This window comes from Erinaceus europaeus, chromosome 20, assembly GCF_950295315.1.
Source record: "Erinaceus europaeus chromosome 20, mEriEur2.1, whole genome shotgun sequence".
Lineage (NCBI taxonomy): Eukaryota > Metazoa > Chordata > Mammalia > Eulipotyphla > Erinaceidae > Erinaceus > Erinaceus europaeus.
Genome location: NC_080181.1, coordinates 22,235,636 through 22,307,724, shown reverse-complemented (window position 1 = coordinate 22,307,724; position 72,089 = coordinate 22,235,636).

Sequence of the window (72,089 nt, the reverse complement as noted above, 5' to 3'; positions counted from 1 at the left end):
TCCTCTCTCCTCTATTTCTATTTCTATAAGAAAAATGCAAAAAGAAGAAAAAATGCCAAAGGGAGTGGTGGAGTTAGGCAGGCATGAAGTTTCAGCAATAAGCCTAGTGGTAAACAACAAAACAAACAAAACAAAACAAAACATACACATGCCTAGAAACAAAAACCAATTTTCTAATACATTAATGGTAATTAATTCTGAGACTGTTTTATTTACATTTTTATTCCATATTAATTTTTTTTCTAGAATGTAAAAAATCTAAAAACTTATTTGATAAAACAAACCTCACACATAATCACATAACTTAGGTCCCTCTTTTCAGAGTGAAGATACATGTTGTCTTAAATTCATAACTTTTTTTATAGGACAGAGAGAAATGGAGAGAGGAGGGGAAGACAGAGAGGGGGAGAGAAAGACAGACACCTGCAGACCTGCTTCACCGCCTGTGAAGCGACTCCCCTGCAGGTGGGGAGCCGAGGCCTCGAACCGAGATCCTTACCCCAGTCCTTGCGCTTTGCACCACGTGCGCTTAACCTGCTGCACTACTGTCCGACTCCCAATTCATAATTTTTTAATAAACACTTTAAAATATTTCTTATCTTTATTTACTTATTGGGTTGAAACAGCCAGAAATTGAGAGAGGAAGGGGAGATAGATAGGAAAGAGAGAGACAGAGAGACACCTGCAGCATAACTTCGCCATTTGTGAAGTATTCCCCATGCAAGTGGAGACCAGGGGCTTGAACCCCGGTCTTTGTACTCTATAATGTGTGTGCTTAACCAGGTGTGCCATCACCCAGCCCCCCTTTTTTGAATATGTAACTTATATTTTATTTAAGAACCATGCTGTTTTACTACTCCACAGGCATAAGGCAGGGATCCTTCCTAACTTTTTATAGGGGTGACTTTGACAAAAGTCATTAGAATATTTAATACTAATAGCTGCAAGAAGGAAAGTCATCTTAGGGATGTGAGTGAAAGGGAAATGCAGAAGGAATGTTTTATGACACCTAAGTCCTTTTTCTCATTCAGTTTCATAATAAATACAAGAGGGAACATTATTAATATTCCTGCTTTTAGAGATAAAAAGTTAATGGTCCACGTTGAGGGCAAGGTCCTATGGGGGCCCACAAAGGGGTCTATTGTGTTATAAGAGATGACTTGTCCTCAACATGGACCAACAACGGTAGAGAATGTTCCATCCTCTGAAAGGAGGCTGAACAACATACTCCATGCTATACCTAAGGAAGCTGGGTCCTGATATTGGGGTAGCCTGGAACGTTCCTACTCATGACCACAGAATGTGAGCTCAGATCTACAGGGATGCAGAGGTCACACAGGCTCCTAAGCTGAATATAAGCCCCAGATCACATCAAATCAGTGGGGTTTACAGTCAATAATATTTATATACCTTTCCCATATTTGGGAGCTACTCTCTTCCCTGATCCAGCTTTCTGGTCCTTTTTCCAGCCATGACATCATCTCCCCAGACAATAACTTGGATCCACCTGCATATCAGAGGTCAGGCTCAGGGAAAAAAAAAAAAAAAAGTCTAGCCACAGGCCCTTTGGAATATAACTAAAATATGCCTACTAGCTATCTACAAAACTGAGACCCCCCCCAACTCTTTATCTACTCTACTCCAGCCTTTAGGTTCATGATTAGTCAACAGTTTGTTTGACTTTATATGTTAACTCTCTTTTCAGCCACCAGGTTCCAGATGCTAGCATGATGCCAACCAGACTTCCCTGGACAGACAACACCACCAATGGGTCCTGGAGCCCCGCTTCCTCAGAATCCCACCCCACTAGAGAAAGAGAGAGACAGGCTGGGAGTATGGATTGACCTGTCAACACCCATGTTCAGCAGGGAAGCAATTACAGAAGCCAGACCTTCCACCTTCTGCATCCACAATGACCTTGGGTCCATACTCCCAGAGGGATAAAGAATAGGAAAGCTATCAGGGGAGGGGATGGGATACTGAGTTCTGGTGGTGGGAACTGTGTGGAGTTGTACCCCTCTTATCCTACGGTTTTGTCAGTGTTTCCTTTTTAAAAAAATTTTTAAAAATTTATTCCCTTCTGTTGCCCTTGTTGTTTTATTGTAGTTATGAGACTGATGTGCTACCTACTGCACTAACGAGGCACCTTGATGTCATCATTGTTGGATAGGACAGAGAGAAATGGAGAGAGGAGGGGAAGACAGAGAGGGGGAGAGAAAGATAGACACCTGCAGACCTGCTTCACTGCCTGTGAAGCGACTCCCCTGCAGGTGGGGAGCCGGGGGCTCGAACCAGGATCCTTACGTCCTTGCGTTTTGTGCCACCTGTGCTTAATCCGCTGCACTACCGCCCGACTCCACAGTGTTTCTTTTTAAATTTTATTTATTTATTTTCCCTTTTGTTGCCCTTGTTGTTTTTCTTTAATTGTTGTTGTAGTTACTGTTGTTGTTATTGATGTTGTCATCGTTAGCTAGGACAGACAGAAATGGAGAGAGGAAGGGAAGACAGAGAAGGGGAGAGAAAGACAGACACCTGCAGACCTGCTTCACCGCTTGTGAAGTGACTCCCCTGCAGGTGGGGAGCCGGGGGCTCGAATTGGGATGCTTACGCTGGTCTTTGTGCTTTGCGCCACGTGCGCTTAACCTGCTGCGCTACCACCCGACTCCCCCACAGTGTTTCCTTTTTATAAATAAAAAAAAAGTTAATGGTCCTGCAATGTTAAATTAATTAACAGTTAAGTCACTTTCTAGGACTGTGTGAACATAACCCAGATTGTATGACTTCAAAGCTCTTTATGTTCTCCCCCTCCCCTTTACCCACCAGTATTATTGCTGGGGCTCAGAACCTGCCTTTCTAAAAATTAATTAGTTAACTAATTAATGTTTTTTTTTTTTTTTTTTTTTTTTTTTTTACCAGAGCACTGCTCAGCTCTGGCTTATGGTGGTGTGGGCGATTGAACCCAGGACCTTGGAAACTCATGCATGAGAATCTTTTTGTATAATCATTATGCTATCTACCCTGCCCTCTCTCTTCCTTTTTGCTAGAGGGAGAGGAGAAGAAGAGAGATATTTGCTGCAGTCCTCACCACTTGTCAAGCTTCCCCCTTCAGGAGGGGGCTGGGGACTTGAACCCAAGTCCTTGTGCATGGCAGCACGTGTGCTCTGTCGGGTAAGCCGTTACCTGGGCCCCTCACTGTCTCATTTAATTCTCATCATAATTGTGTGGATGCTTTCTTTTCCCTCAGATAAGAAAACCGAAGTTTTAAAAGGTGAAATGACTTTCCCAAGTCACATGACAGGTTAGGAGTCATCCAGACCTACATGATTCAACATTCATGGACTTTCTAGTGTGCCCATCTTTAAAATTGCTTTTGGAATCACCAAAATAGCTCCTCGGGATAGTGCACTTTTTCTGCTATGAGCCTGACCCACAATGCACTGGAGGAAGCTCTGATGCTGTGGTCTTGGTGTCTTTCCCTCTCTTGCTCCCCCATCTGAAAAAGTTGGCCTAGAGCAGTGAGGCCCTGGCAAATGGGGAACAAAGTGTGTATGCAGATCTAGTAATCTGAAGTGACATTTACCCATTTTTTTTTTGGAAAAATATACTACACAGAGAAAATCATAACTTCTAACGCTCTCAGGTAACAGTTTTATGAGTTAATAAACATACTCTAGGCAATTTTCATTCAAGATCAGAACTGATCTTCCTAATTACAGAGCTTATGGTTCAGACGTGCTTCAGAAACTAAAGAAATTGGAGAGTCTCCAATAGCAGTGAGGTTCTCAACAGTCTATAAAACACCTCTTTGCTTAATTCCTTAGCCTAGAAAGAATTTTTGCTTTAAAGAAAACAAAAACCTAATAAATTATGTTTTTTTCCGGGGGGGGTCCATTTAGATATTTCTTTATTTTTAATTTTCTTTATTGTTATCTTTATTTTAATATATATATATATTTGTTTGTTTGTTTGTTTGTTTTTCCTCCTCCAGGGTTATTGCTGGGCTTGGTGCCTGCACCATGAATCCACCGTTCCTGGAGGCCATTTTTTCCCCCTTTTGTTGCCCTTGTTGTAGTTATTATTATTGCCCTTGTTGACGCAATTCATTGTTGGATAGGACAGAGAGAAATGGAGAGAGGAGGGGAAGACAGAGAGGGGGAGAGAAAGATAGACACCTGCAGACCTGCTTCACCGCCTGTGAAGCGACTCCCCTGCAGGTGGGGTGCCGGGGGCTCGAACCGGGATCCTTACGCCAGTCCCTGCGCTTTGCGCCACATGCGCTTAACCCACTGCGCCACCGCCCGACCCCCTATTTTAATATTTTAATGGGAGAGATATAGAGAGAAGAGATGGAGAGGGAGAGAGAGGGAGAGGGAGAGAGAGGGAGAGAAAGGGGGAGAGAGAGCGACAGAGGGAGAGAGAGCGCGAGAGAGAACGAGAGAGAGAGAGAGAGAGAGAGAGAGAGAGAGAGAGAGAGACTGACTCCAGAGCACTGTTCAACTCTAGCTTATGGTGTTGCTGGAGACTGATCCTGGTACCTTAGAGCCTCCAGCATGAAAGTCTTTTTTTTTTTTTTTTTGAATAATCATTATGCTGTATCCCCAGTTCCTTTACTTTTCTTTTTAGATCTATTCCTCATTAAACTTTAGAATGATCTGGAGATGTTTTGTATTGTTTTAATGGAGCAATAGCCAAGTTCTTGTGAATTAGAAAATAGAAAGTAACCTTGAGGTGGGGGGCGGGCGGTAGCACACCAGGTTAAGCTTAAGCACACATCATACAAAGTAAAGTGCAAGGACCGGCTCTGGGATCCTGGTTCGAGGTCCCGGCTCCCCACCTTCGGGGGGGGGGGGGGGGGAGTCGCTTCGCAAGCAGTCAAGCAGGTTTTGAGGTGTCTACCTTTCTCTCTCCCTCTGTCTTCCCCTCCTCTCTCAATTTCTCTCTGTCCTATCCAACAACAACAGCAACCCTGTCTACCACCACCCATCCACCACCACCCCCACCCGATGCCCCTCTGGTAACAGCCACTTTTTGTCATAATAGCAACTTTTTTTTTTGCCTCCAGGGTTATTGCTGGGGCTCCAGTGCCTGCACCATGAATCCACCGCTCCTGGAGGCCATTTCTTCTTCCCCCTTTTGTTGCCCTTGTCGTTGTAGCCTTGTTGTGGCTATTATTAGTATTTTACATGAGAATATCAGTATTTTACATGAGAATGCCAGTTACTACAAAAAATAATGTGAGTATTGATTAAAGTGGTGCCTGTTGGGGGCTGGGCAGTAGCACAGTGGGTTAAGTGCACTTGGCATGGAGTGCAAGGACCAGCATTAAGGATCCCAGTTCGAGCCCCCAGCTCCCCACCTGAAGAGGGGATACTTCATGAGTGGTGAAGCAGGTCTGCAGGGGTCTATCTTTCTCTTCCCCTCCTCTCTGTCTTCCCCTCCTCTCTCCATTTCTCTCTGTCCTATCCAACAACAGTGGCAGCAACAACGATAAACAACAAGGTCAACAAAAGGGAAAAAAGGCCTCCAGGAGCAGTGGATTCATAGTGCAGGCACCAAGCCCCACCAATAACCCTGGAGGCAAAAAAGAAAAAGAAATGGTGCCTGTATGGCATAAAGATTCTACCTCCCAGACTGTAAAATAAAACCCACATTTCACAAGAGAAGTATTACAAGTACACTTGTGGAGATGACAGAATATGTTTATGAGGAATTGCTGCTTCTTCCCTGGTATAAGCTTCCCATTATTGCAGGTCTGCCTGATTCTCGTGAAATAAATCAGCCGTTAGGATTCACATTTTGAATCAATTACAAAGTCTCTCTTCAGATGACCATTTCATAAAATGGCTTTCTTAGCCTAACCAAGGTACGAAAGGGATGAAGTGAACAGAGTCAAGGTTAATTGCTGTTCAAGTGTTCCTTACACGGAGACAGATCTGTTTGCAGAGCTATAGCCCTAGACCAGCTGCCTCCCTGAGTCAGCCAGTCAACATCTGCTATTCCAGGAAATCAAATCAATTTCAGCATCAACCTATGCTTGGTACACCTAGCAAAAGAAATACAAGTTTTGCTAAATAAAATTATTAACATGCTTAGCCCAGTTTTGTGATTTGGGATTATCTACATTCTGGATCCCCCACTGGATAATCCAAAGTTAATATTTTGCTTGAGGAACTTAAAATATAAGCCTTGTATTTTTAAATTTTCAAAGATGTGTCTGATTTTTTCATCTATGATTTTTACAGGATGTGTCCTTCCCTCCAAGAATCTAAAGGCGCAATTGAGAGCATGATGGTGGCTTCCTTCCATGGTTCATTACCTCAGAATATAGCTCATAACACAGAGGAGTGAAATCAAAGTATGTATCGCTAGCTGATGTATTGTTCTCTTACACAAAAGTAAAACCTATTTTCATTCAAGCAATTTGACTGCCTTCTATATTTCTGTGAACTTACCGAATAGTCTTATTTTCACATAATTCATTTTAAAGCACGTACACACACTTACTGAGGTGTGAAACAACTCCTGAAATTAGCAGAATTTAACCAACACCACTTCAATAAAAAATGAAAATAAAGAAGATTCCTGCCCCCACACCTGTGGACATCTAATCTTTGACAAAGGGGCCCAGACTATTACATGGGGAAAGCAGAGTCTCTTCAACCAATGGTGTTGGAAACAATGGGTTGAAACATGCAGAAGAAGGAAACTGAACCACTGTATTTCACCAAATACAAAAGTAAATTCCAAGTGGATCAAGGACTTGGATGTTAGACCACAAACTATCAGATACTTAGAGGAAAATATTGGCAGAACTCTCTTCCGCATCAATTTTAAAGACATCTTCAATGAAACGAATCCAATTACAAAGAAGACTTAGGCAAGTATAAACCTATGGGACTACATCAAATTAAAAAGCTTCTGCACAGCAAAAGAAACCGCTACCCAAACCAAGAGACCCCTCACAGAATGGGAGAAGATCTTTACATGCCATACATCAGATAAGAGTTTAATAACCAACATATCTAAAGAGCTTGCCAAACTCAACAACAAGACAACAAATAACCCCACCCAAAAATGGAGGGAGGACATGGACAGAATATTCACCACAGAAGATATCTAAAAGGCTAGAAACACATGAAAAAATGCTCCAAGTCTCTGATTGTCAAAGAAATGCAAATCAAGACAACAATGAGATACCACTTCACACCTGTGAGAATGTCATACATCAGAAAAGGTAACAGCAGCAAATGCTGGAGAGGGTGTGGGGTCAAAGGAACCCTCCTGCTCTGCTGGTGGGAATGTCAATTGGCCCAACCTCTGTGGAGAACAGTCTGGAGAACTCTCAGAAGGCTAAAAATGAACCTACCCTATGACCCTGCAATTCCTCTCCTGGGGATATATCCTAAGGAACTCAACACATCCATCCAAAAAGATCTGTGTACACATATGTTCTTGGCAGCACAATTTGTAATAGGCAAAACCTGGAAGCAACCCAGGTGTCCAACAACAGATGAGTGGCTGAGCAAGTTGTGGTATATATACACAATGGAGTACTACTCAGCTATAAAAAATGGTGACTTCACCATCTTCAGCCGATCTTGGATGGACCTTGAAAAACTCATGTTAAGTGAAATAAATCAGTAACAGAAGGATGAATATGGGATGATCTCACTCTCAGGCAGAAGTTGAAAAACAAGATCAGAAAAAAAAAAAAAAAAACACAAGTAGAACCTGAAATGGAATTGGCATATCACACCAAAGTAAAAGACTCTGGGTGGGTGGGTGGGGAGAATACAGGTCCAAGAAGGATGACAGAGGACCTAGTGGGGGTTGTATTGTTATATGGGAAACTGGGGAATGCTATGCATGTATAAAGTATTGTATTTACTGTTGAATGTGAAACATTAATTCCCCAATAAAGAAATTTAAAAAAAAAATAAAAAAATAAAATAAAGAAAATTCCTAACAGTTACATTAAAATAATTCCTTTGAATAATTTCTTTTTAAAATATTTATTTCTTTGATAGAGACAGACAAAAATTGAGAGGGCAGGGGAAGGGAGATAGGGAAGGGGGGGGCATGATGGCAGAGGAGGGCCTAGTGGGGTTGTATTGTTATATGGAAATGTTACACATGTACAAACTATTAGATTTCACTGTTGACTGTAACCTATTAATCCCCCATTAAAGGAATTTTTTTAAAATCTTTAATTTTTAAATTTTTTGGCTTACAATTTTTTTTACTGTTATCTTTATTTATTAGAGACAGAAATAGAGAGGGAAGGGGGAAGCAGAGGGGAAGAGAGACAGAGAGACGACACCTGCTGCACTGCCACACCACCTACGTAGCTTTCTCCCTGCAGGTGGGGACTGGGGGCTCCAACCTGGGACCTGGGTCCTGGGTCCTTGTGCATCGCCACATGTGTGCTCACTCAGGTGCGCCACCACCCAGCCCCTGTTTGTTTTATTTTAATGACAGAGCTAGAGGGAGAACGATGGAGTGAGGAGAGACAAACAGAGATGCCACAGCACTGCTCAGTTCTGGTTTATCCTGGTGCATGAGGCTTAACCTGGGACTTTGGAGCTTCAGACCTAACCACTAAGCAATCCGCTCATTCCTGAACAATTTCTGAACTAATGCTGTACCTACTTTAAAAAAATTATTTATTTATTTAATCCCCTTTTGTTGCCCTTGTTGTTTTATTGTTGTAGTTGTTATTGATGTCGCCGTTGTTGGATAGGACAGAGAGAAATGGAGAGAGGAGGGGAAGACAGAGAGGGGGAGAGAAAGATAGACACCTGCAGACCTGCTTCACTGCTTGTGAAGCGACTCCCCTGTAGGTGGGGAGCCAGGGCTCGAACCGGGATCCTTACTCCAGTCTTTGTGCTTTGCGCCACGTGCGCTTAACCTGCTGTGCTACCGCCCAACTCCTGCTGTACCTACTTTGTAGCATGAAAGGAGATCCTACTATAGTGGAATATATCCATTCTAATGTGCAGTTTCTGAAAACAACAAAAACATGTAAGTAAAGTTGTGACAAAAGTAGAAGTTAAAAATTCTTGTCATAAAAAAAAACAATGCTTTAGCATGTGTGATGATGAATGTTACTGGCATTCAGTGATGGGTTTGCAAAAAAAAGCACTTATGAAATCATCATTTTGTATACCTTAGATTAGTATAACATTGTATGCTAATTCTATTTCAAATTAAAAAGAAAAACAACTCCCCAGTCTATGAACTGATGTTTCTTCTGAGAACCATTGGCACAAAGCAAATAATTAAGCAGATACTCTATTTCAAGTCAAAGATCTAAATTTGCTTCCTGGTTCCACATTCCAATTCACACTAGTGAATTACACAAGGATTCTGAACGTCAATTCGGATATACTCAACACAAGGGATTGCAGGCTTGACGTACAGAAGATCTAGGTGAGAGCGTGTCTGGTGACGTGAAGCACCACGCAAAGCAGTGCTGATCTTCATTTTAATATAAACACTAATGTCCCTGAAACCTTAGCTTTAGGGTGGAAGCTTAAGTGAATTATGGAGTGTCTTGACTCTCTACACTTTGTTCTGGGTACTGGAGATGTCCTGAGAGGAGAGAGGAGAGAGGAGAGGAGGCAAAAGGGCCCAACAAAGGCAGGTGGTGTGTGAGTGAGAGTGAAACAATTGCAATTCACTCCCCTGTTAAGTTTAACCAAAGAGGACATTTTCTTTCCTCCATGAACTAATCATTACAGTCCTGAAGGCTGTCTCCAAGTTCCAGTGATAAAATACTGCGATGTTAAATTGCTGAATGACACTATAACTCAAAGAACAGCGCAGGATGGAGAGGGTGGTGAGAGCAGAAATGCTTATGTTGACACACAGAAATGTTTTAGTAATGGGCAGGGAATGGAAGGAGACAGATTAGACATGAATGTTTAAGGGGTCTTTAGCAAATTAAATTTTGCAGAAATGTGCTTAAGCATGTGGCATTGCTTAAGAGCCAGCCCCACTAGGTCCTATGATCAGTATCTTTTGTTTGTGCGCTGTGGTGGCAGGGAAGGGAGAGAAACACACATTCGTTTTCCCAAAAACATATGATGACTGCCTTAAAGCAATTATACATTTCTGCTTAGGCCTTTTGGATAGGAAGAAAGGTCAGGCATTCTTAGTATTGGGCGCCAGGACAAGATGAAAAAAACGATGTTTTCTGGAAGGAAAACAACAAATGAAGGTATATCCGCTGTATCTCAGATTGTGTTGTTATAGGCAGACTGTGCTCCATGAGGGGATATTAAGAAGGGACAAGATAAAATTACAGCTGATACTGCATTTCTATGTTATCTTGACAAGAGCAGCAGCAGGGTTCAGCTTAACCAAATATTAACACCCTAATGCTAATGAAATATAAGACTGTGAATTGAAGTGTTCCATTAGTAGATGCTTTACACATATGCTGTCTCTTGTTTACACAAATGAAAAATTGGAGACAAGTGTCCCCCAATTCATACAATCACATTCTATAAACTGTCATAGCTAATTCACTGGCCATCCAGTATATTCTTCGTGTTTGGGGTGGAGGAGAAGTGAGAAAAGGTGAAATGAATGGAGGAGGAGGGAGAGGAGGAGGAGGAGCAGGAAGAGGTAGAGGAGGGAAAGAGGGAGAAGGAAGAGGAGGGGGAGAGGAAAGGAAGGAGAGCATAGCACATCCCCTTCTGATTTTTTTTTTTTAAGATTTTATTTACTGATTCATGAGAAAGGATAGGCAAGAAAGAACCAGACATCACTCTGGTACATGTGCTGCCAGGGATTGAACTTAGGACCTCATGCTTGACAGTCCAATGCCTTATCCACTGTGCTGGCCCATCCCTTCTAATTTTTTTATTGAGGTGCAATACACATGACATAAAACTTGCCACTATAACCACGTTTAAGTGGACAGCTCAGTGGTACGAAGTACATTCTTACTGCTGTGCAGCCATTACCACCATCCATCTTCACAACTCTTTTCAACCCTCAAAATTTTTATATTCATTGATAACTCACAGTTCTCTCTTTCCTTAGCCCATGGTATAGTTTTCAAGTACCTTAGCATTTTTAAAAATCATCGTGCCCGCTTCCTCACTCCACTGAGACCCTGAGCAATGAGAATCAGAGCCACCGTAGAGGGTCATCGTCATCTAAGCACACAGCACAAGTCGACTCTATGCAAGGTGCCCGGTGGAACGTGAAGCAGGTAAATGGCTGCCCTGCCTCCCTGCATGCTGGTGATTCTTTCTGCAATAGGCCTGAGGAGGCAGCATTAAGACCAACAGGCCCTCGGGCATTCTTCCCACAGCCAGCTGCCGCCCTCAGGCTTTTATGATTCTCATGACCAAGAACCTCAACATAGTGAGGGGACTGTCCCTGGAGCATTTTTTTAGCCTCTTTACCAATTTACAAATGACCAAAACACACACACACACACACACACACACACACACACACACACACACACACACACACACACACCTGTTGTTATTATCTTTTTGAAAAGCATGACATCTTTCTCAGTTTTATGTTGTGAATATTTCCTTTTAGTGGTATATTTCCTCCTAAAGCAAGAGGCTTTGCGTACTGACTCTTAGAAATGGCAAGATAGGGAGTCGGGCGGTAGCGCAGTGGGTTAAGCGCACGTGGCACCAAGTGCAAGGACTGGCCTAAGGGTCCAGGTTCCAGTCCCCGGCTCCCCACCTGCAGGGGAGTCGTTTCACAGGTGGTGAAGCAGGTCTGCAGGTGTCTATCTTTCTCTCCCTCTCTCTGTCTTCCCCCTCCTCTCTCCATTTCTCTCTGTCCAACAAGGACGACATCAACAGCAATAATAACTACAACAATGGAAACAAGGGCAACGAAAAGGAAATAAGTAAATAAATTAATTAAAAAAAAGAAATGGCAAGATAAAGGGTGAAACTGTATTTTATTCTGTAGTTAGTTCTGACTAGAGAATATCAAGGAGGGAGTGGTTGATGGAAGAGTTTAAGTAGGTAGGCTGAGAAGATTGAAAAAAAATCTAGGAAATCAGTGGGATTAATGACTTTTCTCTGACAGCTTCTCTCCTCACTCTTCCCATCTGTACCATTATAAGTATGTTAAAGGTGCAGAGCTAAGGGCTGAGTTCCAGAAGCAGACATGAGAAACCTTCTCCTAAGGACTATACTGACCCACTAATATGAATCATAATGAGAATTTGATTAACTGGTTACTTGTGTACCTCCTTGATCTTATCCCTAAAATTAACAAGATACCTTACAAGAGACTCACCATGTATTTGATACTGTGGTTACATCTTCTTTAAATTCATAATTGCAGTAATTTTTTTTTACTTAATCATGAGTCTCCCTCTCTCTATTTGTTTTTATAATTGTATCATTTTACATTTTATCTTCCTTTTTTGCCAGCAAGATTATCACTTGGAGTTGATGCCTGCACTTTGAATCCACTGTTTTCAGTGGCCATTTTTACCATTTTTTCTTTCTATTTTTTTACTTGACAGGACAGAGAGAAATTGAGAGGGGTGGGGAGACAGAGAGGGAGAGAGAAAGACACCTGCAGATCTGCTTCACTGATTGTGAAGTGAACCCCCCCCCCCCCCCCCCCCCGCAGCTGGGGAACTGGGGCTCGAACCTGGGTTCTTGTGCACGGTGATCTATGCGCTTAACTGGGTGCACCACCATGGCCCCTATACTTGTCATTGTTGATGATTGTTCTTGTTTTACTTGGTGGTTATATTCTATAAATTCCTGCAATACTTGATCAGTGAATATTGAATCACTGATCCTGAAGGAAATACAAAGTTCCCATGGAGCCTGTGATGATGACATTTTCATCCGATCAATAATACACAACCTTGTTTTAAGTGTATTTCTGTTAAAGAAGCCAACTTAATATAAATGGTTGAGGCATCAGTGAGCCTCATGCCCACCAGCCCTGTAACTCATGTCTGAATGCAGCTTACCTGATGTACCCATTTTCCAAAATTTTTTTAAATAAAGATTTTTTTATTTTAAAAAATTTGGAGACAGCCAAATCAAAAAGATAGGGGGTAATAGAGGGGAAGAGAGACAGTGAGACACCTGCAGCCCTGCTTCACCACTTGCAAAGCTTTCTCCCTGCAGGTGGGGACTGGGAGCTCGAACCCAGGTCCTTGCACATTGTCACATGTGCACTCAACCAGGTGTACCACCACTCGGCCCCTGCACCCATATTCTTGTGAGACAAATCACAGTCTGCTTGCACTTAGAGACACTTTGGCACTGATGGGGACCATGCTGGGTAGTAATAACCATCTATAAAAAGCGCAAAAATGCAAAAAAGCATGGCCTTAATACATACTCATTTAGAGTGTGAGAGCCCAATGTTATCTGGTTTGACCTCAACTGGGATACACATAGTGGGTAACTTAATTCTTTGTTTAAATATTTATTCATTCATTTACTTATGCATGTGTAGAGAGAGAAAGAGGAAGAAACCAGAGCTCAGTTCAGCTCTGGTATTTACAGTGTTGGGGATCGAACCTAGAGCTGCCTGAACTTATCTCCTCATCCCTCAAAGGTTTTAACTGTTCTGCACATTTCCACAAGTGATTGAGAAATAGCTACAAGTGCTGATTCTGTCACTGTAACTCTTTTGATAAGTGAGTTCACAAATACAGAATCAATTAAGGATCAACTAAACTTTCACAAGCACACTTTGAACATAAACGGCAACACCCTAGGTGGACAACTACAACAAAACCTTCAACCCTCAAAGGATTCATTTTGTACTCATTGCATAGGAAAAGTATTGAGGTACAATTTAATCCTTCTCCCAAAAGTCTTAAAATATGTTGAACAAAGTAATAGTTAAAATAATATAATATGACTGTGTGAGATATGACTAAAACAGTATGTAATCTTATAATATCTAAATGACTAAAAAAAAAAAAGGAAAATGAAATTTGATGAGCTAAGGGTAAAACTGAAGTTAGCAAAGGAATATGCGAACTAATCTAAAGGAAAGTGAAATGAGATAATAAGATCAGTAACTAGGAAATGTTAATTAGCTCAATATGGCCCCAAACTGATAGGTATGCATCTGGTAAAACTGGTAGGGCAGGGGATATAGCACAATAGTTATGCAAAAAGACTCTCTTGCCTGAAGTTCTGTTGTTGCAGATTCAATTCTGTGCCCCAGCATAAGCCAGAGCTGAGCAGTGCCCTAGTAAACAAAAACAAACAAACAAACAAACATTAAACTAAACTGATCATGAAAAATAGGCAAGGCAACCAAACTCTTAGCAATGAAAGGGGTCCTAATAGAATATGACAGAGTTACTGAGAGGAGAATGTATTACATTTTGTCCACAGAGTTTGAGCATACAGAATAAATAGATGCCTCAAGGGAAAAAAATCTAAATACTCCTATAATTTACAAAAATCAATACCTTCTTAGAAATCAACCTTCTGGGAGTCTGGCGGCAGCGCAGTGGGTTAAGCGCATGCGGCGCAAAGCACAAGGACCGGTTAGGATCCCGGTTCCAGCCCCCGGCTCCCCACCTGCAGGGGAGTCGCTTCACAGGCGGTGAAGCAGGTCTGCAGGTGTCTCTCTTCCTTTCTATCTCCCCCCTCCCTCTCAATTTCTCTCTGTCTCTATCCAATAACAAAAAATAAAAAAAGAAAGAAATCACAACCTTCTTAGAATGAAAATATATCCCAGATGATTTTATAAATGATACCTACAAGACTCTAAAAGAACAGATAACTTTAATTTTATGCAGCGTTTCCAGGAAAACAAAATTTCCCAACTAATTTTATAGTATCAGATCCAATTTGATATTAACTTTAGAAAAAGAGAATGGAAGGGAGGGAGGGAGCAGAGAGGGCATTGGGGTCCTGGTGCATGATGGGGGGGAAGGGGTCTACTTTGGGAGTGAGAGTGTTCTGCAGACACCTGTAGTGGGGAGGTGAGAAGCTGGCCCCACATGCCAACAACTATACTGCAAACTTAATAAAATGATAAAAAGAAGAGAATAAATTAAAAGTAAATCAAATGACAACCTATAAGTGGATATGGATATAAACACCCTAAGACAACTATTGGTAAGAGAGAGAAGATGGGAGAACATATAATAAATATGATCAAGCATGTGACCTTTTTTACTCCAGGGATTTACGGTCAGCTTTGCATGTGAAAATCTAATAATAGCTCTTTCTGGACTACCATGTGACAATCCATCAAGTCCCAGATGCTGCCACGACCCCACCCTGACCTCCCTGCACATAGATGACCACATAGTGAAGTGTCCAGAAACCTCATTTCTCCAGAGTCCTACCCTACTAGGGAAATATTAGGGACAGAACAGGTCTGTCTGGGAGTATGGATTGACCAGGCAATTGCCCACATGTCAGCAGGAAGGTCCTTGAGCCTGACATTTCTCCATGGTCATACATGAACATGGTAAACTTGGTTAAAAAACAAAGGAATCCTTGGCTGGCATCTTAGATCTAGACACTGTTTCATCTCAAAGATTTTTTTTTCCAACCTCAGTTTATCAGGTTGTATCTGAATAGGCTGAGTACGTAAGAACCAAGAATGTCATTCCAGAGAGGGTGACCACGGATACAAACACATCTATCTTTGAGCAGCCAGAAGGCTACTCAGACTGGGAGGCTTGTGCTTGTGCTGCAGCTGTAAGGGATCCAGAGCTAATGCCCATGTTCATAAAATCCTTCCTGTCCAGATGCAGACAGTGGGTCGAAGTATTTATCCCCTGTGCTTAACCGAGGAAGGTCCCATTTAGGGACCTCCCTATGGCCCTCTGAAGAGAGAACAGAGTAACAGTTTTCTCCTCCTCCTTAACCCACTTAACTGTCCCTCCTCCTCCTCCTCTTTAAATTAGAGCACTGCTGGGAGTCAGACTGTAGCGCAGCGGGTTAAACTCACGTGGCGCAAAGCGCAAGGACCAGCGTAAGGATCCTGGTTCGAGCTCCCGGCTCCCCACCTGCAGGGGAGTCGCTTCACAAGTGGTGAACCAGGTCTGCAGGTGTCTTATCTTTCTCTCCCCCTCTCTGTCTTCCCATCTCTCTCCATTTCTCTCTGTTCTATCTAACAATGATGACATCAATAACAACAACAATAACTATAACAACAGTAAAAAATAAAGGCAACAAAAGGGAAAATAAATAATAAAAAGAATTTCAAATCAGAGCACTGCTTAGCTCTGGCTTTTGGTGGTGCTTGGAATTGAACCTGCAATCTCTGCTGCTGGTGTGTGTGGGGTACTGCCAGCACTACAGATCCATGCTCCTGGCTGACGTTTATTTGTTTTCTTTTCTTCTGTTTTTTATAGGACAGACAAAAATTAAGAGAGGAGTGGGAGATAGAAAGGAAGACAGACAACTGTAGACCTGCTTCACCACTCGTGTAGCTTTTCCCCTGCAGGTGGGGAGTCGGAGCTCAAACTCAGGTTCTTGAGCACAGAAACTTGTGTGTTCAACACAAGTATGCCACTACCTTGTCTCCAAAATAATTTACAAACGCTGTTCCTGTTCCGTTCAAACAGTGTGCTCTGTGAACCGTTTAGAACCCCTACATGAGACAGTTATGGTTGTTTGAAGGGACCATCTTGCCTTTTTTTTACTAGAGCACCGATCAACTCTGGCTTATGGTGGTGCAGGGGACTGAACCTGGGACTTGGGAGCCTCAGGCTTGACAATCTCTTGACATACCTATTATGCTAACTACCCCCACCTCTTAGCTTGCTTATTTAGCACATCGAATAGAAGCTCAGTAACAGCTGAGTGACAAACAAGCCTAGAAACATTGTCCATGAGATGAGGGGCTCAAACTAAAAATCTCTAAACCATCTACCATTTTCCCTCTAGTGGTTCACAAACTATTCCTTTGAAAGTTCAGAAATCACAGCAAGAAGATCTACTGACAGCTGGGGAAAACTAGGTGGCTGGGCTGGGGAGACAGCATAATGGTTATGCCAAAGACTTTCAAGTCTGAGGCTCCAAAGTCTCAGGTTCAGTCCCCAGCGCCACCATAAGCCGGAGCTGAGCAGTGCTCTGGTAGCTCTCTCTGTGTATCTTTCTCTCTGTATCCCTCTTGCATTAAAAATAAATAAATAAAATATTGAAGAAAAAAGAAAACTAGACTGCTACTAGCCTTTACCTGTTAGGTCACTGATGTGAACACAAGGGGTGTGACTACAAGGTTTACAAGTTTCCTGGTTTTAACTCACAGAAGACCTTGACCCCCCACTAGGAGGTTCAAGGTAAAAAAAATTTTTAAGCAGGTATTTTTTTTCTCTCTTTCTTTCAGTTTCTATATTCACCACACCTAGTATATTCCTCCTTTTTCAATGTGGAGATAATCTGTCTTGAAAAGGCAGAAACTAGACAGAAACTAAGCTCTAATTTTACCTTTGCTACCCACGAACACTATACCATCATTCTTAAGTTCATATCTAAAATTATTATTGATAACCCTAACTTAATAAATTCCAAGGAGTGATCACATACTTGGCCATGGTAGCTGTAATTTAGCACAGGACTCTCCTAGATAAAACCTGAACCGAAATCAAGCAGGCCAGATGGCTTCACATGAATTAATTCAACAACTATTTATTGAGCATCTGGCAGATGTCAGGAATTATGCCAAGTAGTATGGACAAAGGGTCCTGACCGGGAGGAGCTCACGATTTGAAAGGCAGGAGGGGGATGGGCAGGGAATGGGAGCAATGGCACCATCATCAGGCTGGTTCATACCAGAAAGGAAGCCAATGAATGTCAAAATAACGAACCGTAAGAAAATACCTTTTTTCCCCCTCTTTGACAGAGAGTAGGCCCAGGAAAAATATACAGGGAATTTTATCTTGATTTGAGCAAGACAGCACAGCTTATTGCCAAACATGATACCTATGTAGAATATTCTGGTGTTAGAACTGTCAGAAGGACAGAAATGGACCTACCCTATGATCCTGCAATTCCTCTCCTGGGGATATATCCTAAGGAACCCAACACACCCATCCCAAAAGATCTGTGTACACATATGTTCTTGGCAGCACAATTTGTAATAGCCAAAACCTGGAAGCAACCCAGGTGTCCAACAACAGATGAGTGGCTGAGCAAGTTGTGGTATATATACACAACGGAATACTACTCAGCTATAAAAAATGGTGACTTCACTGTTTTCAGCCATCTTGGATATTCCTTGAAAAATTCATGTTAAGTGAAATAAGTCAGAAACAGGAGGATGAATATGAGATGATCTCACTCTCAGGCAGAAGACGAAAAACAAGATCAGAAAAGAAAACACAAGTAGAACCTCAACTAGAATTGGTTTATTGCACCAAAGTAAAAGACTCTGGGGTGTGTGGTGGTGGTGGTGGGGAGAATATAGGTCTAAGAAGGGTGACAGAGGGCCTAGTGGGGGTTGTTTTGTTATGTGGAAAACTGAGAAATGTTATGTATGTACAAACTATTGTTATTTACTGATGAATGTAAAACATTAATTCTGCAATAAAGAAATTAAAAAATATATTCTGGTGAGCAAAACTGGTAAATATGGACTGAATGATAGTACAGGGAGGTAAGATTTAGAGGTGGCTTCCTATGGAATAGTAGTTAATAACTAAGTACTAACATGGGTTATCTCTCTTGGAGCGATGGGACTCCATTCACGACTCTGTCTTCATCAGCAGATATAGTGAAGATATGGACATCTTTTCACACTCATCAACTCTGCAGACTACACAAGACTGTGGAGGAGAGCCAATGTGGGGAAATCACTAAGATACAAAGCACTCCTAACAGGACTAGGGAGACAGCACAGCAATTTATGCTACAGACTTTCATGGCTGTGGCTCAGTGGTCCCATGTTCAAAGTCTGGCACTACCATAAAACAAAACTCAGCAGTGCTCTGACTGCAAAAATAAGGGGGTTGGGGAAAGTAAAGCCACCTAACAAATAGAAATGGAGAATTAAAGCAGAGTGACATAGGACAAAAACACATTTAAGTCTGTCAAGGGTTGAGGAGCTAGAGCTGCAGAAGTGCCTCAGATTTGCATGGCGGAGGCTCCACGTTCAGTCCCTGGCGCCACCATGCCACCATATTCCAGAGCTCAGCAATGCTTTTGTCTCTTCCCCACCCCCGCCCCCACCAAAAACCAAATTTTAAAAAAGAAAAGATTGCTTAGAATAAGATAAAGACCTGGATAAGCAATAATTCATTCACATGACAAAATCCCAAGTTTATGGTTGATGATAAACTCCACTTTGATCAAGAGTTTGATATGGTTAGAAAAAAGTTAATGTATTCTTTTGTCCCACCAGTAAAACTGTCCTTGTACACAGGGTCATACACATTTCCCTTGGTGTGATGTTAGTGTGGCCATTCCTACATGTGCAGCCTTTGGCATCTCAATATGTAACTTTATTGAGAAAATGTTTACATCTATATAATACTATATTTATACAACACATTTATATGGCATATATTTTTTAAAAAAGTCGGTAAAAATACAGTTGTGTATGGTGCTGATTTAGCCAAAACTAAGGTATATTAACATTATTTATTTACTGTTTCTCTGCCTAGACTGTGAAATCCTTGAATATGAATCCTTGTTCATTTACATATTCTCAGAATTTAGCTCAGTTCTTGAAATATGGTGAATATTCAAGGAGTAACTGACAAAAAGTAACTATGTGTAGAGGTTGCTCTAAGGAGTTTCTTTTCTTTCTTTTTTCTTTTTTGCTTCTGGGGTTATTGCTGGGGCTTGCACTACGAATCCACTGTTCCTGGAGACCATCCCCCCATTGTTGTTGCTCTTTTTGTTATTATTATTGCTGTTGGATAGGACAGAGAGAAATGGAGAGAGGAGGGGAAGACAGAGAGGGGGAGAGAAAGATTGACACCTGCAGACCTGCTTCACTGCCTGTGAAGCGACTCCCCTGCAGGTGGGGAGACAGGGGCTCAAACTGAGATCCTTACGCTGGTCCTTATGCTTCGTGCCAGGTGCGCTTAACCTGCTGCGCTACGGCCCGGCCCCCTCTCTGGAGTTTCATGTATTGGACTCATTAGTCTTTTCAGGAAACTTATAGAAGAAAGTACTATTATTCTTTCCATTTTACAGATAAAGAAACTGAAGCCTGAAAATATAACCTCTGAGGTAGAGGACACGGAAAAGCTGTATAGATAAAAACGCTTTCAAAATCTCAATCTAGGGGGCTGGGTGGTGGCTTACTCGGTTTGAGCCCCTGCTTCCCAGGTGTAGGGGGAAAGCTTCACAAGTAGTTAACTGGGTCTGCAGCTGTCTCTCTTTCTCTCCATCGTCCCCTCCTATACACACACACACACACACACACACACACACACACACAAAATGCTCTTACTGGCTTTTCTCTCCTGCAGAGTTTGCTCAAGCACATTCTTTCAGATTTTAGATCATTCAGAGGATGAAAAAGACTCAAGATTTAATGGATATTTCCTGCCCTTTCTCCCTTTATGGATCTTTCTGTCCTTCCCCCACACTTTCCTTTCTTACTTTACCTTTCATTTATAAAAAAGGATTTGGGGGTCCAGGCATTGGTCCACTGGTTAAGAGCACACATTTCCATGCACAAGGACTCAGGTTCAAGCCCCCAGCCCCTGCCTGCAGGGGGGACGCTTCAAAAATGGTGAAGTAGGTTTGCAGGTGTCTCTCTTACTCTCTTCCCTATCTCCCCCTCCTTTTTCAATTTCTCTCTGTCCCATTAAATAAAATGGAAAGGAAAAAAATAAGGGGAAAAATGGCCATCAGGAGTGTTGGATTTGCTGGCACAGAGTCCCAGGGATAACTGTGGTGGTAATAAAATGAAAAAAGTGATTTCAATCAATTTAAAAATGAATATAAGAATACTAAAACATAGGAGAAAACCCAGCCAAGGCAAAATAAGGGGCATGTAAAGAAGACGAGCCCGTGGTATGAGCACATACAGCAAGGTGCTGGCTCCATACAAGAGGCACTATCAGCGCCTGGCTACAACTGTATAGTCCTCCTCCCCCTCTTGCTGCTTTCCCTCCCCTCATATCCCACTTCTCTTGCGCCTTTTCCTATTTGCTTGTTTTTGGCACCTGGGTTAAAATGGCCATCCTTTCAAAAGCAATAGTTAACACAATCCCTATCAAGCAATTTTAACACAATACCTATCAAGATCCCAATGACATTTTTTGATGAAATTGAACGACTTAAAAAAAGTAGCACAGTGGGTTATGCGCACATGGCGTGACGTGGAAGGACCAACGTAAGGATCGCGGTTCGAGCCCCCGGCTCCCCACCTGCAGGGGCTTCCCTTCAAAGGCGGTGAAGCAGGTCTGCAGGTGTCTATCTTTCTCTCCCCCTCTCTGTCTTCCCCTCCTCTCTTGATTTTTCTCTGTCCTATCCAACAACAACAACAGCAGCAGTGATAACAATAATAATGACAACAATAAGGGTAATAACAAGGGCAACAAAACGGGGAAAATGGCCTCTGGGAGCAATGAATTTGTAGTGCAGGCGCTGAGCCCCAGTGATAACCCTGGAGGCAAAAAAAAAATTGAAAAACTTATCAAAAATTTTGTGTGGAGCCACAAAAACCGCAAATAGCCAAAGCACTTTAGAGAGAAAAAAAATGGAGCCATTATGCTCCCCAACTTCAGTTTATATTACAAAGCAACAGTAATTAAAGCCACATGGTTCTGAAATAAAAATAGACATTGGGATCAATGATACAGAATTGAAAGTCCAGAAATAAGCCCACACATATAGAACGAACTAATTTACGACAAAGGGGCCAAAACCATTCAATGGGAAAAGAAGGCCTCTTCAACAAATGGTGTTAGACAATTGGACAGCTACATGTAAAAAAAATAAAACTAGATCATCATTTAACACCATGCATTAAAATCAGATTAAAATGGATATAAGAACTAGATATTAAACCAGAAACTCTAAAATACACAGATGAAACTATTGGTGAAACATCGCAGGATCTTAAAACCAAATATATTTGGGGACTGAAGTTCATGGGCATGTGAAATGAAAACAAGAGTAAATAAATGGGACTGTATCAAACCAAAAAGCTTTTAAACATTGAAAGTAAAATACCCAAGGGGGGCTGGGCAGCGGCGCACCCACTTAAGCATACACATTACTAAGCACAATGACCTACACAAGGACCCGGGTTCAAGACCCTGCTCCCACCTGCAGGAGGTCCGCTTCACAAGCAGTGAAGCAGGTTTGCAGGTGCCTATCTTTCTCCTTTCCTCTCTCCCATGCCCTTCTCAATTTCTCTCTGTTCTAGCGAACAAAATGAAAAAGAAAGAAAGAAAGGAAGGAAGGAAGGAAGGAAGGAAGGAAGGAAGGAAGGAAGGAAGGAAGAAAGAAAGAAAGAAAGAAAGAAAGGAAAAAGAAAAGAATGGCTACCAGAAGCAGTGGATTTATAGTGCTGGCACTGAGCTCCAGCGATAACCCTGGAGAGGTTAAAGAAAAAAAAAAAAAAAAAAAAGAAGGAACAGAATCAATTGCATCCATACTACCTTTTTGTAACCACAACTTAATTTTGTAGTCTTCTGAAGTTTACCAAGCCTTTGCCCAGTATATTATCACATTAATTCACCTATGAGAAACAAAGAATATATATGTCCTTTAAAAAGTCACAACAGAGGGAGTCAGGCGGTAGAGAAGTGGGTTAAACACACATGACACGAAGCACAAGGACCGGTGTAAGGATCCCAGTTCGAGCCCCGGCTCCCTACCTGCAGCGGTGGGGGGCAGGGGGGGCACTTCACAAGCAGTGAAGCAGGTCTGCAGGTGTCTGTCTTTCTCTCCCCCTCTGTCTTCCCCTCCTCTCTCCATTTCTCTCTGTCCTATCCAACAATGATATCAATAATAACAACCACAACACTGATTTTAAAAAAAGACAAACAAGGGCAACAAAAGGGAAGAAACAATGAAAGTCACAACAGTTAAGAGAAAGCTACAAATTCACTTACAACTCCAAAAACCATTTTCAAGCTTTCTCTTCTTATTTACTGGAATATATCAATAGTTTTTCCTAGAGATATAATCTTGGTTCTGGAAGTAGAGAAAGAGATTAGGGGTAACGGAATTATTAAAATGGTCATATTAGGTCAGAAGAACCAGGTTCTAGCCCCCCCTTTTATTGCCACCAGGGTTACTGTGGGGCTTGGTGCCAGCACCACAAATCCAATGCTCCTGGCAGCCATTTTCCCCTTATTTTTTTCATTAGCTAGGACAGTGAGAAACTGAAAGAGAAGAAGGAGATAGAGAGAAAGATAAGAAACCTGCAGACCTGCTTTGCCACATGTGAAGTGGACCCCTTGCGGGCAGGGAGTGGGGGCTCGAACCTGGATCCTTACACTTGGTAATATATGTGCTTAACTGGGTAGCCACCACCTGACCCCCTAGCCCAAATATTTACATTTGACTATACACCTTCAGCCTGTACAGAAAAACCATGGCAGACATCCTCCCCTCTCCCCATCCTATGGCTGGCTGGCTAAATCTTACTCCAAATACTGGCTGACCAGTCGTGTTAGCTGTACAATCCAGACAGCAAGAAGTGTTGGAGTGGCCGAAGGCCAACTGAGCCACCAAACTCATTTCAACCAGTTCGATTCAATTCAGTTAAATGTGTTTCTGAACTTGTGGTACAAATGATATAAATGTACTAGTTTATATAAATAGGCTAATTTTAGGATTGGGGATACAAAGAAATTAATGTACGGTATTATTCTTGCCTTCAGGAACGTACAACTTAATGAGACAGACTTACATGAAACTAGTGATGATGAGAGCCAGGTTGTAGGGTGTCCTAAAGGAGACATGCAAGGGGACTGGGCAGTGGTACACCCAGTACAGGGCGCACATTACCACGCACAAGGACCTGGATTCAAATTCCCACTCCCCACCTGCAGTGGGGACGAAGCAGGGCTGCAAGTGTCTATATTCCTCTCGCCTTCTCTATCTCCTCCCCCCTCTCAATTTCTCTCTGTCCTAGCAAACAAAATAGAAAAAAAAAAAAAAAAGGAAGAAAAATGGCTACTTGGAGTGATGGATTTGTAGTGCTGGCACTGAGCCCCACTGACAACACTGGTTGGAAAAAAAATCAATAAAGTGGGCAGTGGGGGCACAGAAGTGATTACTTAAAATTTTTTTATTATCTTTATTTATTAGATAGCAACAGCCAGAAATAAAGAGGGTGTTGTTGTGGTGGTCTGGTGTTGGGCTGCACCGCGGAGAAGAGAGCGGACGTCCAGAGCAAAGGGGTACACAAATCTTTATTATAGGATGGGGGGGGTTGGTTCAGACCACGTGGGGCCAGCCGGCAATGGCCGTCCCCACTACCTGACCAAGGGGGGAGAGCAGGGGGCGAGATCTCAGAGAGGGAGAGCTGAGAGCCCAGAGAGAGAGGGGGGGGGGGATGAGGGGGCTTTTTATTGGGCGACAACCAGGGGTGACGTGTAGGGCCAGGATTGGTTGAAGGGGGCAATGCTAGGATTTCGCGGGGCGTAGTGAAACCTGGGGGCAGAGACTGCATCAGAATAACTCCTCAGCAACAAGAGGGGATGAGGAGGCAGAGGAGAGACACCTGCAGCCCTGCTTCACCCTAGCAAAGCTTTCCCCCCTGCAGGTGGGGACCAGGAGAGTGATTACTTCTAATGGGGAAGACAGGTGCCTTGATAGATAACCCACGGTAGAAACTATCAGCACTCGAGAGGGGGTATTTCTGAGCTGAGACTGTGGCCCAGAGTTACCGAGGGAGGAAATGTGCAAACTTGGACATGAACTCAGTGCTTCTGAAGGTGAAGCTGGTGCCCTTTGCCCCATTCTGCTTACCATCTTTCTCTGATCTGGGTTCCACTATCTCCCATTGCTGGATTCAAACCCGCATGCTCTGTGAAAAGGCAATGCCTTGTGTTCAGATGGATCTGCACCCTCCAACGTTTGGGAACTGCAACACCTCAGAGGCTCTGTGCAGGGGAGCACAGGAAAGGGCATTCAAGGGAAATACGAATACACAGCTGGAATACACTCGGTGAGAGGGGCACAGGACCATGAAACCAGCTCCTCGTGGGCTCTGCTCTCTGCTCTCATGTAATGTTGCTTTGCTGGTGAACCCCAGCCTTGCAGCAGGCCCCGCTGTGGCTCTCTGAGCATGTGGACAAGGGCCGCTGACGTGAGTACTGTTCCAGATCTGTCAGGCTCAGGCTCTCTGCACCACTCACCTTTCCGAAGCTAATGCTTCTAAGTGATACCTTGGCACACAGCCAGTTGTTTCTGTTCACCATTAATCTGGTCTTCTGGTCTGGTTGCCATGGTTGCAGGAAACTCCAGCCTTGCTTTTCACTCAAGTCAGGGTCCCATCTTTCCTCCCAGTGAGTGCTGCTTTGGGACCCAGAATTCCAATCTGGTATTTCCTGATCCACATGCAGGTAGGAAGGCCTGTAAAAGAAAGTGTTCATGGATGAGGAAATAGCTCAACTGGTAAAGTGCAGTAAATGTGTGTGCTCCAGGCTCCTAGTTTGATCCCCTTGCGCTGACACTTCTGGAGTAGTGCTCTGGCTTTTCTCTCGTGAAAAACTCCACTCGGGGCTGGTGGTGGCTCACCTGGCTGAGCACACGTTACTACATGCAAGGACCAGGGTTCAAGCCCCTGGTCCCCACCTGCAGGGGGAAAGTTTCAAAAGTGATGAAGCAGTGTTGCAAGTGTCTCTCTCTCTCTCTTTCTCCCTCTCTATCTCCCCCTTCCTTTCAATTTCTGACCATCTCTACCTAATAAAGATATTAATAATAAAAAAAAACTCTCTGTCTCATATACAGAAATACAAATTTAAAAATCATGATTAGGCCGGGTGGTGGTGCACCTGGTTGAGCGCACGTGTTATAATGTGTAAAGACCCAGGTTCGAACCCCTGGTCCCCATCTGCAGGGGGAAAGCTTTGAGAGTGGTGAAGCAATGCTGCAGGTGTCTCTCTGTCTCTCTCCCTCTCTATCTCCTCCCCATCTCAATTTCTGGCTGTCTATCTCCAATAAATAAATAAAGATAATTAAAAATCATGATTAGTATATTTCTCTAGTTAAGTGAAATGCTACTTGGATAGGAAGTGGGGAGGCGGCTGGTGGGGCTGCTAATATACTTCTATCCTTTAAAAACTGCTCCTGGACATTCATTTACCGCCTATTTCATCTGCATGAAGAGTGCTGTGCAGGGCAGGTGATGGGTTCATATTGTCCCGGCCATCTCTCCCCACCTGCCCCAGTTTAATTGGTAATAATAATAATAATAATACTTTCTCACCATAAACATTATTTTGAATCATCATCATAGTGGCTTCACTTTGTTGTCTCTGGAAAAGCCCATGTAGAGTTCCTTCTTTCTGGGTCTTTAAAATAGGAATTCTTTCTGTAGGGCCCCTAAAACCCAGGCAGCAGGTAGCTCTAGCAGTGCCCCAGAGCAAATAATGCTTGGGGATTTCAAAATTCATTCTGAACACTGTCTATTCCCTTGGGCCATCAGGCAGATGGCCCTCTGGAAATCAAACAGCAGTAAAATCTAGTTTGGGCTGGTCAAAGTGAAGCCCTTGCAGGGTCTGTGGGGTTTTTTTTTTTTTTTTTTTTTTTAACTTTCTCTCTTTCTTTGTTTCTTTCTTTCTCTCTTTTTTCTGCAAGCATAAATCTGATCATGCCACTATTAGTAGTGTCTCCTCAAGGACAAGTGCAGTTGCTATGTTCAGGTCTGACAGGAGAAAAAGGGCTCATATTAACCATTTGCTTGCCTGACAACCAAAAGGTCCCCAGATGCAGTTACAGGAAAGATGCCTAAGGAGGAAAGACTCCGTATTTGCCTGCAGTCTGATTTCAGTTGGGGAGAGCTTAATTTAGCACTTGTGTGGGTGGGCATGTGCGAATTTGCAGAGTAACTGGCATTAACTATTTATTTACTTGGCCTGCTGGAATGTGGTTTGCTGCCTGGCAGTGAGTGGGTCACTGGCCAGTATTTAGTCAAAGTGGGGAGAAAGGAAAGTTTGTTTGAAACAACTGCTACTGCTCTTTTTGTTCCTCCGTGCACATCTGTGTGCCCCTCCTCCCCCCAGATGCCCCGGGTGCTCTCTCTCCTTTCTCTCCCTCTCCGTCTCTCCCAATCTGCTCTGCAGAGAATCTGAATAACTCATTTGTTCTGTGAGGAGACAACATCCCAGTGGGACAATAATGCCTTTTTTACTCAGTTGTATTAGAAAATAAGACATTGTACATCAATAAAATTTCCAGATAAAGGGAAATTATGCTTTCCATGCCAATTAAAAAAATGAATCGGACTGGGCTGGAACACTTCAGAAGGCATTACGTGCATCACTAACTTCACTGGATGAGTGGGAAAATAGCAGTTGACCGACTGTGTAGCACTGTGCACATTCTAAGGTGCTTTTGCATACGCTGTCTTTTTACTCTGACAGTTTCTAAAGGAGGGTACTGGGATCATGTTCGAGGTGTAGGCCCCGGCTGTTCTACCTCACCCATAACATACTGTCATACAATCCCCCTGTGCCCATTCTTGCAGTTCAGTGTTGGTTGGTCCTTCCTGAGGGCCCCTTTACTTGCCATGATCCTGGGTCTCTGCCCCTGCCCTCTCTGGAGAGTCAGCTCCTCTCCCTCATGGCCGGAGAATCTGCATCCTGTAGCTGGTACCATCCAGATCGTTGTACTTTTTAAACTCCTTCAGTCATTCCTTCTGACCGCCTATGGGCTGGGAAGTGAGATGAATTAGTGTCTTAGAATAGTGCCTAAAAATAAATCCAAACAAACTACCCATTTATTCCAGCATGGTTTTCAGCATGATTTCCCCCCACCCCCACCAATACTCAAAGCTTTAAAAGTCCCCTTTCTGGTCACCCTTTTTGAGAGTAGGGCTGATTTTAGTCTCCTGTATCTTTCTTACCCGGATTGAACCTTATTGTCTCAGATGGTGTTTTCATTAGACCCTGAGTCTTTTTGCTTCTGAGGAGGCCCAATTATCAAGTTCCTCTGACCCTGCCACCCAGCTGAGAGTTCACAGGGAAATTCAATAAGCCATGTTGGATAAGTTTAAAACTATAAAATATACAACTTAAAGAAATGGAGAAAGAAGGGGCCCAGTGGTAGTACGAAGCACAGACACCTGTACAAGGATCCTGGTTTGAGCCCCTGGTTCTTCACAGAGACCTGTGCGAGGATCCTGGTTTGCAGGGGGGTCGCTTCACAAGTGATGGAACAAGATTGTGGGTGTCTCTCTGTCTCTCCCCTCCCCTCTCAATTTCTCTCTCTCCTATTAAAAAAAAAAAGGCCACAGGAACAGTAGATTCGCAGTGCAGGCACTACACAATGTAGAAAGTGAATGCTGAAATGGTCCATTCTCCAACAAAGGAAATAAATCATTAAACACTCATAACCCCAGCTGTGCCTGGTAGTTTGGTACATTTCCCTTTGGTCTTTTTTTCTATGTAAATACATATGAGTCTGTCCATATTTAGATAACACTTTAGCTTTGTATTCTCCTTTTATCACTTAGGCTTATTACTTTTATTTATTTTTTTTACTTTATTATTTTTGCATTTGCTAGGACAGAAAGAAATGGAAAGGGGAAGAGGAGGTGGAGGCAGAAAAAGAGAAAGCTTCAGCACTGCTTCACCTTTCATGAAGCTTTCCCTCTGCAGGTGTGGACTGGGGGCTTGAATACACACCAGCCATAGTGGGGTACTAAGGCCGCTGGAGAGCACATTTAAACATGAGGGAAAGCCAAGGAATCAGTTCCCATTATTTCTTATTCCGGGGACACAGCTGAGGATCTGCAGTGTGTGCAATCTCACCACTCCTGGGCTGGCTTTCCTTCAGATAAACAGAGAGGAGGAGAAGCACCAGAGCTACCCGCTCCTGGAGGCCATCTTCGTTTTTAATGAATAGGACAGAGAGAAGTTGAGAGAGGAGGGTGAGATGGAGAAGGAGAGAGAATGATAGACATCTGCAGACTTGCTTCACCGCTTGTGAAGTGACTCCCTTGCAGGTGGGGAGCTGGGGTCCCTGTGCTTCATGCTATGTGCACTTATCTCAGTGCACCACTGCCCAGTCCCCTAGAAAGATTTTTCATTAAATATCTTTTATTGTGTTAATAAAGTGACTTTGAGAAAGCACCTTGGCAACTTGGGGTGGGAGCCCAATGTCAGGGCCCACTGTCTCGGCCTTGTTACTAGAAGCCTGGCACTTCTGACCTGTTGTCCTCTCTCCCTCTGGGAAGGGGAGAGGGACAGAAGGCTAACTTAACTCCAATGACAAATGCTTTAATTGTGGGGTGGGGGGGGTAGATAGCATAACGGTTATGCAAAGAGAGTCTCATGTCTGAGGCTCCAAAGTCTCAGGTTCAGTCCCCTGCAGGGTTGAACTGTGCTCTGTTTTTTTTTTTTTTTTAAAAAGCTTTAATTGCCATGATTATTCAATGAATAAGACTTTCACAACAACCCAAAAGGATGGGATCTGGAGATTCAGGCTGGTGGATCTGTGGAGGTTTGGGGAGAGCAGTGGGCTCAGACAGCATGGCACTTACATGCTGTGTCCCATTCATCTTGCCCTTGAGTGACATTCTTTTACAAGAAGCAAGTAGCCTAGTAAGTGAAATGCTTTGCAAGTTGCTTTAACAAACTGATGGCACTCAGGGAGAAGTTTGGGACCTTCAACCTGTAACTGACCAGTCAGAAGCATAGGTGACAACCTGGACTTGAAATTGAGTGAGTGAGTGAAAGAGAGAGAGAGAGAGAGAGGCAGAGAGTGAGTGTAGTCTTGTAGAACTAAAGCCCTTAACGTATGGGATCTGATGCTATTTCTCTCCAGGTAGATAGTGTCAGAACTCAACTGAATTGTAGGGCTCCCACCGGTGTCTAAGAGTTGCTTGGTGGTGAAGGAATGTAGCCCCTGGCCTCAACCCCCAAGCCCCCATCCCTGCCTCTGCATCCCAGCCACACCTTGTAAATTAAGGAAGCATAGCTGGTAATGACACTGACAGAATCTGTCAAACACTTATTTGTGGTACTCGAACCTTCTAGCAGGCACAGAAAAAAAAATGCTTTGATCCCCCTGTTCTCTTACTGCCGAAGAACCTATGGTTCAGATGGGTTGTAACTACTTGCACTGAATCTAATCTTCTTGAGGTCAGAGACTCTGGCTGGCCTTGTGTTCCCTGCCAGGCTTATTACCTTGCACCTGATTTCATGCTCAAGTGCCTGAGTTTGGTGATCCTGGTGACACATAGAATCGGGGGCTAATGAATGAATTCATAATCATATTTTTAGTCAGTGATTATGAACAAGTGCTGTGATAAGCCAAATACTACAGATGAGAAGTCAGGCACTGAGTTTAAGGTAGAATTTAGGGGTCAGGTGATGGCACACCATGTTAAGTGCACACGTTACAAAGTAATTTTGATCCCCCTACTCTCCTACTGCAGGAGGAAAACTTCACAAGTGGTGAAGCAGCACTCTCTCCTCATCCCCTTTCAATTTGTCTCCGCTCTATCAAATAAAGAAAAAAAAAAAAAAGGAAAGAAAAAAAATGGCCTCTGGGAGTGGTGAATTCAGTGTACAGGCCCCAAAGCCCACCAAAGATAACCCTACTAGCAAAAAAGAGAGAGAGAGAGAGGGAGAAACAAAAGCATTTAAAAGGCATAATCACTTATTTTGACCTAGAATGCATAACTAATGTAAGATTTGTAGCGGTACTAACATCTAATAGGCAGTTACTTAAAGGATAACATAATCACTATAGAGCTATCAAGAACAATGAACCCACCTTCTCTGACCCATCTTGGACAGAGCTAGAAGGAATTATGTTAAGTGAGCTAAGTCAGAAAGATAAAGATGAGTATGGGATGATCCCACTCATCAACAGAAGTTGAGAAAGAAGATCTGAAAGGGAAACTAAAAGCAGGATCTGACTAAACTGAAAGTAGGGCACCAAAGTAAAAACCCTGTGGTGAGGGGGAGGGTGGGCATGTGGCTTCCTGGGCCAGTGGGGGGTGGGGGTGGGTGGGTGGGATGGGACACAGTCTTTTGGTGGTGGGAATGGTGTTTATGTACACTCCTAGTAAAGTGTAGTCATATAAATCACTAGTTAATTAATATGAGAGGGGGAAAATTAATTGTATGTCTTGAAGTTTTTAAAACACAGACTGAGTCTTTTTAATATATAGGCTGTGTATTTGATATGCGGACTCTCTCAAAAGCCTAGACCAAGTAGATCAGAAGCAACCAGTGGCACAGCTATATAAGATACTAGGTACTATACAGCAAACCCTAAAAAAGGACTTTTCAAAGTTAACCCAATTACCAAATAATATGATGATAACATTAACTATCCATTGTCTTTTTGAACCCTAAGACAGCAGGAACCTCACATCTCCATATAGAGCCTATATTTCCCCCAGTCCTGGAACCTTAGGATAGGGCCCACTTTCCCACATGCTTCTCCAAATCCATATCAAATAATATTGCAGCTGCCGATCGCAACCTAATCAACACAATGATGGCCACCTCAACATGCTTCAGCTCAGACTGTGTCCAGAGACTTCAGGTGTGGAATGACAACCCTTCAGCTTCATTACTCAGGTGAGACCTTTCCTTTCATAGTATTGTCTAATTCCATCCCAGGTGGATCACTTTCTAACAAAGTCCCAAAACCTAGATATAGACCAGCTTCTGAGAGAAAGCATATGTTCACATGTATCTATAAACTAGTGAAAATTATATACCTGAAAGCAGAAGTACACTAGAGTTTGCAGTGAGTACCCCCCAACACTTCATCTGCACTATTCTAACCTTTGGATCCATGATTATTCAACAATTTGTTTGGCTTTATATGTTAACTCTCTTTTCAGCCACCAGGTTCCAGATGCCATCAGGATGCTGGCCAGGCTTCCCTAGACTGAAGACCCCACCAATGTGTCCTGGAGCTCTGCTTCCCCAGAGACCCACCCTACTAGGGAAAGAGAGAGGCAGACTGGGAGTATGGACTGACCAGTCAATGTCCATGTTTAGCGGGGAAGCAATTACAGAAGCCAGACCTTCCACCTTCTGCAACCCACAAAGACCCTGGGTCCATGCTCCCAGAGGGATAGAGAATGGGAAAGCTATCAGGGGAGGGGATGGGATATAGAGACTGGGTGGTGGGAATTGTGTGGAGTTGTACCTCTCCTACCTTATGGTTTTGTTAATATGGTTTATCCTTTCTTAAATAAAAAATAAATTAAATAAAAGTGTAACATAATCAAGTGCCTAGAAATATGAAGCAAAATTCTTTACTGTGTAGTAAAGGAATTTAATATAAACTTACAAATAATTCTAATGCATTTTAATTGTTCTTAAACTGTTTTGCAAAAATCTTGCCATGTTTTCATCATTTTTATGGAAGCTCAAGGGGAAAAATGACTCTGAACATTTTTCCTTACTAAGTCAAATAAACAGAGATGAGACTTTGTGCATGCCCCTGAAACCCAGATAAGGGTTCTTTTGTGACTCTAATATAGAAAAATCTATTTAAATTTTCTCACTTCCCCTTTCCTTTCAAACCTGATCCAGTTAGCCTTGGCTCCCACCCCCTCCTTCCCTTGTTACAAAACGGAATGTTTGTACTGAAGGAACAAGCCTGTGCAGCGACTCAGAGGAAGCTAGCGTTTATAAACCATGCTTCCCTGAAGCCTCCACCAAAACACTGCTGTGGCCCAGTTCCAGACTAGCCAGGGAGAGATGTGCTGGTGTGGCCCCTGTGAAGCCCTGTGGTGGATGGACCCAGTCAGAAACAAGACCCCAGAGGAGAGGCCTTGGGGCAACAACACACCTCGCCTGGGAGACCTTTTGCGTCAAAACAAAAAGAGCTTGAAACAAGGTCAAAGAAATGTTTGCATTTTTGTACGGAATATTCTCTTTTAAGTTTCCAAGAGAGTTTGGCCTGACTGCAATTTCCTTGCTAGTGAATTTCTTCTTGTGCTCATGAGCTTTTTATTTTATTTTATTTTTTTAATTTGTTGCTGGGGGGTCTGATTTCAGACGAGGGTGGGGGAGCAGGCTGTGGCACATCCAGTTAAGTGTACATAGAACGAAGCACAGGGACGCACGCAAAGCTCTGTGTTCAAGCCCCTACACCCCACCTGCAGGGGGGACACTTTCCGAGTGGCCAAGCAGATCTGCAGATGTCTATCGTTTTCTCTCCCACTCTTCTTAAAATTCTTTAAAAAAGGTATTTTCTATATTTATTTATTGGACAGAGATGGCTAGAAATTGAGAGTGAAGGGGGTGATAGAGAGGGAGACAGAGACACCTGCAACACTGTTTCACCACCTGTAAAGCTTTCCCCCTGCAGGTGGGGAACAGGGGCTTGAACCTGGGTCCTTGCGCACTGTAACGTGTGCTCAACCCGGTGTGCCATCACCTGGCCCTCTCTTTCCCTCTCTGTCTCCCTCTCCTCTCTCAATTTCTCTCTGTCCTTATCCAATGAAATGGAAAAAAAAAAAAAGATCTCCAGAAGCAGTAGATTTGTAGTGATAAACCTGGAGGCAAAAAAAAAAAAAAAAGAGAGAGAGAGAGAGATAAGAGGCAGAGAGGAATGATGCCATAGGACCAAAGCTTCCTCTAGTGTGGTGGGGACATAGCTTGGGCCTGGGCTGTGTGCATCACAAAGCAGGGACACTGTTGAGGTGAGCAATCTTGCCAGACATGCTCATAAGTTGTATTGTTTGTATATTGCCTTTGCCCAAGGGCCTAGATAGACCGTATGTGCCTAGAAACCAAGGGCTAGCTCTGAAATTATTCAGGCATAGTTTTAAATCCCAATTTACCACTTCATTCGATCTAGGCTTCTAGGAACTATAGTTTATTTAAAAAATGACTTTGGCTGTCATTTATTTCTAATTTCTAGTTCCTTGGCTTTGCACAAATAAATAGAACTATGCTTTGACTACTCTAACTGTAAAATGATACTGACTGCAATATCTATACCATAGGGTTGTTTGAGGATTATTATAAATTCACTAACATAACACCTACTAGTTGGCCAGGAGCTTAAGAAAAGGTAACTACAGGGGGCTAGGCGGTAGGTAGCACAGTGGGTTAAGCACACATAGCGTGAAGCGCAAGGACCAGCTCAAGGATCCTAGTTTGAGCCCCCGGCTCACTACCTGTGTGGGGGGGTTGCTTCTCAAGCAGTGAAGCAGGTCTGCAGGTGTCTGTCTTTCTCTCTCCCTCTCTGTTTTCCTCTTCTCTTTTGATTTCTCTCTGCCCTATCCAACAACAACAGTGATAATAGTAATAATAACAACATTGGCGTATTGCACCAAAGTAAAAGACTCTGGGGTGGGTGGGGGGGAGAATACAGGTCCAAAAAGGATGACAGAGGACCTAGTGGGGGTTGTACTGTTATACGGAAAACTGGGAAACGTTATGCATGTACAAACTATTGTATTTACTGTCGGATGTAAAACATTAATTCCCCAATAAAGAAATTAAAAAAAAAATAACAACAATGATAAACAAGGGCAACAAAAGGGGAAAAGAACAGCCTCCAGGAGCAGTGGATTCCTAGTGCAGGCTCCAAGCCCAAGTGATAACCTTGGAGGAAAAAAAAAAAAAAAAAAGAAAGAAAGAAAGAAAAGAAAGAAAAGAAAGAAAAGGCAATTATAATCATACCTCTTTTCCTGGCTCATTGTTTACCTGAAGAACTGGTGAGACTCTAGTTACACTCAGCTTCCTCTTAACTTGTATAGGAAGCAGTTAAGGGAACTGTGTACACACACCGACATATGTACACATACCTGTGCTATTCCAGTCGGCATATCTCTTGTCAACCAGAAGAGGCAAGCTGGTGTCCCTCACAGTCTCCTTTTTTCCTTTGAAATTGGTCCCATGGAATCTCTTAAATGGCAAATCACACTAGCTGACTGAACAGAGGTCAGGGCTCTATAGTGCTCTGCTCTGACTCCTTTGTCCCCTCCTCCAGCATGGGGTGTGATGGACCGCCATCTTGCAGGCCGCCTGTTAATCAACTCTAGCCTCCAGCATGCTCTAACAGGCTCCAACTTCATTCCTGCCTCACTGGCGAAGGTACTGCTTAACAATGATTTTTTGATCTTCTATCAGTAGACCGCTGTGGTGAAAGTATATAATGCTATGTTCTATTATCATCTTATAGTATTATGTATTGTTATACTGTACCATACGATATCCTATCACCTGTTTCAGTAAAACCTATGAAAAGGTGATTTAACCCCTCTGCAAACTGTGACTTGCTCACCAACCTTTCATATAAGCTCTTTACATGGCATTGGCTACTCGGTTCCTCATCCATCCATCCTTCCTTTCTTCCTTTCTTTCTTTCTTTCTTTCTTTCTTTCTTTCTTTCTTTCTTTCTTTCTTTCTTTCTTTCTTCCTTTCTTTCTTTCTTTCTTTCTTTCTTTCTTTCTTTCTTTCTTCCTTTTTGTTTTATTGTTGTAGTTGTTATTATTGTCGTCGTTTGATAGGACAGAGAGAAATGGAGAGAGTAGGGGAAGACAGAGAGGGGGAGAGAAAGATAGACACTCACAGACACTCACAGACCTGCTTCACCACTTGTGAAGCGACTCCCCTGCAGGTGGGGAGCCAGGGGCTCAAACCGGGATCCTTAACTCTAGTCCTTACGCTTTGCGCCATGTGTGGTTAACCTGCTGTGCTACCTCCTGACTCCCTCCTTTGGTTTTTTAGTATGTTTGTCTGACTGAAAGAAAAAAATGTTTTATAACCAAACTGTACCCATTATTTTACAATCCTGCAAATCATTATTAAATCACTAATAATTTTTTTAAAGTAAGTTACAAGGGTCATGTGGTGGTGCACCCATTTGAGTTTACAGATAACCATGTGCAAGGACAGGGGTTCAAGTCCCTGGTCCCCAACTTCATGAGCAGTGAAGCAGTGCTGTAGCTGTTTCTTCCTCTCCCACTCTTCTTCCCTTCTCAATTTTTCTCTGTCTTATTAAAATAAGAGAAAGAAAAAAAGGTGAATTCCACAATTCCATTAAAAAAAATTAGAAAAAGAAAGAAAAAAAGGTGAATTCCACAATTCCACTCAAAACAATTACTGCTCTACTTGTGTACTATGTTTACACTACTACTATTATAAACAAAAGAGCCATCAACTGAACTTTATAAATCTTTTTCATATAAAGCTTTAACTGAAATAAATTATCCTGTTAAAAATCCTTGTCAAAAATCAGTATGCTTCATAACACCCGACTCTAGGCAGGTAATAACAACTCACTGATATAACATGACAAGTATTGGAACTAATGCTTTTTTTCCCCTTTATTACTGAATCTGTGTAACTTTTTATGATAATTATATTTTCTACCTTCTCCGTGGGAACTCCCAAGTTAAAAGTTAACAGACCATCCCAAGTTAAAAGTACCTCCTGAGATGGGGATCAGGCAGTAGCTCAGTGGGTTAAGCACACATGGCACGAAGCGCAAAGACCGGCATAAGGATCCTGATTCGAGCCCCCGGTTCCCCACCTGCAGGTCACTTCACAAGCAGTGAAGCAGGTCTGCAGGTGTCTGTTTTTCTCTCCCCGTCTCTGTCTTCCCCTCCTTTCTCCATTTCTCACTGTCCTATCCAACAACAACAGCAGCAATAACAAAATAACAACAACAAAGGCAACAAAAATGGGGAAAATGGCCTCCAGGAGCAGTGGATTCATAGTGCAGGCAAGGAGCCCCAGTGATAATCTTGGAGGGGGAAAATAAAAAGCACCATCTGAGACAACCATTTAAATTTTGTATATTTCATCCATTGCAAATCCAATGTCCTTGGAAGAAAAGCTGTTGGAGAACCTCACCTATCAATCTCTGCCCACTTGTTCTCAGCAGATAGGCGTGCTCTGCTTCACTGGTCCTTACGCTGCTCAGAGGAGGGAAGTGTGGTGTAAGAGAAACCAGCTTTAATCCCATTTTTTAAAATGAGGCCACTTAGGTGCTTGGAAGTTTTATTTTTATCTTTCTGCCAGTGGACATAGAAAGACAAAACTGTTTTTCAGGATGGAGAGAATCATGGCGGAGGTCATTCCAGGCCCAGCCTTCACTGTTAAGCTTTTTTGGTCTGGGAGGCCAGAGGCAGCGTGGAAGAACGGGAGTGGCAACACTCTGATTTCAGTCTCCATGAAGTCGGTACAGAATGAATATCTGCATTTTGTAAGGAAAAGTTCAGGCCAGCATTTTATCTTTGAAAGTGAGTTAGGGAAGATTAGAGCTAAAGTGAACAGAGCTCAACTACCATTCATCATAAATTAAAGCTCAGCGATAAAAAGAAATACCTCTTGCTTTCTGTCACAGTTTTCCTTAAATTATAGGCATAAAACAATAAGGGAAATACAGGCTACAATGCTTTGACCAATGCCCCACACCTGACCCTGTAGGCAGCTACTTCAACAGGAAGGGTTTTACATATCAGAAAATATTCTAAAAGGCTACTTTTGAATATATGTAGACTACAGGTGAATGTACATAAACAATCATATAATCAACTTGATCGAGATCAAGACCTTCTGATGTAAAACTTGTAAGCTTTAAGATATATCTTTTGACTAACGTAATGATGGGACAGTGTCTTTGATGCACAAGTGTTCCTTTCAGAATTGTTTTTACTATTGGTGTCACTGTCATTTTGGACTGTTTTCTTGTTTATGTTCTTTCTACTCTAGAACAGAATGATTTTATCTGGTTGGTAAGAGGAGGAGCTCCCAGAGGATGATTAAACATTCAGAGGGTGTTGCTGGAAACCCATTTTTCTTGTCCAGCAGTGTGTCCAGGGCTGACTGTAGCCTGGCACTGGTAAGTCTCACGGACTGTTTGCTGGATGAATGGATGGAGAAATGACTAAATGAAGTGTTATTTACCTTGAATCAACCAATTAAACTATTTAGGGTTCAAATTACTGGATACTTTTTATCAGTTCTCTCTATTCTGTCTTGGGACAAAACTGATTTTTTTTTTTTTTAAAAAAAATCAATTTGGAGCTCTATTCAAGAACAGTACTTTCTAGAATCCAGCATGTGATACAAATATAAAAAGACGTCTTCTTATTCATTGCTATTTTCTCCAAGACAATTTCATGTTGCCAAAAGCAAGAAGACAAAACCCCCTCTAATACAAAGCAGAAAAACTGCCTGTTTCTTAATTAATAGGAAACAAAATTGATCTTGCATTATACTTTTTTTTTCCCCTCCTCCAGGGTTATTGCTGGGCTCGGTGCCTGCACCATGAATCCACCGCTCCTGAAGGCCATTTTTCCCCCCTTTTGTTGCCCTTGTTGTAGCTTCGTTGTGGTTATTATTATTGCCCTTGTTGACGCAATTCGTTGTTGGATAGGACAGAGAGAAATGGAGAGAGGAGGGGAAGACAGAGAAGGGGAGAGAAAGATAGACACCTGCAGACCTGCTTCACCGCCTGTGAAGTGACTCCCCTGCAGGTGGGGAGCTGGGGGCTCGAACCGGGATCCTTACGCCAGTCCCTGCGCTTTGCGCCACATGCGCTTAACCCACTGCGCCACCGCCCGACCCCCTTGCATTATACTTTTATGTAAACAAACAATATATATATATATATATATATATATCAGAACACTGTTCAGCTCTGGCTTATGGTGGTGTGGGGGATTGAACCTGGGATTTTGGAGCCTCAAGCATGAGAGTCTGTTTGCATAACCATTATGCTATCTACCCTCCAACCAACAAAAATATTTTTAAGCCTTCATGCCAGAAAACTTCCCTAGAATAATGGGGGGGGGGACAACAGCTTGACATTTATTTATCTACAAAAAAACAAACCAAAGACCTAGTACGAACTTTCTGATATATGAATTTTATCTTCTTTGTGAAAAATCAAACTATAAAGTAACTCTTAGCATATTCAATATGCATAGTCCATTTTGCTGGAGATATTCCCAAAAACTGGTCCTCTGAGATATATCTCAAAGTGAATAAAAGTAAAGTTATAAAAATATTTCTATTGGCAATACATTTTTTCCTGCTGTTACAAAGAAACAAAAGGGTGGGAAAAAGTTTGACTGGGAATGCACTTGTTGTAATTTATACATAGAGTATCTTGGAGGAATATATTTTTCTATAAATGACTTTACATTGGGGATGAATCTTCTTACAGCTTCTAATTCAAACCATCTGTTCTGGATTTAATACTAGGACTCAGTCTTAATTATCTTACTTGAAGTACAGGGAATAGATCAAAGCTCTTCCTAATAACATTGCAATACAATTACAAAAGAGCCAAAACCAAGAGAAAAATATGACAGAATTCAATATTTGTGAAACTACTATTGGTATTGTTGCTCTGAGTATCTTTGAATTTCAGTTAAAAGTGTGTGTATAACATCTCTAAAATCCTGAGCAAAATTTCACTTCCCAGCTTTTTTGTTTTGTTACTACTGGCATCCAGAACACAAGTCACACATCAGCTTTTGAGATTAAGTCTTGCTTGCCTCTTCCTGAAGGTGTGTGTGTGTGTGTGTGTGTGTGTGTGTGTGTGTGTGTGTGTGTGTGTGTGTGTCTTTCCAAATTAAGTAATGCTACTCCCTTGCCTACCACAAAACAGGTTTATGAGAAAAGAGCAGTGAGTGAGAAATTACACTGGTTTCTATACAGTCTCACAGATTTAAAAACATTTTCGTGTGCAGATACTTTTCTGAAATATCTGAAAAGCATACATAGAACCATCCTTACTTAAAAACATACCTAGAACTCACTTACTGAACACCTGCTGTAGACCCAGCACTCAGAAGGCACTGGGAGACCAGATGCTGGCACTCAAAGAACTCATCTTCTGTTTGGAGTTGACAAGGAAGACCACTACAGAATGAAGCTACATGCAAACTGCTGAGTAGGTACCGGCATAAGAAGCAAATGTTAAAGGTCCACACTGCTGCTGTTCAAGGGTGCAATTGCACAGCTCTATGTGTTACCATCTGCCCCCTACCACCAAAGTAGGTGGTCAGTAGGCTGTCCTTTTGTTTTGATGCTAGTTTCTTTTACTTTAAAAATCGAAATGCAAATAAAGACAACAATGAGGTACCACTTCATTCCTGTGAGAATGTCAGACATCAGAAATGATAGTAACAACAAATGCTGGAGATTGTGGAGGCAAAGAAAACCTCCTATGCTGCTGGTGGGAATGTGAATTGGTCCAACCCCTGTGGAGAACAGTCTGGAGAACTCTCAAAAGGCTAGAAATGGACCTGCCCTATGACCCTGCAATTCCTCTCCTGGGGATGTATCTCAAGGAAACAAACATGCCCATCCAGAGAGATCTGTGTATACCTATGTTCATAGCAGCACAATTTGTAATAGCCAAAACCTGGAAGCAACCAAGGTGTCCAACAACAGATGAGTGGCTGAGTATGTTGTGGTCTATATACACAATGGAATACTACTCAGCTATTAAAAACGCTGAATTCACCTTCTTCACCTCATCTTGGATGGAGCTTAAAGAAGTCATGTTAAGTGAGAGAAACCGGAAAGAGAAGGATGAACATGGGATGATTTCACTCATAGACAGAAGTTGAGAAATGAGAACAGAAGAGGAAACAAACACAAAGCAAAACGTGGACTAGGCTTGGTGTATTGCACCAAAGTAAAGGACTCTGGGTGGGGGGGGACTTTCAGCTCCCGGCGCACGACGCTGGAGGAGAACCTATGCTGGGGTTAGATTGTTCTGCACAACACAGAGGCATTTTGTACACATACCAACAACTGTATTTACTGCTGACAGTAAACCACAGTCCTTCCAATAAAATGTTTAAAAAATTGACCAATGTCACTCCTCATTAACCCTTGCTTAGGAGGCTAGGCGGACGTGCGCTGGTTAAGTGCACATGGTGCAGAGCTCAAGGACCAGCGTAAGGACCCCAGTTTTAGCCACGACTCCCCAGCTGCAGGGAAGTTGCTTCACAGGTGGTGAATGAAGCAGGTCTGCAGGTGTCTTTCTCTTTCCCTCCTGTTTTACCCTCCTATCTTTATTTTTCTCTGTCCTATCCAACAATAGTAATTATGACAACAACAATAATAACAACAAAATGGAGAAAAGCCTCCAGGAGCAGTGGGTTCATAAAGCAGGCACTGAGCCCCATCGATAACCCTGGAGGCAAAACCAAAAAACAAACAAAAAGAAAGCCTTGCTTATCACTAGTTTCTTCAAAACATCATTTCCCCTCCCTATACTAGTCCTATGAGAAGTTACATACAAGAACATATTGTTATTGTCTACATACACTATTTGAAAATATCCTCATCGGTCATGAAGTGCCCAGACTTGAACTTGTATATATCTGAATGCTCACTGGATGGATGCTTAATGTCTGTTTCCTCTCACTCCCAAATTATTTCACTAGGGATTAGTGGTTTCACTGGGGACAGCTGTTGACACATGGGTACAATTCCTCATTGCTAGGTGTCTGCAAAATATTCTCACCCCCAACCTAGGTTCCTTTCATCATTTATCAAATGGCTAAATGGTGACTGACTGAATCACAGAATTTTTTACAAAACCCCAAGGACAACTGCATTATGTTTCACAAATTACCAAGCCTTTTCCACAAACCATCTTTCTTCATTTTTTTTTTTTTTTGCCTCCAGGGTTACTGCTGGAGCTCTCTGCCTGCACTAAGAATCCACTGCTTCTGGAGGCTATTTTTCCCTTTTGTTGTCCTTGTTGTTAATTCTTTAAAATTTCTTTATTGGGGAACTAATGGCTTACAGTTGACAGTAAATCTTTCTTAATTCTTAAGGTGGTTATTATCATTGTCATCATACAATTTTATGTACCAAATATCAGAGAGATCAAGTAACTTCTACTGCAGTCAGCAAATAAAAAACAGAGCTAAAAAAAAATAGAGCTAACATTCAAATACAGAAATACAGATATACAGATTCTGGCACCAAGTCTCACACTCCTTTTCATTTGCTCTCTCTCCTATAGTAATTCATTCTCTAGTCATTGAAGAATTTATGTATTTTAAATATTTAATAACTATAGACTATAGGAAATTTTGAGGAAATATATGGAAGATCTTGGTATTCTTGCCTCATAGTCTTTAGGTTTTCTCCACTGTACCACCTCCTGGCCCCCGGGTCTTGGTATTCTTAAAGGGCTAAAATATATCTAATATATCTAAAAATATATTTATATCTAATATATCTAATATATATCTAATATATCTAAAATATCTAGAAAATATATTTATTTAAATGAGAGAAATACAGAGAGAAAGGCACACAGAGCGAGACCAGAGTACTGCTCAGCTCTGGCTTATGGTGATGCTGGTGCTGGGGATTGAACTTGAGGCCTTGGAGCCTTAGGCATGAAAGTCTTTTGCATAAAAATTATGTCGTTAACACAAAGCAGAACTTGGACTGGAGTTGGTGTATTGCACCAATATTCTGGGATAGGTAGGGGGAAAGTTCAGGTCCTGGAACACGATGGCAGAGGAGGACCTAGTGGAGGTTGAATTGTTATATGGAAATCTGGGAAATGTTACAGATGTACAAACTACTGTATTTTACTGTTGACTGTAAACCATTAATTCCCCAATAAAGAAAAAAAAAATTCAGACACTGGAAAAAGGAAAAGAAAAAAGAAAAACATTATGCTGTCTACCTAGCCTTTTTATTCAATTTTTTTTAATTGGGAAATGGTTTACAGTAAACAGTAAAATACAGTAGTTTGTACATGTGTAACACTTCTCAGTTTTCCACATAGCAATTCAATCCCCTCTAGGTCCTCCTCTGCCATTGTGTTTCAGGTCCTGAACCCTCACCCTCACCCCCACCCCAACCCCAGAGTCTTTTATTTTGCTGCAATACACCATCCCCAGCCCTTTCTAAAACTCTCTAGTGAGTCTTATGTCAAGGAGAACTAGTGCTACTCAGGTTGCTTCAGATGTTACCTGCCTTAGGTTGGAGCCTCTTCAGAGGATGATACCTCTTCTCTTACTGCAGAAAACAGCTGACTAGTACTTCTTTATTTTATAGTGCTCCTTTCAAATATCAAAAATTTCTTTACTAAATTATCTAATGAACTAGTTAATTTTAGCACTAGAGTGATCACTGGGGTTCAGTGCCTGCACAATGAATCCATTGCTCCTGGTACCCACTCCCCCTTTCTTTTCTTTTATAGGACAGAGAGAAATTAAAGAGGGAGAGAGAGATAGGGAGAAAAAGAGAGACATCTGCAGTGCTGCTCCACTTGTGAAGCTTCCCCCTGCAGATGGGGACCAGGGGCCTGAACCCAGGTGCTCATGCATGTTGATGTGTGTGCTCAACTAGCTATGTCACTGTGCTGTCCCCCAAATATCAAATTGATGAGTTTTGATGAGATAAATTGTGTCCATATTTAATACTATTTTATATTTAAGCAACAGAGATACAAGAATATTTAATACATATTTAATACATCAGTTAATTTTGTTATAAATAAGGCTCCTTGTGACAGCTTTTCCATTGTGTATTATAGCTTCTTTGATACTCACCTCATTAATGGATGCTTGTATATGTTTTACAATTCAAGTTTTGGGTTCTATAGCTAGGTTGGTACAGAAAGTACCACTGAGCTAGTTAAATGGTAGTCTGGCAGAGTGAATAAGAGATTAAGTATCCTTTCTTCCATTTAAACTAGCTGTGTGCTGCTGGGCAAATCTTTTATGTGTGTTGGTCTTAGTTTCTCCATCTGTGAAATGAAGAGATTAAACACTCTCATCTCTAAGCTGCTTCCAGCTCTAACATTTTAGGATTCATCTGCTCTTTTGTTCAACAAGTAAATCCCATGTTTCCTAATGGCTGTGGGAGGATTGATTTTATATAATTAGGCCATCTTAGCCACTGACTAGCTATGTGAAATTAAATATGTCATTTAAGCGCTCTCTTGGCTATTCACTTATAAGGTAAGGATAATAACAGCTACCATTTAAAAGAGACAAGTTATGAGAAAGAGCTTGTAAACATCAGTATACCATACAGTTTTCTTGTATCTCTGCTGCTTAAATATATAATACTACTCAGTGTATAAACAACCTGAAACTACCAAGTAGTTCTTCTTCTACTAGGCTTCATTACTTTTATTTTTTACAAGTCTCAATAGACATATGATGACAATATACAGAAATATATAGTAGGAATAAAGTAGCAGAATTAATGATGGAACATCTACAAACACACAACCCATCTAAGATACTAGAATTTTATCAATATCATAGAAATAGTTCTATATATTTTTCTGTTTCTGCCTTCTGCTTTCCCATGAGAGTTCAGATTTTTAAATTTCTACATGTTTCTACACAACACTCTTTATGTGATAGACACGGTTTATATAATTTGTAGGATATTTATGTTCTATCACTGTGTAGCTTAAAATTTCATAGTCACATAAATTATCTGTAATGTTATTATGGTTAATGGATACATATCAATTATTTTTAAATAAGTTATATCTTTTTCTGTGACTATGCCACACATTATCAATTTTCTTGAAAATAAACATTAGTGCTACTTATTAGTATTTTTACTATAAAACTTATGAAATTGGAGGCAGAGTCAAGATGGTGACTTTGGAGCCACAAGCTGGTGTGAGCTCCAAGAGGCAGCAGCTTGCACCCCGGGAACTGCTGGATAGGGTAGGATACTGGGCTATCTGTAGGAGGGTGAACATGGGCTGGTCAGAGTGACACCAAAATACAGTCCCATAACTCTCTCTTGGGCTGACAAACGGAGGTCAGGAAGACAAAGGAAAATCCTTTGATTATTTCTGAGAGCACCTCCCCACCCCAGTACCAGCCCCCAGGGGCAGCTCAGTCACTCCTAGCAGGATCCCTGCTGAGCTATTTTCTTTACCAAGATTCCTGGCTCACCAGGGGTGTCATTCCAAGCCTCCTCCTTTAACTTCTTTTTTTTAAGTGGCTGGAGCTCTATTTGAGTGATAAAATACCTGACCAATCAGAGCCTCATCCCTGCCTGGGAAAGACTACCTGAAGGGTTTTTTTTTTTTTTTTTTTTTGGATATTTCTTACAATTGACTGTCTTTGCTCAGGCTGCCTGAGCCAATCCAGAGCTGTCCAAGCTGCAGACTGTTACAGGTTTTCTACTCTATTTTATTTTATTACTACTATTATTATACACATGTATTCCTTTTCCATTCACCTTCTTCAGGTTGACCAAAATTAACTGTTGTTTTATCCATTGATAGGTGACTAGGTGTCCTATCCATTGTGAGAGGAACTTGTTTCTACTTCTTCTCTCCACTCTCCTTTTTCCCTCCTCATAGCTAATTAAAAAACAAAGAAACAAAAAAACCCTCTTTCCTTTCACTGTTCTTCCTTTTTTCCTTCCTTTTTAAACTCTTTTCTTCCTTCCTCCTTCTTTTGTTTTCTGAATTCACTGATACTCACTTGTGACTTATTTTGGGGGAGAAATCTGACTTGGAGTGGACTCTATGTGTGTGTGTGTCTTCTCTACTTTCCTTTCTCCCCTTTCTAACCCTAGAATTTATAGTGGACAGTAGATTTGCATAACTGTCTATGCTTGATTTCCCTTTTTCCCTGTCTCTTTCTTTTTCTTTTGTTTAGTTGCTATTTTTTCTTGGACTGGAGGTGTTGTTTGGCTAAATGGTATTGGTTGAACTGCATCAATCCTTGCTTCAGTTACAATTGCTGTAATTTCTGAGGTTGGTGACTGCACTTATCATAAAGGTCTTTAGTATACCGTGGCTTGTACTCAAAACACAACAACTGAAGAACAACAGAACAGAAAAATAAATACCACATCAATAAAAAAAAAAAAGGTTAAATCAAGAGCAAATAAAACTGCTACCACAATGGATCAGGACAGGAGCCCAAAAGAAACTCCAAATCAGTCAAAAGTAACCATAGATAAGAAAAGTATGCACGCAATAATAATCACAGAAATGAAGACAACTATGGAGGAATGGGATGTCAGCACTAGGGAACCAACAGAGGAGTACCTCAAAGAAAATACAAGCTACCTCGAGGTAATTAGAGAAATGAAAACTGAAATAGCTGAAAGGCCAACTAGCAGAACAAGCTAATACTATAATTGAACTGAAGAAAGAAGCTGAGGGAATGAAAAGCAGGCTAATAGAAGCAGAAAACAGAATTAGCCAGAGAGAGGACAAGCTACAGAAAACTAAGAAAGAGGTTAAAGAGCTCAAAAAGAGATTGAGAGACACTGAAAACAACAACAGAGACCTATGGGATGATCTCAAAAGAAATAACATTCGTGTAATTGGCCTACAAGAGGAAGAAAGAGAGGAAGGGGAAATAAATATTCTAGAGGAAATAATGGAAGAAAACTTTCTGGACCTAAACAACAGAAAGGACATTAAGATTCAAGAGGCCCAGAGAGTCCCAAACAGAACCAACCCAGTCCTGAAGACACCAAGACACATCATAGTTACAATGAAAAGAAGCAAGGATAAAGAAAGGATCCTAAAGGCTGCAAGAGAAAAACAAAAAGTCACATACAGGGGAAAACCCATAAGACTATCAGCAGACTTCTCCACTCAAACTCTAAAAGTCAGAGGAGAATGGCAAGATATCTGTCGAGCCCTGAATGAAGAAAGGGTTTCATCCAAGGATAATATATCCTGCTAGACTTTCATTCAAACTAGTTAGAGGGATCAAAATATTCTCAGACAGACAACAGTTAAAGGAGGCAACCATCACCAAGCCTGCCCTGAAAGAGGTACTAAAATACCTCTTATAAACAAGAACATCACTATAATACTTGCCATATATCAGAGAAAATAAGGAATTGTTTAATAATGACACTACAATACATTAAATCCATAATATCAATAAATGTCAATGGATTAAATTCACCCATTAAAAGGCACAGAATGGGATGATGGATCAGAAAACCCAACCCAACCATATGCTGCTTGCAAGAATCTCACCTGACCCGACAAACACAGACTTAAAGTGAAAGGATGGAAAACTATTATACAGGCTAATGCACCACACACACACACACACACACACACACACACAAAAGCAAGAACAGCCATTTTCATCTCCGACACCATAGACTTTAAATTAAATAAAGTAACAAAAGATAGGCAAGGCCATTACATAATAATTACAGGATCAATCAACCAAGAAGATTTAACAATTATTAACATCTATATACCCAATGAGGGGGCCATCTAAATACATCAAACACCTACTGAAAGAACAACAAAAATACATCAATAGTAATACAATAATATTGGGAGACTTCAACACCCCACTCTGACACTTAGATCAACAAAGCAGAGAGTCAACAAAGAAATAAGAGAATTAAATGAAGAAATGGACAGACTAGACCTCCTGGACATTTTCAGAGTCCTTCACCCCAAAAAACTGGAATACACATTCTTTTCAAATCCACACAACATATCCTCAAGAATAGACCACATGTTAGGCCACAAAGACAGTATCAACAAATTCAAGAGCACTGAAATTATCCCAAGTATCTTTTCAGACCACAGTGGAGTAAAGCTAACATTCAACAACAGACAGAAAATTACTAAAAGTCACAGAATTTGGAAACTCAGCAACATCCTGCTTAAGAACCACTGGGTCACAGAGACACTCAAGCAAGAAATTCAAATGTTCCTGGAAACAAATGAAAATGAAGACACACATTATCAAAATATTTGGGACACAGCTAGAGCAGTATTGAGAGAGAAACTCATAGTCATACAATCACATCTTAGAGAACAAGAAAAAGCTCAAATAAATGAACTTACTGCACACCTTAAGGACTTAGAGGAAGAAGAACAAAGGGACCCTAAAGCAACCTGAAGGACAGAAATCACTAAAATTAGAGCAGAAATAAACAACATCAAAAATAAGAGAACCAGGGAGTCGGGCAGTAGTGCAGCAGGTTAAGCATACGTGGTGCAAAGTGCAAGGTCCTGCAGAAGGATCCCAGTTTGAGCCCCTGGATCCCCACCTGCAAGGGAGTCTCTTCACAGGTGGTGAAGTAAGTCTGCAGGTGTCTGTCTGTCTCTCTCCCTCTCTGTCTTCCACTCCTCTCTCCATTTTCTCTCTGTCCTATCCAACAATGATGATATTAACAAGAACAACAATAATAACTACAACAGTGAAAAACAGCAAGGACAACAAAAGGGAAAAATGAATAAATATGTAAAAAAAAAGGAAAAAAAAGGGAGAAAAAAGAAAATAAGAGAACCATACAAAAGATCAATGAAGCCAAATGTTGGTTCTTTGAAATATTAAACAAGACTGACAAGTCCCTAGCCAGACTTCTACGAAGAACTATATGCCACCAAGCTAGAGAATCTGGAAGAAATGGAATTATTCCTGGAAACATACATCCTTCCAAAACTGAACCAAGAAGAAGTACAAAACCTAGATGGACCAATCACAGACAAAGAAACTGAAACAGTTATTAAGAATCTTCCCAACAACAAAAGTCCTGGACCAGATGGTTTCACAAACGAATTCTACAAAACCTTCAGGAAACAGCTAATACCTATCGAAGAAACAGGAACACTCTCTTCCACCTTCTATGAAGCCAACATCACCCTGACACCAAAAGCAGATAGGGACACAACAAAAAAGGAAAACTACAGACCATTATCTCTGATGAACATAGATGCTAAAATATTAAACAAGATCCCGGCCAACCGGATACAGCAGTATATCAAAAAGATTGTTCATCATGACCAAGTGGGATTTATCCCAGGAATGCAAGGCTGGTTCAAAATACATGTCAATCAATGTCATTCACCACATCAATAAAAGCAAAACCAAAAACTACATGATTATCTCAATAGATGCAGAGAAAGCCTTTGACAAAATCCAACACCCATTCATTCTCAATACACTACAAAAAATGGGAATAGATGGGAAATTCCTCAAGATAGTGGAGTCTATATATAGCAAACCTACAGCCAACATAATACTGAATGGACAGAAGCTGAAAGCGTTCCCCCTCAGATTGGGGACTAGACAGGGCTGTCCATTATCACCATTACTCTTCAACGTAGTATTGAAATTTCTTGCCATAGCAATCAGGCAAGAGAAAGAAACCAAAGTAATACAGATGGGAAGGGAAGAAGTCAAGCTCTCACTATTTGTAGGTGATATGATAGTATACATAGAAAAACCTAAAGAATCGAACAGAAAACTACTGGAAGTTATTAGCAATTTAGCAAGGTGTCAGGCTATAAAATCAATGTACAAAAATCAGTGGCATTTCTTTATGCAAACACTAAATCTGAAGAAGAAGATATAATGACAACCCTTCACCTTCATTAGTCGGGTGAGCCCTTTCCCTTCATAGGATTCTCTAATTCCATCCCAGGTGGTTCACTTCCTAACAAAGTCCCAAAACCTAGATATAGAGCAGGTCCCGTGAGATAGAGCATATGTTCACACCTATCCATAAACTAGGGCAAAATATATACCTGAGAGCAAAAGTACACAATAATCTTCGGTGAGTCAGTATAAAGTTCCTAATGAAATAGTATCTAATTAGACTTAGATACCATCCTCACCCACTTCCTATTACAGTTTTCTCACTCACTCCAAAGCTAACCTTAGAAGAGCAAGGACTGCAAAAGTTGAATAAGAACAAGAGACTGGCATACTTTAATGATGACTCTTTAGTCACTATCAGGCCACCCCATCAGTTGGGGCCCAATTTGGGGAGTCCTGAGATTCCCAAACAGACTGATGGGCCTAGACCTCAAATAAATCCCTCTCACCTTGTTACCAGTTATATCAAGAACAACAAAATAGATCCCTTTGTGGGCCCCACATAGGACCTTGCCCTCAACTTGGATCAATAACGGTAGAGAATGGTCCATACTCCAAAGGGAGGATGGAAAACATACTCTATGCTACACCTAAGGAAGATGGGTCAATATTGGGGCAGCTTGGAATGTTCCTACTCACGACCACAGAATGTGAGCTGAGATCTACAGGGATGCAGAGGTCACATAGGCTCCTAAGCTGAATATGGGCCCCAGACCAAATCAAATTCATGGGGTTTACAGTCAACAATATTTATATCCCTCCCCCTATATTAGGGTGCTACTCTCTTCCCTGATCCAGCTTTCTGTCCCTTTTTCCAGCTGTGACATCACCTCCCCAGACAATAACTTGGATCCAACTGTAAACTAGATTTCAGGCTCAGAGAAAAAAAACCAGCTAGTATAGCCACAGGCCCTTTGAAATACAACTAAAATATGCCTACTAGCTATCTATAAAATGGAGGACCCCCCAACACTTTACCTGCACTATTCCAGTCTTCAGGTCCATGAATGTTCAACAATTTGTTTGGCTTTGTATGGTAACTCTCTTTTCAGCCACCAGGTTCCAGATGCTAGCATGATGCTAACCAGACTTCCCTAGACAGACAACCCCACCAATGTGCCTTGGAGCTCCGCTTCCCCAGAGCCCTTCTCCACTAGGGAAAGAGAGAGACAGGCTGAGAGTATGGATTGACCTGTCAACACCCATGTTCAGCGGGGAAGCAATTACAGAAGCCAGACCTTCCACCTTCTGCATCCCACAATGACCTTGGGTCCATACTCCCAGAGGGATAAAGAATAGGGAAGCTATCAGGGGAGGGGATGGGATATGGAGTTTTGGTGGTGGGAATTGTGTGGAGCTGTACCCCTCTTATCCTATGGTTTTGTTAATGTCTCCTTTAAATAAATTTTAAAAAAAAGAAAGAGAAAAAAAAACATGAAATCAAAGTATCCATCAATAATCTTTACAGTCTAACAAAATAAGACTATTCCTTTCTCCTTTTCACTGTGTAGCACCATGTACTGATGCACACATGTACATTCATGCATACATACATGTATACAGGCATATATGTACACATGCATACATGCCTGTATACATTCACCCATACCCAAAGGCTACTAGGTAATTACCTGACTGCCCAACTCGAATGTAACATTCTGTGTTTTCCGTGATGTAATACTCATTACCTAAAAAAGAAAAGATAATATAAGCTTAGAAAAATATCTGAAGAATTAATGAATGAGGAGGGTTTTGTTCTTTGTTTGTGAAGCCTTTCAATTTTCTATTAAGTATAGGAGCCAACACAGAATGCTGGAAATAAAATGAGAGCACTGTTCTGATGCCAGATCTGCTAGAAACTAGCTGTGAAATGCTGGACAAGTTGTTCAACCTCTCTGATTCAACATTTGTACAATTTGATTAATAAGAATTTCTGAGTATTGTGAAGATTATGATATGGTGCTTATACAAATGTTTTTAAACCAGGAATGTATGTATTTATGTGAATTGTCATTATTTATAGTAGAAATTAACTCCACAAGTTCAGGGGAATTCCCCTCCCCGCAACAGGAGGACAAAGTAAAATTATCTGCCTATTTATTTATTTACTGGCCTCCAGGGTTATTGTTGGGGCTCGGTGCCTGCACCATGAATCCACTGCTCCTGGAGGCTGTTTCTTCCCTTTTGTTGCCCTTGTTGTTTATTGTCTGTTGTTATTGTTGTTATTATTATTGTTGTTGGATAGGACAGAGAGAAATTGAGAGAGGAGGGGAAGACAGGGGGGAGATAAAGATAGACACACCTGCTTCAATGCTTGTGAAGCGACCCCCTGCAGGTAGGGAGCCGAGGTCTCAAACCTGGTTCCTTATGCTGGTCCTTGTGCTTTGTGCCGTGTGCTTTATCTGCTGCGCTACTGCCCGGTCCCTAAAATTATCTGCTTTTTCATCAAGAATTTCTGAGTTAGGTAGACAAGGAAATATCTGAGACAGCAAAACACAAGACTTGCATATGTGAGGTCTCCAGTTCAATCCCCAGTGTTGCATATGGTGAGTGTGTCTGGCTCCTTACTCTCATATGAAAGCTCTCTATAGAAAGAAAGGAAGAGAAAGAGAAAAAAAAAAAGACAGACAGAAAGAAAGAAATGAAGGGAAAGAAAGAAGGGAAGAAAGGATTAGAGTTTTAGGGCGGCCTAAAAACACACACACACACACTGGAGAGAGTGACAGAACACTGTTCTGCGGCCTAATCTGATTTGCTCAATGTGCTGCCTGAGCGCTCTCAAAATTTTGTTGCAAAATCAAGCTACTTCTAACTTTCCAAAAGCATACTGAATTTTTTTCTTTTAAGTAGGACAGTCAACACAGTACGTTACCCTTTTCAGTCAGATTACCTAATGAAATATTCATCTTTTGTGTCAAAGTAAGAACTTACCATGTGAATACACAACAAGCGCAGGCTCCTTTCAATCTTTGACAAGGTCTGGGTGACCCAGTTCACGTGAGATTATCATTACTAGATGCTCAAGGAGCAGTGTCTATGGCTTTATATCCACAGTGAGGATTTATAAGGAGTGGTTGGGAGGATAATCTCTGTGAATCTCTTGGGGGGTGGGGGGCAAGTGTGTTAAACATGAGTGGGCCAGGAGGCAGCACTCCCACCTGGTTAAGTGCACGTTACCAAGCACAAGGACCTGGGTTTGAGTACCCGCTCACCATTTGTAGGGGGGATGTTTCATGAGTGGAGAAGCAGGTCTTTCCCTCTCTCTTTATCTCCCCCCTCCTTTCTCAATTTCTCTCTATCCTATCTAATACAAATTAGAAAGAAAGAAACAAAAAGTAAGGAAGAAATGGCCACCAGGGATCAGTGGATTCATGGTGCTGCCACCAAGCCCCAGAGATTAACCCTGGTGGCAAAAAAAAAAAAAAAAAAAAAAGCAAACCGAATATGGATAATCATGTATGGAGCAGAGCTGGGAAAAGGAAGCCAGATGTAGGCCAGGGATGTCGTGGCAGGGCACATGCTCTGGATGGATGAAGCTCTGGGTATGGTCCCAAAACAACCCCCCCCCAAACAAAACAAAACAGAAAACTATCTCTACAGTCCTGTTTTCCTGTCTCTTGTGGTCTTACAGAGTTTTCTCTCTTGTCTCATACTTTTGCCATACTCTTCTCCATTATTTCCAGGTCAAATCCCAGAGGAAACTAAGTTGGCTAGCTTACCTCCCGTTATTCCCTTTGTTGGGTGAGACACTTTGAATTACAATCTACTTATTTTGTTATTCTTGTGTTCACCCCCACCCCCCCACCACACACACCCTTGATTCACCCAGTAGCCTCCTGGGACAGAACTGAGGGCTTGCAGGTGCCCAGTAAAAGCATCATGAAATGCAGGTCCAGGGGGCTAAACCGTCAGGGTCATGTGAGCAGGACAACAGCAAACTGCTTGGGAGGGGATCAGTGTTTTGGCTTCTGAGGCCCCTCAAATCTCATAGCTACATGCCTTGTAGCACCTTGTCCATCATGGCACCACCTAAGCATGAACAAGTCTTCCTGTAGTTAGAAGCCTGACCCTATCTCTCTTTTATTCCCACCACCCCTTCTCTCCCTCACTTTTCTTTCACTCTCTCTCCAGACATATATTCATTTTTTCAAGGAGTGGGCAAGGAGTTGTGATCTTCCAGGTGGAAGAGGGAAGATGCTTTCCTAAAAGAAAACCAGCTCAAGGAAGTTCTCTTAAGACTGTTAGCATTTGCAGCCAGTATGAAATTCTAGTTCCCATCACAAATGCCAGGTACCGTTCTGCCACTTACCAGCCGTGAGACCTTGAGAGGTTACTGAAACCGTATAATGGACATAAATGCAACTATCTAGCTTCACACTTTTTTGAGGATCAAAATAAGACAACAAAGGCAAAATGCTTAACTGAGTTGTTAGTACAGAGTGAGCTTGTATGTTTTAGCTATTTATTTTTGCTTTTGTTTGGTTGCTTCACCTATTATCTCTCCACACTTCCTTTTAATCAACAACTACTGGATATTTATGTAAAATATTTCACTGAAGTACTGAGGGTACTTAATGACTTAAACATTTCTAAATCAGAAGGATTCAAGATTTTTTTTTTTCTTAACCAATCATCAGACCTAACACTACTAGTTTGATTTAGCAATGTCTTTCTCCTCAAAAGCAGAATTTTATACTGCCAATGATTTTAATACTGTTTTAAGTTATACACTAAAAACAAAACAAAACAAAAAAATATGACAAGAGTGCTGACCTAGTGTAGTGGTTCTATACATAGGCCCTCAGGGCTGAGATAGCAGAGCTTCAAGATCAAACCCCAATCTACCCAGAAGCCAGAGGTTCAGCCCTCTGGTAAAGAAAAAATAAACTTTGGGGGCTGGGTGGTAATATACCCGTTAGCACACATAGTACAAAGTTCAAGGACCAGCTCAAGGATCACGGTTCGAGCTCCTGGCTCCCCACCTGTAGGGGGGTTGCTTTGCAAGTGGTGAAGCAGGTCTGCAGGTGTCTATCTTTCTCTCTCCATCTCTGTCTTCCCCTCCTCTCTCAAGTTCTCTCTGTCCTATCCAACAACAATTACAGCAAACAGCAAAAATAATGGAAAAAAAAGATGGCCACCAGGAGCAGTGGATTTGTAGTGCAGGCACCAAGTGATAACCCTGGAAACAAAAAATAAAAATAAAAATAGTTATGACAGTAAATCTATGTACTTTAGGGGAGTCAGCATAGTGCCTATGCCAAAGACTTCTATGCTTGAGGCTCTAAGGTTCTAGGTTCAATTCCTGCCATTGCCATAAGTCAGAACTGAGCAGTGTTCTGATTAAAAAAGAAATCTAAAAATCTGTATTATTGAGATGGAATTTTACTTGAAAGTCAATTTCTAAATAATAAAGTTCATAGGATTTAAATAGACTGGAAATTTTTGCCAAAAAGAGGCATTGTCAAACTTCAGAAAACTCACACTGCTTAAAAGTTTTGAATCTGTGTAATTTTTATGTGACATTTCTTCTTAAAACAAACAGTTTTTTTTTTTTACCTTGAATGAAAAATTCTCTGCTAACTCACATCCTCTCCAAACAGTCCATGCCTTGCAATAACTTATCAGTGTGTGCACAGGATGGAAACAGAAAGCTAAGGAAGTAATTTTCAGTTTCCAAAGGGTTGTTTTAATAACAAGCAGTGTGTTTGAACAATGATGTTTTCTAGTTAATATAATTTTTTTGCTTACCTGGGAATTAACTCAAATACTTTTTCATGTTTTACCCAGGCTAAAATTAACTATCACTTTAACATGAGTGCATCTTTCCTAGATAGTTCAGGGTGTTGGGTCATGAGCAAGAAGGTCAATGCTCATGCAGGGTTCCAGGAAATGTTTGCTGACTGTATGGACTCCAGCCATACACAGGATATAGAGGAACATGCAGGAGACTCGTCAATTTCAAGGACTTGCTCGAGGTGCATGAGAAAACTTTCATATCAGCCCACAATAAAAAGTACTTTATACTGTAATCACAATCAGTGAATAGACACATACATATCCTCATAAATAGTTGGATACAAAATTTTACAAAGCTATGCAATGCATTCTTACTGGCTGTATCCAAGTTGACTCTGCTCCATTTTTCGAAAAATGATGCTATTTACAACCTGTTAATTGAGTTTCTGACCTATTAGCACACCATGTTGTATAAGCTGAAAAGTCTCATTTTAGAAAACACAAATTTTTATATTAGCATACGCTGCTATCATTTGTCTAATTCATCTTAGGGAAAGAATATTTCCTAGTTATTTTCTTCGGCATTAGAAAAACAGAACCAATGCTCTTGGTGAATTTTAGCTTTATGATCTGTATTAATTTAAATCAGCATTTGGTTACTGTTACTTAAATAATAGCCTATTCCTAAAGATCAGACTTTAAGAAATTGATAAATGTGATTTATCAAAATATCCAAATAGAAAAGAATTAAGTGATAAGTGAAACATTTGAACAATATTGCACCAAGTCAAAGACTCTGGGGTGGGTGGTGGGGGAGAGTACAGGTCCTGGAACATGATGGCACAGGACCTAATGGGGGTTGTATTGTTATGTGGAAAACTGAGAAATGTTATGCATGTACAAACTATTGTATTCACTGTCAAATGTAAAACATTAATCCCCCAATAAAGGGGAAAAAAGTGGGCAGAAGAAATGAATAGTTCCTTAAAGAAGAGAGAAAAAAAATTCTCAAAGATGACCTTAAAGTGACTAACATGAAATAAAGGTTAAAAATTAATCTAGCTTCCAGGGAGGTGTTCATCATTCGAGCTGTGTTCTAACCTCTCGCTTTCTAGCTTACAAAATAAACGAACACATCTTTTAAAATTTTTGCAATCAGGGTTATTGCCTGAGCTCAATGTGCAATTCCACTGCTTCCAGCAACCATTTTTCTTTTTAATAGAGGGTTAGAGAAAGAGGAAAAGAGCCAGAGAGGAGGAGAGATACGACAGCAACCTACAGGTGCTTCCATGTGGGGTTATAAGGACAGGACCCAGGTCCTTGCGCAAACTCTACTGGGTGAGCCACCTCTGGGGCTCCAAAGACATCTTTAAAAAGCAGCTTAAGAATGAACACCTCAGCAAGCAAATGAGAAACCTGAGAATATTTCAGATCCTTTCTCCTGCAGTTTATTGGTATCTGGGATTATTGCTACAGTGCCTTGTGTTCTTCTGTTATGAGGTATGCAATATATACATTCTTTTAAAAATATTTATTTTTTTATTATTGGATAGAGACAGAAAAGTTGAGAGGAGAGGGGGCAATAGAGAGGGAAAGGGACAGAGAGACACCTGCAGCCCTGCTTCACCACTTGTGAAGCTTTTCCTCTGCAGGTGGGGACCAGGGGTTTGATCTTGGGTCTTTGTGTACTGTAATATGTGTGCTTAGCCAGGTGCACCACCACCTGGACCCCTATTATATACATTATTTAAGATAACTTCTTCCCTTTTTCTTGCACCAGGACATCCTGCCTGCACAATTTCACCTATGCTGCTACACTCTTTCTCAAAAAAAATTTTAATTTGAGACAGAGAGGGAGACAGAGGCAAGGAGAGGGAGAGAAACAGACCACAGCACCTGTTACACCTGGTGCTCCCATGTGGTATCAGGAACTTGTTCATGATAAAGTGTGAACCCTACCAGGTGAGCTCTCTCCTGGTCTCTAAAAATATGACATAAAGAAACAGTATGTTAAGTCCTCAGAATTACTTAAAACCTTGTACAGGACAAAAGCAGCTTCTTCCACTTTCTCAGGTCCTTCGATTGGAGGCCTAATCCATCACGAGAGGGAATGGGAGTCATGACGGGTGGCAGTGGTGGTGTGCTTAAAAGCAACATTCCTACTCATGACCACAGAATGTGAGCTCAGATCTACAGGGATGCAGAGGTCACATAGGCTCCTAAGCTGAATATGGGCCCCAGACCAAATCAAATCGATGGGGTTTACAGTCAACAACATTTATACACCTTTCCCACATTTGGAAGCTACTCTCTTCCCTTATCCAGCTTTGTGGTCTTTTTCCCAGCCATGATATCATCTCCCCAGACAATAAATAACTTGGATCCACCTGTGTATCAGAGGTCAGGCTCAGGAAAAAAAAACACTAATATAGTCATGGGCCCTTTGGAATATAACTAAAATAGGCCTACTAACTATCTCCAAAACAGAGATCCCCAAATCTTCATCTGCACTATTCCAGCCTTTAGGTTCATGATTAGTTAACAATTTGTTTGGCTCTATATGTTAATTCTTTTTTCAGCCACCAGGTTCCAGATGTTAACATGATGCCAACCGGACTTCCCTGGGCAGACAGCCCCACCAATGTGTCCTGCAGCCCTGCCCCACTAGGGAAAGAGAGAGGCAGGCTGGGAGTATGGACTGACCTGTCAACGACCATGTTCAGTGGGGAAGCAATTACAGAAGCCAGACCTTCCACCTTCTGCACCCCATAATGTCCCCTGGTCCATGCTCCCAGAGGGATAAAGAATAGGAAAGCTATCAGGGGAGGGGAGGGGATGGGATAGAGAGTTCTGGTGGTGGGAATTGTGTGGAATTGTACCCCTCTTATCCTATGGTTTTTGTCAGTATTTCCTTTTTATAAAGAAAAATTATATATATAAAAAAGCAATGATGTGGCTGACTATTAAATCTACCAACTAGGCAAATTCGGAAGTACTTATTAAGTACCTAGATGATTTACACCAACTCCATGGTTCTAAAATGATTAGATGTTAAACTCTCTTGGCACACATTCCAATGCTTCAGGCACCCCTACCCCAGTGGTTGCCATGCGGCTCTTTTTAGTTTATATATATTTTTATTGCCACCAGGGTCATCCCTGGACCTTGATGCCTGCATGATGAATCCACTGTTCCCGGTGGTCATTTCCCCCCTTTATTTGATAAGAGAGAGAGAAATTGAGAGGGGACGTGGAGACAGAAAGGGAGGGAGGTGAGGAAGATGAGAGGGAGAGGGAGCTGGGTGGTGGCACACCTGGTTAAGCGCACATAGTACTAAGTGCAAGGACCTGTGCAAGGACTCGAGTTCAAGCCCCAACTCCCCCACCTGCAGCGGGGACACTTCACAAGTGGTGAAGCAGGTCTGCAGGTGTCTATATTTCTTTCTCCCTCTCTATATCCACCTTCCCTCTTAATTTCTGTCTATCCAATGAAATACAAAAATGGCTGCCAGGAGTAGTAGATTCATAGTACTGGCACTGAGCCCCAGCAATAACCCTGAAGGGGAGAGAGAGAGAGAGAGAGAGAGTGAGAGAGAGAGGAGCATAGAATATATTCAAAGAAATTATAGCAGAGTGTATTGCACCAAAGTAAAAGACTCAGGGGGGAGGTGGAGAGTTCAGGTCTTGGAACAGGATGGCAGAGGACCTACTGGGGGTTGTATTGTTATGTGGAAAACTGAGAAATGTTATGCATGTACAAACTATTGTATTTACTGTCAAATGTAAAACATTAATCCCCCAATAAAGAAATAAAAAAAAAGGAGGGAGAAAGATATACACCTGCAGTACTTGCATCACTGTGAAGTAAGGTGGGGATTGGGAGCTCAAGCCTGGGTCCTTGTGTCTGGTAATGAGTGCATTTAACTGGGTGTGCCCATGCCCTGTCCTCTATGTAGGCCTGGTGGCAGAGTTGTTCAAGCAGATCTGGTGGTTCCTGGCAGAGGAAGTGGCAGGCACGTTTGAGGGCACATGGGAACAATATTCATTCTGTGTGGGTTTAAGGAATCATCCTCAGCTGTGCTTCCCTGGTCTCGGCAAGGAAAAACAGGGCAGTTTGGGCCCACGTGTCTGCATCCTTGTTACTGTCACCCCAAGTCACAGGTAGTGGCTGCCTGAGGGCAAAACATTGAAGGGTGGGGTGAGCTGATCCCCACTCAAGACTTAGTTGTGCCACACACACCAGCTCGGTGGCATTGGGCACACCCCACAAGCACTAGTTTGTCTAATGTGGGGGGCATAGTTCCCTTTAAGGAAGGTTGCTGAGGGGAGTGGGTAGCGCAGTGGGTTAAGCGTGGCACAAAGCTCAAGGACCGTCGTTCGAGCCCCCGGTTCCCCACCTGCAGGGGAGTCGCTTCACAGGAGGTGAAGCAGGTCTGCAGGTGTCTGTCTTTCTCTCTCCCCCTCTGTCTTCCCCTCCTCTCTCCATTTCTCTCTGTCCTATCCAACAACGATGACATCAATAACAAAAATAATTACAACAATTAAAAAAAGGAAGGTTGCTGAGAAGATATGAGAAAATAAAGGGCCGGGCCCAAGAGACAGCTCACTAGATATGGCACATAGTTAGCTGTGTGTGTAGCCCGAGTTCAAACACTGTGACCATGGGGAAGGTGCTGTGACACTGTAGGGAGCTTGGTGGTGAAGTGTCTCTCATTCTCTCTACCTGAATGAAAAAGTGACCCAGAAAAAAGAGGTCCTGGTTCATCAAAACAAACAACAGAAAACACATGAATAGGGGGCCAGGTGGTGACACACCCAGTTAAGTGCACATAGTATTAAACGCAAGGACCTGCACGAGCCCCCGGCTTCCCACCTGCAGGGGGATGGACATTTTCCAAGTGCTAAGGCAGGTCTTTTTCTCTCTCCCTCTCTGTATCCCCTTCCCCTCTCAATTTCTGTCTGTCCTAGCTAATAAAATGGAAAAAAAAATGGCCACCAAGAATAGTAGCTTCATAGTGCCCGTACTGAGCCCCAATAATAACCCTGGAGGCAAAAAAACATAAAAATGAAAATAAGAGCTAGCAGATAGCAGGTATCAGATGCTTATTCTGTGCCAGGAACTAGTCAGGCATTGTTCTGGTCTCTCTCTCTCTCTCTCTCTCCTTCTCCGCTCCCTTCACCAAGGTTATATCTGGGGCTCTCTGCAGTCATTTTTTTCTTTCCTCTCAATAAACAGGAAAAGAGAGACAGGGAGAGGAAGAGAGACACCACAGCACTGCTGCACTGATCACAAAGCTTCCCCCTGCAACCACCCTCATGGTGACCAGGTTCTTTTATGTGTATTTGTTTTTGCTTTTGTTTTTTATCAGAGCACTGCTCAGCTCTGGTTTCTGGTAGTGCAGGGGATTGAACCTGGGACTTCAAGCCACTGGCATGAGTGCCTCTTTGCATAGTCATTATGCTATCTACCCCCACCTGGTGACCAGGTTCTTATGCATAGTACCATGTGCGTTCTACCTACCAGGTTAGCCACTTGCTGGCCTCCTTTGAGCACTTTCTACATTCTGCTTATCAACTCTTTTTCTTTTGAACCTTTCATACTAGCTCGAGCTGGTGCTGACATCACTTCCACTTTCCAGAGGAGAAAACAGATTGATTTACTCAAGACGATACAGCTAGAAGTGGTAGAGCTGGGATCCCAGTACAGGCAGTTGACTTCTGAACCTGTGGCAGTTAAAAAGAAATGTTATAAATCAGAGTAACATACTATTAAATACATGATACCATTTGTTTTCCTGTATTGACAAAAATACTCTGGAAGCACTTGGAAGGCCAGGCTAGTTCATGAGGGCTGGGTGACTTGTATTCCATACTGAATCATGGCAGTCTGGGGAGACAGTAGCAGTCTGTGGCCCCTTTCTTCCCTTCCTTCCCCTTTCCTTTCAGTAAGGGGCCTTGGGAACATGGGTGGGGACACCCTGCCTCTATTTAGCTTTGCTCCACTTTCCACATTTCTCCAGTAGCCACTTCTTGGCTATCCTTTGGACCGAGCCTAGGAGGATGACCTAAAAAAAGAGAGCAACTGATCCCAGAAGTAGGAGTGAACCCTTCGGAATGCCTCAAATCCAAGGCATGATGTGGCAGAGAGGGCACTGTCTGGGGGTGGGGAAACAATCCTTTGGTGGGGGCCAGAGGGCAGCTTCTAAACTGTGGGCCCTGGGCAGGGCTCCAAGAGTGCTACTGACCTATTGGAGTCTTATTATTTCTGCCTTTGCTTTGTCCTCAGATGAACAAACTATGTGTGTCTCTACAGATCACTGTGATCTCTGACTTACTTTCCAACACCTGTCATAAACTGCAATACTTATTTCCAGGATTTATTTCTGTAGACCCCTCTCCAGAAAAACAAAAAAAGGGGAGGAAAAGCAAAAAGGCATTCATAATGTTGGCCTAAGGGCAGCTGCTGGAAAAAATATGATCAGCTATTTAACATTCAAACCAAACCAAGGCAGATGCTGTTCATTGTGTTGTAAATTATGCAAACGACATCTTTCCACAGAAATAGTCCAGGGATGTTTCTAATTTGCATTACTGCAGTTTTCAGTTTGCTGCGATTTAGCTCTCATGGTTCTTCCTAATAATTCATTTCTTATATTTGTATTTGCCTACTGTTCTCAGAGCTGCTTCATGATGCCCTATCATTTGCTGAAATCTTAGTCTGAAAATCAGAAAACATCAGTTGAAAAAATGTCAGTAATAAGGGATTTGCTAATTCAATTCAATTAAAAACCATGCACTGCCCCTGCTATACCAGACCTGCTCCTGGAAAGACGGATGAACAGGCCCAGTTAAAATTCTCACAGAGCTCACACAGTCTGGTAGCTGAGACAAGAAGCAATTCCTACACACACACACACACACACACACACACACACACACCCCAAGAGCACTGACACTCAGACCTGAGATTCTCAGTCTGAGGCTTCCCAAGGAAGCTGGTATCTCAGGTCTTTTCAAAACTAGAGAGGCAGAGGCAGAGGCAGAGGCAGAGGCAGAGGCAGAGGCAGAGGCAGAGGCAGAGGCAGAGGCAGAGGCAGAGGCAGAGGCAGAGGCAGAGGCAGAGGCAGAGGCAGAGAGAGAGAGAGAGACTGACTGACTGACTGACTTCAATGGAGGCTGGCCTCAAACTTGAGTGACGCATATGGCAGAGCAGCACACTACTCAAATGAGCTGTACTGCTGGTCCTTCAGCAGGTCCTTAAGATGGGCTGGAGTTTGCCAGACAATGAGATGATTATTACTGCCTGTTGTCCTTTCAATGATTACTTTTTTTCTACTTACATGCAAGTTTGAACTGTCTGTGTTAATTTCAGTGTAGTGGGTACTAATACTTCCTACCTAGTAGAGTTGTGAAGATTCAGAAAAAAAAAAAAAAAACAAACCCTGAGCTACCTAAATAAGCACTGGACCTGTCTATGAGATGGAACTGAGTCAAAGAACTCCAAACCCTGGGGTCAGCTGACCCAACTAGGGGGTATTTTACTGGGGTACAGGAAGTCCTGAGGGAAGTAGTCCATACTGGAGCTGACAGCAGCATGGGACCTTGCCCTGAACTGCACAGTCTCCGACCCGCCTCTGCATACAGCTTTCCCTTCCATGTCAGCCAGTTTACGGCCATGAGACGGCCACTCTGCCTCACATCTCAGGTCTATTCAGGAAGAAGGAAGGAGGAAGGGGAAAGCTAGGGTAGTCTTTTTCTTTTAAAAAATTAAAAAATATATTTATTTACTTATTCCCTTTTGTTGCCCTTGTTTTATTGCTATAGTTATTATTGTTGTTGTCGTTGTTGGATAGGACAGAGAGAAATGGAGAGAGGAGGGGAAGACAGAGAGGGGGAGAGAAAGATAAGACACCTGCAGACCTGCTTCACTGCTTGTGAAGTGACTCCCCTGCAGGTGGGGAGCTGGAGGCTTGAACCGGGATCCTTACGCCGGTCCTTGCACTTCATGCCACATGTGCTTAACCAGCTGTGCTACTGCCCGACTCCCTAATGTAGTCCTTTCATCAGCAAAGCAAAAGCTCACTAGAAAGTTCTATCAGACTACTGTTTACCTCACTTGGGTCAGAACATTTTGACATGAATGGCCACCTCGAACTCTAAGTGAATTTGAAAAGACAAATACTTCAGTTGGGCATTTTGGCCTTATAAGCAAGACTGGGTTTTGCACAGTTAGAGAAGATGCACAGATATTATGCAGGTGGCCAGCAGCTTCTGTCACAACAAACACTCAATGAGCACAGCATTACTATGGAGAGGAGGACGCTAAGCCAAAGCTCAGTCGGACTAAGCCTTCTTCACACTGACATTCTGACCCAATTCACCATCATTTCTTGCTACAAAGAAGGCATCCTATCCACCACCTCTGTCCATTCTTGTCTCTGCGGCCAACTTTTCTTTTTTATCTTTTTTATAAAATATTTTAAATATTTATTTATTTATTTACTTATTGCCTCCAGGGTTATTGCTGGGCTTGGTGCCAGCATTATGAATCCACTGCTCCTGGAGGCTATTTTTCCCATTTTGTTGCCCTTGTTGTGGTTGTTATTTTTATCACTGTTGTTGTTGGATAGGACAGAGAGAAATGGAGACAGGAGGGGAAGACAGACAGGGGGAGGGAAAGACAGACACCTGCAGACCTGCTTCACCGCCTGTGAAGCGACTCCCCTGCAAGTGGGGAAGCGAACCCCCCTGCAGGTGGGGAGCTGGGGTCTTGAACCAGGACCCTTACCCCAGTCCTTGCACTTCACCCCATGTGTGCTTAACCTGCTGAGCTACTGCCCAGTCAATTTTTCATCAGGAGTCAAAGTTATCTTACAAAAATGTGAAGTTGACCTGACATAAAAGTGGGTGGGAGCACACTGGGTTAAGCACTTGTGGTGCGAAGCACTAAGAATCCCAGTTTGAGCCCCCGGCCCCCCAACTGTGGGGGGGGCACTTCACAAGCAGTGAAAGGTCTGCAGGTGTCTGTCTTTCTCTCCCCCTCTGTCTTCCCCTCCTGCCAGTCCCTGTTCAGGGTGCCATTTGCCTGGGTAGCTTCACAGGCGGGAGACAAGACGACCAGGGACTCATGGCTGAACTGGGAACGCAGTTCAGTCTTTATTGATGAGCGGGGATGCAGTTCAACAATCTAATCTCTTCTAATCCCTCTTCATTAGAAAGCCCTGTCTTTTATATCTCCTGAGGCGGAAGTGTCAGGAAGAGGAAGTATGTAGGATAGGGGGTGGGGAGAAGGAAAACAGTGTTCGAACCAATGGGGATTAAACCAATGAAAACAATGATTATGTCAATAGACTACATCGGCAAGCAATGCAACAGAAGGGGTCTTAGAAGCAGAATTTAGAAGCATACCAACACCCTCCCCTCTCTATTTCTCTCTGTCCTATCCAAAGACAGTGACATTAACAATACAACAACAAAAAGGGCAACAAGAAGGGCAACAAAATGGGAAAAATTGCCTCCAGGAGCAGTAAATTGCTACTGCAGGCCCCGAGCCCCAGCAATAACCTTGAAGGCAAAAAAAAAAAAAAAAAAAATCTAAAGCTATAAAACTCTTAGTAGACTGGGTGCACATCATACTGCACAAGGATACTGCTCACGGCCCTGGTCCCACCTGCAGGGAGAAATCTTCACAAGTGGTAAAGCAGTACTCCAGGTGTCTCTCTGCTTCTCTCTCTATCACCTTGTTCCCTCTCCATTTCTGGCTGTCTCTATCCAATAGAGATAATAAAATTTTAAAAAGTAAAGCCTAGTGGGGTGATAGAGAGGGCAAGAGACAGAGAGACATCTGCCACACTGCTTTACCACTCACAAAGCTTTCCCCCTGCAGGGGAAATGGGGGATCAAACCCAGGTCCTTGTGCACTGTAATATTTCTGCTCATAGGCCCAAAAAGGATTTACAAAATATGAAGAGGCAGGTAAAGGCTTGAAGAGAATCCCAGAAGTAAGAAAATCTAAGGGAGGTTCTAGACTCTTCCCAGGTTGTGGAGTTGGGCTCAGATCATGATGGTCCAAATGTCTGAGAAGCAAATGATAAGATGATACCCAAGATAACAGCTGGCTGTGTACACACATGCTTTATTCCATTTGAAGTATATTCTCAAGGACAGTAGAATAGTTCACTTGCCATGTGAGTGACCCAAGTTTGAGTCTCATCCCCACTGCAGCAGGGGACTCTAAAAAAATTTTCGGGGTCGGGAGGTGGCGCAGTGGGTTAAGCGCACGTGGCACAAAGCGCAGGGACCGGCGTAAGGATCCCGGTTCGAGCCCCCAGCTCCCCACCTGCAGGGGAGTCGCTTCACAGGCGGTGAAGCGGGTCTGCAGGTGTCTATCTTTCTCTCCCCCTCTCTCTGTCTTCCCCTCCTCTCTCCATTTCTCTCTGTCCTATCCAACAACAAAGCAACGTCAACAATGGCAATAATAACCGCAACAAGGCTGCAACAACTAGGGCAACAAAAAGGGGGAAAAATGGCCTCCAGGAGCGGTGGATTCATGGTGCAGGCACCGAGCCCAGCAATAACCCTGGAGGAAAGAAAAAAAAAAATTTCATTACACACAAACTTTTGCCCAAAACTTTTCAAACTACTTGAGAAGTTCTGTGTGATTTGTAAATTTCCACCCATTTTAGACACTTCATCCTTATGTTCTATAATTGTCATGAAGTTGTTATAATCATACCTACCTAGAATGCTTTCACAGGAAGCTGTTTTCCTTCCAAAAACATGACCCAGTGTCAGAAGTTGATGTAAATACAGACATCTGGGTTAGTGGTTAGTGTCAAGTCCAGAAAGGAATGTTATGAATTTCCAACATATTGTATAATCCAACCTTTCCAGAATAACTGGTGCTGTTTCATAAGGGAGAAGTAATAACAGCATGTGCTCTGCTGTGTCACTCACCACCTCTGAGGATCAGAAGAAAGACACTGGTCAGGTCTCTTATTTAAGGACTGAGTCCGTCAGAACCTGGTCCCAGAGTGGCTGCCCTCTGTGTGAGTGGACAACAGTACTTGGGGATTTGCCTGCACCAATCTCCAGTCCTTTGGTATTTGCTGTGCATAAAAAAGCTGGAGGAAACGTGATCACCATGGAGGTGGGAGAAAGCAGTTAAAGACACAGGCTTTGGTTCAGCTCACTTTCTCCCACTTTACGTTTCTTCCTTTGCTAAGTCTCAGTTTCCTCATCTGTAAAATGGTGGCAATTAGGGGGCCTGGCGGTGGTGCACTGGGTTAAGCGCACACAGTGCAAGGATCCCGGTTCCAGCCCCTAGTTCCCCACCTGCAAGGGGTTCACTTTGCACCCTGCAAGGGGTGCTAAAGCAGGTATGCAGGTGTTTATACCCCCATATTCCCTCCCCCTCAAGTTCTCTCTGTCCTGTCCAATAGAAACAACAACAAAAACAATGGAGAACAGAAGACGGCCTCCAGGAGCAGTGGATTCGTAGTGCACTGAGCCCCAGCGATAACCCTAGAGAAAAAAAAATAAAAAAGAAAAAAATGCTGGCAATTAATGCCTTCCCAGAAAATCTGCCCTGAGTTCAGGACAGAGGTAATGCCATTGAAGCATTCAATGTAGTGTTGGCACTTAAGCCTCTCACTAATGGAAGCTACTCTATTTTCACCAGTGGACCAGTAAATCTATTCAATATATAAAATAATAAGAGGTTATAGAAACATAAATAATGTATAGCAGAAACATCAGTACAAAACAAAAATCATGTGGATGAGCCTGTAAATGATTTGACCTTTTTATACCTATAGTGATTTAACTAGCAAGTAAAATTTAAATTATTTAAAGGCAGCTACTCCCATGACTATAACATCAATGCTGCACAACATTTAAATTATTTGACGAATCAAACTTCCACAATTAGTTGCACTCTAAGAAATTATCACATCAAGAAGTTACTATAAAAATAAACATATTAATAATTAAAAAAAATTCTCAGTTTTATCATATGATTTGTTAAATACTGACAGGTACAACTCACATAAGCAAAAGCTTTTTGCAATCCTCTATAATTTTTTAAAAAATATTTATTTTATTTATTCCCTTTTGTTGCCCTTGTTGTTTTATTGTTGTAGTTATTATTGTTGTTGTCGTTGTTGGATAGGACAGAGAGAAATGGAGAGAGGAGGGGAAGACAGAGAGGAGGAGAGAAAGATAGACACCTGCAGACCTGCTGCACCACCTGTGAAGCGACTCCCCGGCAGGTGGGGAGCCGGGGTTCGAACTGGGATCCTTATGCTGGTCCTTGTGCTTTGCGCCACCTGCGCTTAACCCGCTGCACTACAGCCCGACTCCCGCAGTCCTCTATAATTTTTAAAAGCGAAAAGAGGCCCTGAGTTCAGAATGTATGAAAATCACTGGACTTGATACATTAGATCCTTGAGTGTGGATTATTAAGAAGTCATTAAAAATACCACAGGATCCCATTTCAAGCCTATGGCTCCCCACGTGCATGGGGGTCACTTCACAAGCGGTCAAGCAGGTCTGCAGGTGTCTATCTTTCTCCCTCTCTACCTCTCCCTCCCCTCTCAGTTTCTATCTGTCTTATCAAATAAAAAATTTTTAAAAATGGCCACCATAAGCAGTGGATTCATAGTGGATTTGCAGCACAGGCACAGAGCCCCAGCAAAAAAAGAAATAAATAAGAGAACTGTATTTGTTAGTAAGGAAAAATACTCATCATGAATTAAGTGATAATAGCTTATAAAATTCTATATGATATAACTTTATTCTTATTTAAAATGTATATGAGAAGATGATTATATGTATTTTATATTATTTTTGCTTGGCTACATTTTTGTTTATTCATAGCATGAATTGCTTTAGTAATATGAGACTTGCTTTTGTTCGGCTTCACTGGGGTTGGGGGGTAAGGGGGAGGATGGAATGGGACACAGTCTTTTGATGGTGGGAATGGTGTTTATGTATACTCCCATGAACTTGTAGTCATATATATCACTACTTAATATGAGAGGGGAAAAATTTATTGACTGTCTCAAACTTTTCAATACACAAACCATAAGCTGAGTCTTTGAAATGCTGACTCTCTTAAAAGCTTAAACCACAGGTGGCGCAAAGCACAAGGACCGACGAAAGGATCCTGGTTCAAGCCCCCGGCTCCCCACCTGCAGGGGAGTTGCTTCACAAGCGGTCTGCAGGTGTTTATCTTTGTCTCCCCCTCTCTGTCTTCCCCTCCTCTCTCCAGTTCTCTCTGTCCTATCCAACAATGATGACATCAATAATAACTACAACAATAAAACAAAGACAACAAAAGGGAATATATATATATATATATACATATATATATATATATATATATATATATATATATATATATATATTGCTTAAACCAGGGAGAACAGAAGCAACTGGTGGCATTACTCTGTAAGACACAGCTATATACAAATAATTATGCTGTGTATGATACAGCAAACCGAACAAAGGGATTTTAAAGTTAACCCAATGGCCAAATGATTTGATTACAGCAATAACTACCTATTGCCTTCTTAAATGCTAAGACAGCAGGAAACTCCCGCTTCCTCTATACAGCCTATATTTCCCACAGTCTTGGAACCTCTAGGGAGGGGCTCACTTTCCTGCATGCTTCTCTCAATCCATACCAAATGATATTGCATCCGCCGATCCCAACCTAATCAACACAATGAGTACCACTTCAGCATGCTTCACTTCAGACTGTCCAGAGATGTCAGGCGTGGAATGTCAACCCTCATTACCTGGGTGAGACCTTTCCTTTCATAGTATTCTCTAATTCCATTCCAGGTGGTTCACTTCCTAACAAAGTCCCAAAACCTAGATATAGACCAGGTCCCGTGAGATAGAGCATATGTTCACATAGTATCCATAAATTAGGGCAAAATATATACCTGAAAGCAAAAGTACACAATAGCCTGCAGTGAGTCAGTATAAAGTTCCTAATGAAATAGTATCTAATTAGACTAAGATACCTTCCTCACCTACTGCCTATTACAGTTCTCTCACTCACTCCAAAGCTAACCTTAGCAAAGCAAGGACTGCAAAAGTTGAATAAGGGCAAGAGACTGGCATACTTTAATGATGACTCTTTAGTTATTATCAGGCCACCCCATCAGCTGGGGCCCTATTTGGAGAGTCCTGAGATTCCTGAACAGACATGATGGGTCTAGACCTCAAATAAATCCCTCTCACCTTGTTACCAGTCATCTCTACCAGGAACAACAAAACAGACCCCTTTGTGGGCCCCACATAGGACCTTGTCCTCAATTTGGATCAACAATGGTAGAGGGAGGATGGACAACATACTCTATGCTACACCTGAGGAAGATGGGTCAATATTGGGGCAGCTTGGAATGTTCCTACTCATGACCACAGAATGTGAGCTCAGATCTACAGGGATGCAGAAGTCACATAGGCTCCTAAGCTGAATATGGGCCCCAGATCAAATCAAATAGATGGGGTTTAAAGTCAACAATATTTATAAACCTTTCCCATTTTAGTAAGCTACTCTCTTCCCTGACCAAGCTTTCTGTCCCTTTTCCAGCCATGAAATCATCTCCCCAGACAATAACTTGAATCCACCTGTATATCAGATTTCAGGCTCAGGGAAAAAAAGAAAAACTAGTATAGCCACAGGTCCTTTGGAATATAACTAAACTATGCCTACTAACTATCTATAAAATGGAGACCCCCTCCAACTCTTCATCTGTACTATTCCAGCCTTTAAGTTCATGACTGATCAACAATTTGTTTGGTTTTATATGTTAACTCTCTTTTTTCAGCCACCAGGTTTCAGATACTAGCAGGATGCCAACCAGACTTCCCTGGACAGACAACCCCACCAGTTTGTCCTGGAGCCCTGCTTCCCCAGAGCTCCACCCTACTAGGGAAAGAGAGAGGCAGGCTAGGAGTATGGATTGACCTGTCAATGCCCATGTTCAGCAGGGAAGCAAATACAGAAGCCAGACCTTCCACCTTCTGCACCCCATAATGTCCCCTGGTCCATGCTCCCAAAGGGATAAAGAATAGGAAAGCTATCAGGGGAGTGGAGGGGATGGGATAGAGAGTTCTGGTGGTGGGAATTGTGTGGAGTTGTACCCCTCTTATCCTATGGTTTTTGTCAGTATTTCCTTTTTATAAATTAATAAGTAAGTAAATAAATAAATAAATAAATAAAAAGAAAGCTTCAGCGGAGGGGATGGGATATGGAGCGCTGGTGGTGGGAATTGTACACCTCTTATCCTATGGTCTTGTCAGTGTTTCCATTTTATAAATAAATAAATAAAATGTGTTGTGTGCATGGTAAAAAAATTCAAGCTGCTTAATATAGGTGATTTTTCTGGCGCTTTCTCTATGGCTTATCTAAACTGTTCATCTTCAGAGAGTGGGCCCCATAGACTTCTCTCTTCTTGGTCTAGACTTTTTTTTTTTAATTCTTTTGTTTCCTTTTGTATGTTTTCTCTCTTTTCTCTCTCTCTCTTTCTCTCCAAGTTGAATACTCCTCAGCTCTGGCTGAGTGGTGCCAGGGATTGAACCTGGGATCTTAGAGCCTCAGGCATGAAAGTCTTTTGCAGAACCATTATACTTATCTCCCTGGTCCTTAGTCTAGTCTCTTTCATCAAGCAATTCAGCTTTGAGTTGTTACCCAGTGATTGTGGTGCATATTTTTCTGGATGCTTGAGTCCCAGAATTTTATGATGAAATCTTGGAAAAGATTCACTCACTGCATTCTGAATCTTCCTTACAATTTCCTGATTTGTCCAGTGGCTGAATAAGTCTACAGAGAAAGTTCAATCTCAGAATATAAAAAGATAGTTCCATACTGAAGACATAGTCCACAGACATATGAAAAAACACTACATATCACTTATTATTAGGGAAACGCAAACAAAGACCACAATGAAATACCACCTCACATCTGTGAGAATGCCTAGCACCAACAAATCGAGACGTGACAAGGGAGGAGGCAGAGAAAAAGGATCCTTGATACACTGCTAGTGAAGAGTGCGAGCTGGTGCAGCCCCCATGGAAAATATTGGGCTGCTGGAAAAGTGATAAGTATTTTCTATGTTTTCTTTTATTTTTTAAATTTTTTTATTTATAAAAAGGAAACATCGACTAAACCATAGGATAAGAGGGGTACCAACTCCACACAATTCCCACCACCAGAACTCTGTATCCCATCCCCTCTCCTGATAGCTTTCCTATTACTCTTTAACCCTCTGGGAGGATGGACCCAAGGTCATTGTGGGATGTTTTTCTATGCAAAAATGTGTCATGACTTTTTTGAACAACCCAATAGTAGAGATGATTATTGACCCAGGTCTGCAATCTTTGGAGAACTGCGGTGGCTTGCAGTGTGGGGAGTGGGGACTCAGAACTCTGGTAGTGGGAATGGTGTGGAAGTATACCCGTTGACACGTAATTTTGTAAATCAATATTAAATCACTACTAAATAAAAAAAAGTAAAATTGGATTTTTTTTTGCCTCCAGGGTTATCACTGGGGTTCAGTGCCTGCACTATGAGTCCACTGTCCCTGGAGGCCAACTTTCCCTTTTGTTGTTGTTGTTGTTGTTGTTACTGCTGTTGTTGTTGGATAAGACAGATAGAAAACAAGAGAGGAAGGGAAGGCAGAGAAGGGGAGAGATAGACACCTGCAGACTTGCTTCACCATTTGTGAAGCACCCCCCCCGCAGGTGGGGAACTGGGGGCTCGAACCAGGATCCTTGCGCTGGTCCCTGCACGTTGTACTATGTGTACTTAACCCGATGTGCCACCGTCTGGCCCCCAAAATGGAAATTTCTTACCATCCAGTAATAGCACCATTAGACACATATCCAAATGTCATGGAAACACTAGTTCAAAAG